The following is a 72,089-nucleotide window of genomic DNA, read 5'->3' on the forward strand; positions in this document are numbered from 1 at the left end:
CATTTGAATTTATATTTTTAATTTAAATTTAAAACGTATACGCGAGGTGGTACTAAAAAGCGGCAATCAATTAATAAGTGAAAAACGATTCGTGCGTTGTATCGGGCCTTGTCCTGCTGCGCACTGGCGATCCGGTCTGTTCCTCTTCTTCCGACCGAACCCCTGTTCCTCCTCCTCCTCTGTCTTGCTCGATCTCTATCCCCGCACATCTTCTTTCGCCGCGGTGAGCCCTAAACACATCCGCCCCTGCTCCAGCTGCAGGTCTTCCTCCATACGACGACCGCGGTGCCAAAGGGCCCCACATCCCAACTGGAAGGCAGATCCCCAGACCCAGATCCCCTCCCTTTGCAGCCGAGGACGAGGCCCTGGATTTCATCGCCGAGGAGAAGCTGACGGTTGAGGTGAAGGAGGAGGTCGTGGTGGTGTGGAGGAGGTCTAGGAGTACGTGGAGCCGTCGGAGGAGGCCAAGGTGTACTTCGTTATGACGTCAGCAGCGAGCACCTCGCGCAACTCTTCGATCAGGCCGGCGTCGTCGAGGTTGCCGAGGTGAGCATCTCTTCCTCTTAGACCATCTTGAACGCTGGATGCTAGCAAAAGGTGCTGGAATTTGTTTCCGAATCGATCGGTCTGGATGCATCAAGCGCTTGGATATTTTCCTCCGCAGGAGGTAGAATACTGAAGGTGTTTGCAATCTGTAATTAACACCCTACTTAGCATCAAGCATTGATAGAGAGGGCATTTAGATGAATTTTAATTTTGGCATCGTATCTATTTTCTTAATCTCTAAGCGTCTACACAGGCGACCAACGTTTAAAGTCTTGTGTCCTGACAACATTGGAATTTAAGAATATCATTTTTCACATACAGACCACATCAAGTCGATGTATACCAATAATGTCAATGAGGAGTCAATGTACTTAGCATGAGGATATTATTATTTGGTCGATGCATACAGACCACAGCAAGTCGATGAATTTTTTGACCCTGATACTATCTTTGAGCAGGCCAGTGGGTTGAGGTTACCGTGGTGAGCAACTCTTCCTCTTTGACCATCTTCAGTGCTGAATGATAGTTTCACAGTCAATATGTGGCATCGGTGACAAAAGCTGCATCAAGTTTGCACAACGTAAAATACTGACGGTGTATTCAATCTGTAATTAGCACCCATACTTAGCATCAAGCGGTCACAGAGTTTTACTTAAAAAAGCAGTGACAGAGAGGACGATTAGATGGTTTTTAATTTTACGGTATTTATTTTTTGTATTTTGAGCGTCTACACAGGTGACCCGCATTATAGATGATGTTAGTGTGCTGCCACTGTCGTTCCTCTGTAGACACACGCACATTTTGTCTGGTGAAGGGAATGCCTCAAATCATCGGACCACTGATTATGTGTCGTGTTCTTGCAAGACTGAAACTGACAAATTCGGTTAATGTAGTGGTTGTGTTGTTGATGCTCATATGATGGAGCAACCAGCCGTGGTGGAGAGGCTAATAGATAGTTTTAGTATTCAGACTTCCAGTTTTCTGCTAGCTCTACTCTGCTTTGTCCTTTCATAATGGCAATGTAGCAGTTGTGTGATACAATTGCAACGTGGAGTCTTCACTGCATATTACCTACCGGACCGATATGTTTTTGTCGACATAAAAGTCTATCCTGAATTTGCTATTCAGGTGGCAAATCCAATAATTTATTTACTGTATTTGCATTTTGCAAGATAATTTGACTGCCAAAGTGCTACATCGTATCTCACTAGACCTATTGAGTAAGTGGTAATTTTTCCTTTATATATCATTCCGATTTCTATATGCACTGTTCATATATTCCTTGCATTGTTCAGTTACCAATTTTCATAAGGGTCATACTTGCTGGACCATGGCACACCTTCCAATGCAGGTTGCTTCCATGACCATACTTCAAATAGGGAAAATTAGTTTGCCTCTCATCATCCACTTTGGACCCTCTTTGCGTGGGCATTTTTTTCAAAGCGTACTTGTATAAAATAAACTGTATTAGTTTTCAGTTTATATCTGTCCATGGTTTGCTCACATCAAAAATATTGACAGCTATATAGTTCCCGAGTTTGGTGCAACCGAAATACTTATAATCCAGTCCAACATAGATAGTTTACCCCTATTGGAACATGCATTTATCTTCCTCGATGAGTATGGCAGAATCCAACCTCCGTTCGTCCTTTAAACTAGGGCTCCATGGCTGCCAACTGACGGAGCAAGAACGAGACCGCCCTCTCCTCCAATTTGGAGCTCCATGGCCGCCATTCGACAGGCGCACTGCCGTTGTTGCCTCCTCACAGCCTCACCTGGGAGAGCGCAGGCGCGAACGTCACCCACAACCTGCCTCATGTTCAGTCAACAAGCTGTAGTTCAATTAGGTCCATTGCTCCTCTTACATGCAGAACCTGGGAAGATCACGGTCTTCACTCATTCTTTTCTGAACAACATATACACTGCAGGTATACGAGAAAAAAAAAATTGTATTGCTTGGAAAAAATATGTGAAATTGGCAGGCATCAATTTGACCAGGTTTACAAGCTATTAGATGTGCATTTTTAAGATGCGGTAGTCATACTTTCTACTGGAATTTGACTTATAATTCTAAAGATTTCCTGAGCAACAGAATGCAGCTGCAACTTGAATTTTTTATGTCAATTGGAAGTTTGGAACGAACACATCTGTTTCTAGAATGTTGACATGTTTCTGTATGCAAAATGAACTATTGTGCTTTATAAGGAATGTTTGCTTAATGGCTTTCTATTTTCTCTCTCATTTGAACACTAATGATGATGATACGGTCAAATTATTTTAGGTGACTCATCCTGGTTTATTTTCTCATTGTCATATGAAGTGCCAAATATCAATTTCCTACATTTGCTGCCAAAATTTTACAAAATAGCTTCAGTTATTTATTGGTGTGCATCTTTTTATATATAGGATGACTGTCTCTTCCCTGCTTATTCTTTTATGTTTTCAAATGAGAAACATATCTAATTACTCACCTTTCAGGGGGAGAGCTGTTATGATCCTCACATTCCATGAGTTCCAGACCTATTGAATAAGCAAGGTTTGGTCTAAGAAAGTGAGGTTCTCGTGTAATTTTCATAGGTCATCAAATCCCTTTGATAGGGGTTAAAGGAGATGGTGGCTTCAACTATGCCTCAAGAGATTTGGCAGCCCTTTGGTTTGTTACCGAATAATAATAATTGATATTTTTTTTCTATACCTCACTCTTTCTTGGTGTTCCTGTTTTCTGTAGAATCGAAGTGGTATATTTCATAGTTGATGCAGTTCTGCCATTGTAGGTGTGCTTTTCTGGTACAGCGAGGAGATTTCTATTTTTCAAAAAACATACAGTAAGGATAGTTCAGCAGAAACTTTCACGAAGTAATAGTGATGTATTACCTATGCCCGTGGCATTGTTCTAGCTTTCAGGAAGTGGTATCGAGGAATGTGTTGCTTGATGAAGGATCAGGGTAGATAGTTTAAGTGGAAGATGCAAAATTATGGAAATTCGTGGGCAGTCTGCTGCTTCTTTTAGAGGAGGTGATGGTGGTTTCCTTTATTGGTATCGAATAATAGTTACACTGTTTATGAGGTTACATTGAGAAAAAGCTCAGGGTACATTGGCCCAATTACAATGGTTTTTAGTGTAAAAACAAAAGCTAGCTAGCTCTTGTGTCGTCTGATTCGCTTCCCTTCCATGGTGCTTGCATTTGATCTTCCAATTTGATTTACAACTTAAGCATTAGTTTGCGAAGCGGACGGATTGATGAAGCGCATAGTGGTCAAGGGAGAGACATGATGCAAGAGAGAAACTTTAGCGCTTATTGCGACGCCCAATCATTACTTGCCCTTTCTCTTCAGCGCCCAGTCATTACTTGCCCTTTCTCTTCAGCGAAGCACATACCTGTACGTAGAAAGGAGAGATGGGATGAGTTTGAAGTTCATAATCCATCTAAGCATCACATAAGTGAGTTAACTTTGAAACTATTAATTCTTTCTATAGGAATAGCCCGTTAGTATTTGATCGATACTTTGAACCAGTTACTATTTTTAAAATAGAGTGTCGTGAGTCTTCTTCATTCATGTTTTCTCCCGTTGCATCGCATGGGCATTTGTTTATTATTATTTTGCTATGGTTCAATGCAAATATGCTTTCACTATGTTGATCATATCGTTTAGAAACTGTACCATAAAGGCATTGTGTGGGTTTTGATTTGGTTCTTATGAAGCAACCCGTTTTTTGGCATCAAACCTTTTATATAGCTGGTATGTAAAAACGTTTTGCACGGAGTCCCCCGCATGGGCCGGCCTAAGCATACGGAAGACACAGTGCGTCCGTTTAGGCACAACGCTGTAGAAGACACAACGCATCCGTTTAGGCTGGCCCATGTGCGAGTGCCTGTTTTTTTAGTTTAGTTTTTTAATTTTGATGTTCTGTTTTTGTTTTTTTCTACTCTAAATAATTTGGAATTTTAAAAAACTTTAGAATTTTTTTAAAAAATATGAATTTTGAAATACAATGTTCCAGAAAAGGAAAACTGCTCAGGATATTTTAAAAAATGTTCGTAAAAAAATCTAGGATTTTGAAGAAAAAAGTACGTGTATTATGAATTATTAATGAAATTGAAAAAAATGTTTGCTAATTCAAAAAAATTCATGCATATTAAAAAATGTCCTTAAATTTTATAAATTGTTCATGAATTACAAAAGAGTTTACTGATTCATAAAACGTTTGTTGATTCAGAAAATGTTCATGCATTTCAATTTTTTTGTGAATTTAAAAATTCCACCAATTTTGAAAAGAATGTTCGCCTATTCTAGAATTGTTCGCCAATTCAAAAGAAAATGCTTAAAAACCGTTTGCAATATAAAAAATGTTCACAATTTTGTAAAAATGTTTGTAAATAGTAAAAAATGTTCACAACTTTTAAAAATGTTCCCAAATTTGTAAAAATGTTCACGGTTGATCGAAGATATGTAGTTAAACAGTAATGCTTCTGAGTCTTTGTGACTATATGCTCGTGTGAATTTTGAAGAATTAACTGTTGGGGTGGATTGGAATATTATAGTATTTTTTTAATAAACATTCTTGAAATTCAGAATAATTCTATGAATTATCAAAGTTTTTTACAACCACGATATTTTTTCGAAAATGTGAACATTTCCTCAATTTGTGAATAACTTTTAAAAGGAAACATTTTCTTGCATTTGTGAACAAAATTTCAAAATCACGCGATGAGGTATGAACAAAATGTGGTCATCATCATTGAAGATTATCATTTTTTTCCCGTTGCAACGCACGGGCCCTTTTGCTAGTAATAACATAAATGACATACTGCCATTATTGCACAAGCAGCAAAGCAGAAGCAGTTCAAAAATAGCCAAATTCTGGCCAAAATTTTCAAATACGCTTAATCTACCACTTAGGGCCAAAGTGAGGCATTTTTCCATTGCTCAGCGCTTAAGCGTCGCTTAACAATGCTTACTTGAACATTGATAAAGGAATTCGTGTTTCTGCATGTCCGTCCGGACCTTCCTTGCCCCTGAAGTTGCAATCAATTACCCACCACTGCCATCCATAAGTGGTAGGAAATGATTTGCTGAAGATCCGGGAAAAAAGAGCTGCCCGAACTGACTCTTGTTCCCCAATCCGGAAATGATTTGCTAAAGATCCGGAAAAAACAATCCATAAGTGGTAGAAAATGATTAGCTAAAGATAAAGGTCTAAAAAAGCTTCCCGACCTGAACCTTTTTCCCCAATCCGAAAAACGATCTGCCGAAGATCCGGATAAACAATTACCCACCACTGCCATCCGTAAGTGGTAGTAGAGAACGATTCACTAAAGATCCAGAAAAAGGAGTTGCACATTCGACCCTTGTTCCCCAATTCGGAAAATGATTTGCTGAAGATCCGGAAAAAATGCCAAACCCGATCCTTCTTTCCCTAATCTAGATGACCCACGGTTAGAAAGAAAACATGGACAACCCAACCTCCCTGCGCACCGCCGGCGTCTCCCTGGCGGCCACCTCCGCCGAGGAACCCACTGCCACCGCTTCGTGCTAGGTCATTCACCGGTTTTGTTTGAACTTGTTGCACGCTATTGGGTTAAACAAATGGAAATGTTTTTATGGACCTGATGGTTGCCCGAATGGGTCGGGTCACCCATCGAGTGTGGGTATGGGTCGTCTGTCAAACCCAGGGGTTAGGTTGTGGGTTGACCCGACTAGCTATTCGGGCATGGATTTTTTAGAGGTCGGCCCAATGAAGGATGACCCGGTTGCCAGCCTGACTCAAGGGCCTCGCCCGCTGCCCTCCCATGGACCCGGAGCGCCGCTATCCCCTAGCCAACTGTATGCCTCTGCTAGACCACCCCGTTACTGCTGATCCTGTGCACTGCCGCTCAAATAATTACATATATCAGAGCTACTGGAGGCCTCATCGCACACCGCCTAAATAAACTGCAAATATGAAGCACCAAAGTCCTAATTACCAAAAGTTTGACATCGCAAACCGCATCCAGATCCCTGGGGGATCCAAGGTGCGCACACCACACCCCCTCACATATAATCCTTGACGCCGCCGCCTTTAAACATGCCATTGCGTCATCACGAGAGCAGTCGGTCCGCCATTGCCACGGCCGTCGCAACATTTGAAATAGTCATGCATCGTTGTCTCAACACTACCATGACCATGAAACACGTTGCCGCGGCATCTTCGACGCAATCGGGCCTCCGTAAGACAACGTCACATCATAGCGTCGCCATGACCGTTGAGCCATGCCGTCGTAGCAGCATCGCAGTCGCCGAAGCACCGCATGGGCATTAGAAGTGTGTCACCGCGCCATCGCCACGGCCGTCAGAGAACCGCACATGCGTTAGAAGTGTGTCGTGGAGCCATCGTTGCAGCCGTCATAGCACACCTGAAAGCATCAACGCGGTCGTCGAAGCATGCCGCCGCACTCATCGAAGCTCGTGATGGGAGTTTGTAGCATGTCATTGTGCCAGCACCACAAATAGAAATAATTGAAATGACCCTAATAAAAGAAAGAGCCTCTACCACAACACAAATAATCATAAGTTTATGGATCTATGGTTCGTGCTTCTGCACGTCCGTCCTGACCCTAATAAAAGAAAGTGTCTCTCCCACAACTCAAATTACCATAATATTCTTCACTACCACAACGTTTTCTTGAACACTAATAAACGGATTCGTGCTTCTGCCCGTTCGTCCCGACTTTGCCCCTGAAGTTTCAAACAATTACCCACCACTACCATCCGTAAGTGGTAGAAAATGATTCGATAAACATCCAAAAAAGAGAGCTGCATGACCCGACCCTTCTTCCCCAAGCAAGGAAAAGTTTTGCTAAAGATTCAGAAAAATCAATTACTCACCACTGCTATCCATAAGTGGTAGAAAATGTGTTGCTGAAGATCCGGAAAAAAACTGCCCGACCCGACCCACGTTCCCCAATCTAGAAAACGACTCGCTAAAGATCTGGTAATAACAAACACCCACCACTGCCATCCATAAGTGGTAGAAAATGATTCGCTGAATATCCAAAAAAGAGCTGCCCTACCAAACCCTTGTTCCCCAATCCAGAGTACGATTTCCAAAAGATCCGAAAAACAATAAACCACCACTGCCATCCATAAGTGGTAGAAAATGATTCACTAAAGATCCGAAAAACCGCTAACCGACCTGCTCATTGGTCGCTAATCCGGAAAACAATTTGCTAAAGATCTGAAAAAGTTATTACACGCCACTGCCATCCATAATTCATAGAAAATGTTTCGCTAAAGATCCGAAACAAAAAAGAGCTGCCAGACCCGACCCTTGTTCCCCAATCTGGAAAACTATATGATTCAAAAAAATAATTGCCCAACCTGACCCATCTTCACCCAATCCAGATGACCCGTAGTTATAAAGAAAACCCGGATGGCCTGGCCTCCCCACGCGCCGCCGACGTCTCCCACCACACAAACGTCCCCGTGGCTACCGCCTCCGACGCCAAGGAACCCACAACCACCACTTCCTGCTAGACCATTCACCGGTGTCAAGGTTTCTCGTCGCTATCGGCTCACATGTGCCCATCCACCATATAAGGGGCCTCGCGCGCCACGCTTCCCTGGACCCTGAGTGCTGCTGCCTCCAGCCACCTGCGAGCCTCCACCAAACCAAAACGTCGCCGCTGATCCATTGTTCCTCCACTCGAATAACTACATATATCAGAGCTGCTGGAGGCCTTAGCCCACACCGCCTAAATAAACCGCAAATGACATACACCGAAGTCCAAATTATTGAAAAATTTACATCACAAACTGCAACCAGATCCTAGGGGGATCCAAGGCGGGAGCGGATATGAGTGGGGGGAGAGGGTGGTTGAGATATTACCAGCCGGGCGAACAAAATTAAGATGAAGGCATCCTTGACCTTGGACCCGCGGAGCCCCTCGAGGGTGGTCCGACGCTCGGTGATGCAGCGGAAAATGATGAATGCGTAGCCATGGTACGCGACGCGCATGATGACGCACTCGAGTACCTTGTGCGGGGCGAAGGACGCCACGAAGTCGTCCTCGCCCGTGTGTGCAGGCAGGTTGCTGACCCATAGCAGGTTCTTCTCGTCGGTGGCAACTTGCATGGCGGCGACGGCGGCTACACCCCAAGCGCCGGCGCGCTTTGATTCCTTCGACGGTGAGGCCGATGGCTTGGTGGCCTCCAAGGCTACAGAGGGCTCCGCAGGCGGTGGCTCCGATGACATCCGTGTCAGAGGAGAACAGGGTAGGGAGAGATCAGCGGGAGCTAGGGTTAGTATGTTGGAATCTAGGCTGTCTGTCTCGGGGAATAGAACAAGGTGAGGAAACTTGCCCATGCGCCGGACTGTATATACTGCGGGCAAGGCAGTGCTGAGTCCGTGGGTGGCATCTTTTCTATCCCCGATCCAACATCATCCACACACCCATTCCCATCACCAAAACACTAAAAAAACTATCCCATCACCACGAATTGTCAAGTATGAACTTCTCAAAAAGCAAGTTTACCCAATACATAGTTCAAAGTTTTCATTACGCCTTAATAACCAAGGGCAAATAGATTATTCATAATGCATGAATGCATCGCCTCAATCTATCTAGCAAAATAAACACAAAGAAATAGCAACATACGTAGTTAGTCGTTATCTTATTTATCGGGAGACATGACTATGGGGCCCGCCCACCGTAACCTCTCACAACCATATCCTCTCCCCGCGACATATTCTTGTCCACATGTTCCCTATGAGGCCGCATTCGTATGTATTACCCGGAGGGTGGGGTGGGGGCAGATGGACGAGCATAGTCGACTCGAACCCGATTATCCTTCGCTTGGGAAAAATACTCACAAAAATATGAACTTCATAGACACCTTTTAATTTATTTCATGGAGTTAGTTAGTAATTACTTTCCGACTTAAATACATCTAAAAAAGAAGGAATGCATACAATATCTCATTGGCATAATACACTTCACTACCAAAAATAGAATAAAGTAAATGACCCTAATGAAAGAGAGTGTCTCTATAGAAACACAAATAGTCATAAGTCTATGTAAGTGTGGTTACATCATACACGCAGGCACATTGTTGTTTATGTTAATGTTTTATCATACAAGTCTATGTTAATTTTTTATGTTAATGTTTTATCAATCATGTTTCATTAATCCATATGGATTTGACCCGTATCCCTCCAAACTATATGCCAAAGAGGAATATAAAATATGTCCCATTCACGACTTTATAGGTAGAAATGGCATCTTCCAGCTACTCAGAGTCGATGTATGCAAAAGTTTGATAAATGGAGAATTGAACACCTTCAATCTTTCCAATCCTATGAAACTCTTCATCTGCCTCCTGCTTTGAAATAGATGAACTAGATCCCCCAACACATAGGTTCCTAATAGATCTATCATGTAGAATCCAATCAAAGAACAAATGCCATAAGAAGGCATACTATTTCTATAATGAAATAGATGAATAAAATCCTCATACAAGTAGTCCTAGCAACAAAACAATGAGATAGCTATGAATGGTCTAAATTAAAGTGAAATAGATCAAAGATAAAATACACTTCATATTTATATCAAATCACAACCTGAATAACTGCAAATTGTGTCACTTTTGCACAATTCATTAAAGAACTTTAGAACATGAATGGAGCAATTTCACTAAAGAAATAAACAACTATGACTAACCAAGGATTATTCTGTTTTAGTACATCATTCATTATTAGTACATCATTCAAACTTAAATCAGAGCCTACCATAGTTACTAGATATTGTATGCATCCCGTATATGTTGTGAGCGGGGCAGGTATGGCTTTGCGTGTGGGTGGGCCATCTGATTATGCCACCTTGAGAAAAATAATCACAAAAACATGGCCTTCATATACACCTTCTAATTTATTTCAAGGAGTTGGTTAGTAATAACTTTCTCTCTTAAAAACACCTCAAAAGAAGGAATGCATACAATATCTCATTGGCATAATATACTTCACTACCACAAATAGAACTAATGTAAATGACCCTAATAAAAGAAAGTGTCTCTACCACAACACAAATAATCATAAGTTTATATTTATGTGGTTCGTGCTTCTGCCCGTCCGTCCCGACCCTAATAAAAGAAAGTATCTCTACCACAACACAAATGACCACAATATACTTCACTACCACAACACTTACTTGAACACTGATAAATGGACTCGTGCTTCTGCCCGTTCATCTTGACTTTGCCCCTGAAGTTGCAAACAATTACCCACCACTGGCATCCATAAGTGGAAGAAAACGATTCGCTAAAGATCTGATGAAAAAAGAGCTGCCCAACCTGACCCTTGTTCCCCAATCCCGGAAATAATTTGTTGCAGGTCCGGGAAAAACAATCCATAAGAGGACAATACAACAACAAGAACCAAGAGAAGTAAATAGTAGTACCTTTGCATGTCCAACTCCCATTTCACCTGGTGGCAATGATCCTGTACCGTTGAAGTTGCCTGCTTCTGACTATTCCTATCAAAATCAGTACTAATGACCAAATACTAAGGCAACATCCCTTGAAAAACTGCAACCTAGAAAAACTTCACAGACCCAGTCAACAATAATAGATGCATACCGCTCTTCCTCTGGACCTCCAGAAATCAACACACAATTCCTTGCCCCCTAAATCTGTCCCCATTAAAGGCTCTATGATAAAAACTGGCAACTTCCAGCTTCTCAAAGTCGATGTATGCAGAAGTTTGATCATGGGAGAATGCAACACCTTGAATCTTTCCAAACTTTTGGAACTCTTCCTATACCTCCTTCTTTGAGATAGACAGACTAATTCCTCCAACCCATAGGTTCCTAGCAGCTCTTGCTTGTAAAAACCAATCAACAAACACATGTAAACATCATGAGGGCATAAATCTTTACACAACACCAGCATAACAATTTCACCCTAGAACATGGAACAATCACCAATCTAGGAGTATTTCAATACCTACTAATAAAGGATAATGTTCAAAAAAAGCGGAAGGCCACAACATAGAGCAATGGGCGCTTAAGCGCGCTTGAGCATTTTTTCAAAGTTGGCCAGAACTTGACTGTTTTGAATAGTATGCATAGCAAATAGGAAACATTGCACACTGTTAGTTGAAGTAGCATCTAAAATGATCTTCATAACATCATAAATACACATCAGGTTCACACAACAAGAAAACGACAACTAAAATGTAGTTCAGTTCAAATAGACATAGCCAAATGCAGATCATCTTTCAAGTTCTGAAGGAAACAACTCCCGTACAGATCCTAATAATAACATAAATGACATACTGCCATTAGTGCACAAGCAGCAAAGCAGAAGCAGTTCAAAAATAGCGAAATTCTAGCCAAAATTTTCAAATACGCTTAATCTACCACTTAGGGACAAAGTGAGGCATTTTTCCATTGCTCAGCGCTTAAGCGTCGCTTAACAATGCTTACTTGAACATTGATAAAGGGATTCTTGTTTCTGCATGTCCGTCGGGACCTTCCTTGCCCCTGAAGTTGCAATAAATTACCCCCACTGCCATCCATAAGTGGTAGGAAATGATTTGCTAAAGATCCGGGAAAAAAGAGCTGCCCGAACTGACTCATGTTCCCCAATCTGGAAAATGATTTGCTAAAGATCCAAAAAATCCATAAGTGGTAGAAAATGATTAGCTAAAGATCAAGGTCTAAAAAAAGCTTCCCAACCCGACCCATTTTCCCCAATCCGAAAAACGATCTGCCGAAGATCCGATAAACAATTACCCACCACTGCCATCCGTAAGTGGTAGTAGAGAACGATTCGCTAAAGATCCAGAAAAAGGAGTTGCACGATCTGACCCTTGTTCCCCAATCTGGAAAATGATCTGCTGAAGATCCGGAAAAAAATGCCAAACCAGATCCTTCTTTCCCTAGTCCAGATGACCCACGGTTAGAAAGAAAACATGGACAACCCAACCTCCCTGCGCACCGCCGGCATCTCCCTGGCAGCCACCTCCGCCGAGGAACCCACTGCCACCGCTTCATGCTAGGTCATTCACCGGTTTTGTTTGAACTTGTTGCATGCTATTGGGTTTAAAATGGAAATGTTTTTATGGACCTGATGGTTGCCCGAATGGGTCGGGTCACCCATCGGGTGTGGGCATGGGTCGTCTGTCAAACCCAGGGGTTGGGTTGTGGGTTGACCCGACTAGCTATTCGAGCATGGATTTGTTAGAGGTCGGCCCAATGAAGCCTGACCCGGTTGCCAGCCTGACTCAAGGGCCTCGCCCGCTGCCCTCCCATGGACTCGGAGCGCCGCTATCCCCCAGCCAACTGTAAGCCTCTGCTAGACCACCCCGTCACTGCTGATCCCGTGCGCCACCGCTCAAATAATTACATATATCAGAGCTACTGGAGGCCTCATCGCACACCGCCTAAATAAATTGCAAATCTGAAGCACCGAAGTCCTAATTACCGAAAAATTGACATCGCGAACTGCAGCCAGATCCCTGGGGGATCCAAGGTGGGAGCGGATCCGAGGGGGAGAAGGAGGGGGTGAGAAGTTACCAGCCGGGTGTACTCGACCCAGATGAACACACTCTTGACCTTAGACACGCGGAGTGCCTCAAGGGCGTCCCGGGACTCAGTGACAGAGTGGAAAAGGATGAACACGTAGCTGCGGGAGCCGATGCATGCGACGACGCAGTCGAGCGCCTCGTGCGGGGAGAAGGCCGCCATGATGTCTTCCTCGCTTCCGTGCGCGGGCAGGTTTTCGACCCACAACGCGTTCTTCTCGTGTGCGGCCCCTAGCACGGCGGCGGCGGCGCCCAGTGCCGGAGGGCCCCGCGAGCGGCGGGTCCAATGACATCAGCGGTAGTGGGGATCAGGGAAGGGAGAGATCGCCGGGGGCTAGTGTTCGTATGTGGGGATTTGGGCTGTCTAAGACGGGGAACAGAACGGGGTGTGGGGAACCAGCCCCCGGGTCGGACCGTATATACTGTGGACAGGGTAGGGTTGGTTGCACGCCTGCGCCGAGTCCGTGAGTGGCACCATTTCTATCCCTGCTCCAATATATCATCCAGACATGACACCTATTCCCATCACTGCTCAAAAAAATGGAAAACGTTTCAAAACTGTCGGATGATTTATTGACCTTGTAAACCACATCCGGTGCCGTCCGATCCTACGTGGTTGTGTGACGCGAGAGCCTTTGTGTCCCCATGCAAAGCTAGCCCATATGTAGTCGAGTTTGTGATTTGAGCTTGCAGCTCGTGACTGCCTTTTTCTAAGGGATCCTTCTTACACTTACTTCACACGCAATGCTTTGCCTGGTAATTATACATGTGATCATACAAATACTAGAACATCGTATGATTGATCATGGGTGTTGGTTTCATTTGGTATTAGGATGTAGATGAAGTCAATGTTGCGCACACCACACCACACCCCCTCACATGGAATCCTTGCTGCCTCCGCCTTTAAACATGCCATTGCACCATCATCAGCGCTGTCGGGCCGCCATCGCCATGGTCGTCGCAACATCATTGACATAGTCATGCCCGTCGTCTCAACACAGCCGTGACCTTGAGACATGTTGTCGTGGCATCATCGACGCAGTCGGGCCTCGGTCGTAGCATCCTTGCATTTGTCAAAACACAACATCGCATCGTTGAATCGCCATGGCCGTTGAGGTATGCCATCGCAGCATCATCGCGGTTGCCAAAGTACAGCATGGACGTTAGAGGTGTGTCATCACACCATCACCGCGACCAATAAAGCACAACACGAGCGATAGAATCGTGCTGTGGTGCCATCGTTGCAGCTGTCAAAGCACACCTAAAAGCATCAACGCGGTCGTCGAAGCATGCCATCGCACTTGTCGAAGCTCATGATGGGTGTTTGTAGCATGTCATTGTGCCAACGCCACAAATAGAAATAATGAAAATGACCCTAATAAAAGAAAGTGCCTCTACCACAACACAAATAATCACAAGTTTATGTATCTGTGGTTCATGCTTCACTACCACAACACAAATAACCATAATATACTTCACTACCACAACGCTTTCTTTAATAATGATAAACTGATTCGTGCTTTTGCCTGTTCGTCCCGACTTTGCCCCTGAAGTTTCAAACAATTACCCACCACTGCCATCCATAAGTGGTTGAAAATGATTCGATAAAGATCCAAAAAAGTGAGCTGCTCGACCCGACCCTTCTTCCCCAATCAAGGAAAATTTTGCTAAAGATTCAGAAAAAGCAATTACTCAGCACTGCCATCCATAAGTGGTAGAAAACGATTCGCGAATGATCCAGAAAAAATTGCCCGACCCGACCCTCGTTCCCCAGTCCGGAAAACGACTCGCTAATGATCGGGAAATAACAAACACCCACCACTGCCATCCATAAGTGGTAGAAAATGATCCGCTGAATATCCGGAAAAAAGAGATGCCCGACCAAATCCTTGTTCCCCAATCCGGAATACGATTTCCTTAAGATCCAGAAAAACAATAACCCACCACACTCATCCATAAGTGGTATAAAATAATTTGCTAAAGATCCGAAAAAGAGCTGACCGACCAGCTCATTGGTCGCTAATCCAGAAAACAATTTGCTAAAGATCCGAAAAAAACAATTATGCACCACTGCCATCCATAACTGGTAGAAAACAATTCTCCTAAGACCCAGAAAAAAAAGGTACCAGACCCTACCCTTGTTCCCCAATCTAGAAAACTATTTGATTTAGAATTTTTTTCCCAACCCGACCCTTCTGCACCCAATCCAGATGACCCGCAGTTATAAAGAAAATCCGGACGACCTGGCCTTCCCTCGCGCTACCGATGTCTCCCTCCACACAAACCTCCTCGCGGCTGCCGCCTCCGGTGCCGAGGACACCACTGCTACTGCTTCCTGCTAGGCCCATTCACCGGTGTCAAGGTTTCCCGTCGCTATCGGCTCACATGTTCCCATCCACCATATCAAGGTCCTCACGCGCCGCGCTTCCATGGACCTTGAGCGCTGCTTCCTCTAGCCACCTGCGAGCCTACACCAGACCACCCCGTCGCCGCTGATCCATTGTGCCTCCACTCAAATAACAACATATATCAGAGCTGCTGGAGGCCTCAGCCCACACCACCTAAATAAACCATGAATGACAAACACCGAAGTCCTAATTACTGAAAAACTTACATCACAAACTGTAGCCAGATCCCGGGGGGATCCAAGGTGGGAGCGGATAAGAGTGGGGGAGAGGGAGGTTGAGATGTTACCGGCCGGGCGAACTCAATCATGATGAAGGCGCCCTTGACCTTGGACCCACGGAGCGCCTCCAGGGCGGTCCGACACTCGGCAACTAATGGAGCAGAAAATGATGAAGGCGTAGTTGCGGTACTCGACACGCATGATGAAGCAACCGAGTGCCTTGTGTAGGACGAAGGACGCCACGACGTCGTCCTCACCCGCATGCACAGGTAGGTTGCCGACCTACATCGCCTTCTTCTCGTGGCGGAAACTTGCGTGGCGGCGACGGCGGTTGCACCCCTAACGCCGGCGAGCTCTGATTCCTTAGAAGGTGAGGCCGATGGCCTGGTGGCCTCCACGGCCATGGAGGGCTCCGCAGGCGGTGGCTCTGACGACATCCATGGCAGAGGGGATCAGGGTAGGGAGAGATCAACGGGAGCTAGGGTTAGGATGTGGGGATTTAGGCTGTCTGTCACGGGGAATGGAACAAGGTGAGGAAACTAGCCCGCGCGCCGGACTGTATATACTGAGGGCGGGGCTGCGCTGAGTCCGTGGGCGGCACCTTTTCTATCCCCGCTCCAACATCATCTGGACACCTATTCCCATCACCGGAACACTAAAAAAACTATCCCATGACCAAGAATTGTTTATTATGACCTTCTCAAAACAAGCAAGTTTACCCAGCACATAGTTCAAAGTTTTCATTACGCCTTAATAACCAAGGAGAATAGCTCATTCATAATCCAAGATTGCATCGCGTCAATCTATCTATCAGAATAAACACAAAGAAATAGAAACATACGTAGTTAGTCGTTATCTTATTTCTCAGGAGACATGACTTTGGGACCCACCCACCGCAACCTCTCGCAACCATATCCTCTACCCGTGACATATTCTTATCCACATGTTCCCTATGGGGTCGCACTTGTACGTATCACTGGGAGGGGAGGGCTGGGGGCAGAGGGATGAGCATAGTCGGATCAAACCCGATTATCCTTCGCTTGGGAAAATACTCGCAAAACATGAACTGCATAGACACCTTTTAATTCATTTCATGGAGTTAGTTAGTAGTTACTTTCCGACGTAAATACGTCTCAAAAGGAAGGAATGCATACAATATCTCATTGGCATAATATACTTCACTACAAAAAATAGTATAATGTAAATGACCCTAATGAAAGAGAGTGTCCAACAGAAACACAAATAATCATAACTTTATGTAAGTGTGGTTACAACATTTCTATACAACATACAAATGGGCACAGTGTTGTTTATGTTAATGTTTTATTAATCATGTTTCATTAATCATATGGATTTGACCTTGTATCCCTGCAAACTATATGGCGAAAAGGAATATAAAATATGTCCCGTTCAAGAGTTTATAGGTGGAAATGTCATCTTCCAGCTACTCAGAGTGGATGTATGCAAAAGTTTTATCAATGGAGAATTCAACACAATTCAATCTTTACAATCCTTTGAAACTCTTCGTCTGCCTCCTGCTTCGAGATAGATGGACTAATTCCTCCAACACATGGGTTCCTAATAGCTCTATCATGTAAAAACCAATCAAAGAACAAATGCCATAAGCAAGCATTCTATTTCGGTAATGAAATAGATGAATACAACCCTCATACAAGTAGTCCTAGCAGCAAAAACTATGAGATAGCTATGAATGGTCTAACTTAAAGTGAAATAGATCAAAGATAAAATACACTTCATATTTATATCAAATCACAGCCTGAATAACAGCAAATTGTGTCACTTGTGCACAACTCATTACACAACATTACCACATGAGTGGAGAAATTTCACTCAAGAAATAAACAACTATGACTAACCAAGGATTATTCTGTATTAGTACATCATTCAAACTTAAATCAGAGCATACCATAGTTACAAGATATTGTATGCATCCTGTATATCTTATGAGTGGGCAGGGATGGTTTGCTGTGTGGGTGGGCCATCTAATTAAGCCACCTTGAGAAAAATAATCGCAAAAACATGGCCTTCATATACACATTTTAATTTAATTCAAGGGGTTGGTTAGTAATAACTTTCCGTCATACAAACGTGTCAAAAAGAAGGAATGCATACAATATCTCATTGGCACAATATACTTCACTACCACAAATAGAAATAATATAAATGACCCTTATAAAAGAAAGCGTCTCTACCACAATGCAAATAATCATAGGTTTATGTATCTATGGTTCGTGCTTCTGCCCGTCCGTCCCGGCCCTAATAAAGGAAAGTGTCTCTACCACAACACAAATGACCATAATTTACTTCACTACCACAACACTTTCTTGAACACTGATAAATGGATTCGTGCTTCTACCCGTTCGTCCTGACTTTGCCCCTGAAGTTGCCAACAATTACCCACCACTTCCATCCATAAGTGGTAGAAAATGATTCGCTAAAGATCCGAGGAAAAAAAGAGCTGCCCGACCTGACCCTTGTTCCCCAATCGGGAAAACAATTTGTTAAAGGTCTAGAAAAAACAATCCATAAGTGTTAGAAAACGATTCGCTAAAGATCAAGGTTAAGAAAAAACTACCCAGCCTGGCTGAAAAGCCTCAGTGCCTGCCCTTACATGGTAAGGGTCGATGCCAGCATCCAGCCTCACCCTTTTGGCTTCTCTCGGATCAAGCGCACTATGAGAAGAATGTACAGACAAAAAAGATGAGCCAGCTTCAAGTGTTGGAAGGATACCAAGAGTGATTTGCATTGCACCATAGTCCAAGTATATTGATCTTCCACGTCGAGGATCATACCCTTGTGATGTTCCATGACTACTGTGACCGGCCAGCACAAAAATAATCACGTGCGTCATGTGGACTATTATTGTACATCTCTGATCTAGGGAACCCAACAAGCGGTGTTTGGTTATCAAGCCCATTAATGGAGAAAACAAAATGAATCCTTGTATTATTGAAAAGAGGCTCATCTAGAAGATTCTTAGCATTAGAAGCTCCTTCGATGGTTGCAAACTCCACAGAAGCATACTACCTTTCTGGAAAAACTTTGATGTTTGTAACCACACCATGTGCTGCCATAGCCCGCCTAAGTGCCTCCTTGTTAACTTTATGTGTATTGGGTAAACCCACCCAAAGAACATTGGTAGGAATTTTTGCCTCTCTCATTCGTACTCTAGCAGAACCCTGACAAACAGAACATGACATGATAGTAAGCAACCTACAGATCAAAGAGGACAGTAGAACAACAAGAACCAAGAGAAGTAAATAGCAATACCTTTGCATCTCCAACTCCCATTTCGCCAGGTGGAAATGATCATCTACTGCTGAAATTGCCTGCTTCTGACCGTTCCTATCAAAATCAGTACAAATAACTAAATAGTAAGACATCATCCCTTGAAAAACTGGAGCCTAGAAGCACTTCACAAACTCAGTCAACAATAATAGATGCATACCGCTCTTGCTCTGGACCTCTGGAAATCAACACACAATTCCTTGCCCACTAAATTTGTTCCATTCATGGCTCAATGTGGATGTATGCAAAAGGTTGATCATGGGAGAATGCAACACCTTCAATCTTTCAACCTTTTGAAACTCCTCCTCTGCCTCCTACTTTGAGATAGATGGACTAATTCCTCTAGCTCGTATGTTCCTAACAGATCTAGCTTGTAAAAGCCAATCGACAAACACAACTAAATGTCATGAGGGCATAAATATTTATACAACACCAGCATAGCAATTTCACCCTAGAACAAGGAACAATAACCAATCTAGGAGTATTTCTATACCTACTAATAAAGGATAATGTTCAAAACAATGGAAGGCCGCAACATAGAGCAATGGGCGCTTAGGCGCGCTTGAGCATTTTTTCGAACATGGCAAGAATTTGTCTGTTTTGAATAGTATGCACAAGAAAAATATGAAACATGGCACAGGTAGTTGAAGTAGTATCTAAAATGACCTTCACAACATAGCAATTACACACCAGGTTCACACAACAAGCAAAATGACAAATAAAATGTTGTTTAGTTCAAATAGACATAGCCAAATGCAGATCATATTTCCATGATTTGGCTAGAATCTAAAGGAAACAACTCCCGTACAGACCCTAATAATGACATAAATGACATATTTTCATTATTGCACAAGCAACTAAGCAGAAGCAGTTCAAAAATAGCCAAATTCTGGCCAAAATTTTGAAAAACACTTAGCCTAGCTACCACTTACGGCCAAAGCGAAGCATTTTTCCATTGCTCAGTGCTTAAGCGTCACTTAACAATGCTTTCTTGAACAGTGATAAAGGGATTCATGTTTCTGTATGTCCGGCATGACCTTCCTTGCCCCTGAAGTTGCAACCAATTACCCACCACTGCCATCCATAAGTGGTAGAAAAATGATTTGCTAAAGAATTGGGAAAAAAGAGCTTGCCAAACTGACCCTTGTTCCCCAATCCGGAAAATGATTTGCTAAAGATCTCGAAAAACAATCCATAAGTGGTAGAAAACTATTTGCTAAAGATCAAAGTTTAAAAAAGCTTCCCGACCCGAGCCTTGTTCCCCAATCAAATAAACGATCTACTGAAGATCCGGAAAAACAATCACCCACGACTACCATCCATATATAAGTGGTAGTACAGAATGATTCGCTACAGATCTAGAAAAAAAATAGTTGCATGATCCAACCCTTGTTCCCCATTTCGAAAAAAGATTTACTGAAGATCCGGAAAAAATGCTGAACCTGACCCTTCTTCCCCCAACCCAAATGACATGCAGTTAGAAAGAAAATCCGGATAGCCAGACCTCCCTACGCACCACCAGCTTCTCCGTGGCGGCCACCTCAACCGAGGAACCCACTTCCACCACTTCCTGCTAGGTCATTCACTGATTTTGTTTGAACTTGTTGCGTGATAGGCGGATTAAAAAATGGAAATGTTTTCATGCACCCGATGGGTGCCCGAATGAGTCGGGTCACCCATCGGGTGTGGGCATGGGTCGTCCATCAAACCCTGGGGTTGGGTCATGGGTTGACCTGATTAGCTATTCGGGCATGGATTTGGTAGAGGTCAGCCCGGTGAAACCCGACCCGATTGCCATCCTGACTCAAGGGCCTCGCCCGCCACGCTCGAGTGGACCCTGAGCACCGCCATCCCCCAGCCACCTGCATGCCTCTGCTAGACCACCCCGTCTCTGCTGATCCCATGTGTCGCCGCTCGCATAATTACATATATCAGAACTGTTGGAGGCCTCCTCCTACACCGCCTAAATAAACTGCAAAACACAAGTACCGAAGTACTAATTACCGAAAAATTGACATCGCCAACTGTAACCAGATCCCGAGGGGGATCCAAGGTGGGAGCGGGTCCGAGTGGGGGAGAAGGAGGGGGTGAGAAGTTACCGGCCGGGTGTACTCGACCCAGATGAATGCACTCTTGACCTTGGACCCATGGAGCGCCTCGAGGGTGGCTCGAGACTCGGCGACAGAGCAAAAAAGGATGAACACGTAGCTGCCGGAGCCAGCGCGTGTGGCGACGTAGTCGAGCGCCTCGTATGGTGTGATGGCCGCCATGACGTCTTCCTCGTTTGCGTGCGCGGGGAAGTTGTCGACCCACAATGTGTTATTCTCATGGGCGGCCCTTAGCACGGCGGCGACGGTGGCTCAGTGCCGGAGGGCTCCGACTCCTTCGGCGGGAAGGCTGATGGCCTGGCGGCCTCAGTGGGCCCCACGGGCGGCAGGTCCAACAACATCAGCGGCGGCGGGGATCAGGGCAGGGAGAGATCGCCGGGAGCTAGGGTTTGGATGTGGGGATTTGGGTTGTCTGAGATGGGGAACGAAACGGGGTGTGCGGAACCGGCCCGGGGGTCAGACCGTATATACTATGGGTGGGGCAGGGACTACTGCACGCCTGCACCGAGTCTGTGAGCGGCACCATTTCTCGCCTTGCTCCAATATATCATCAAAAAACGGCACCTATTCCCATCACCGCTCAAAAAAAAGTAAAACGTTTCAAAACAGTCGGATGATTTATTGACTTTGTAAGCCGCATCTGGTGCCGTCCGATCCTACGAGATTGTGTGACACGAGAGCCTATGTGTCCCCACACGAAGCTAGCCCTATGGTCGAGTTCATGACTTGTGCTTGCATTCCCATGAGTGCCTTTTTATAAAGGATCCTTTTTACACTTACTTCACACGCAATGCTTTGCCAGGTAGTTATACATGTGATCGTACAAATACTATAACATCGTATGCTTGATCATGGGTGCTGGTTTCATTTGGTATTAGGTAGTTCATGGAGTCAATGTTGCACACACCACACCACACCCCCCTCACATGCAATCCTTGAGGCTGCCGTCGCCTTTAAAAATGCCATTGCACCATTATCAGGGCAGTTCAGCCGCCATCGCCGGCCGTGGCCGTCGCAACATCATTGAAGCAGTCATGTTTGTTGTCTCAACACTACCATGACCATGGAACACGTTGTCGCGGCATCGTCGACGTAGTCGGGGTCCGTCATAGCATCGTCGCGGTTTTCAAAACACAACGTCGCATTGTTGAATCACCATGGCCGTTGAGGCATGCCATTACAGCAGCATCGCGGTCGCCAAAGTACAGCATGAGCGTTAGAAGCGTGTCATCGCACCATCACCGCGGCCGTAGAGCACTGCACGGGCATTAGAATCATGTCGTGGTGCCATCATTGTAATCGTCGTAGCACACCTAAAAGCCTCAATGTGGTCGTCGAAGCATGTCGCCGCACTCGTCGAAGCTCATGATGGGTGTTTGTAGCATGTCATTGTGCCAATGCCACAAATAGAAATAAAGAAAATGACCCTAATAAAAGAAAGTGCCTCTACCACAACACAAATAATCATAAGTTTATGTATCCGTGGTTCGTGCTTCTGCCCTTCCGTCCAGACCCAAATAAAAGAAAGTGTTTCTACCACAACACAAATGAACATAATATACTTCACTACCACAATGCTTTCTTGAACACTTATAAAAGGATCCGTGCTTCTGCCCATTCATCCCACTTTTCCCCTGAAGTTTTAAACAATTACCTACCACTGCCATCCATAAGTGGTAGAAAAAGATTCGCTAAAGATCAAAAAAAGTGAGCTGCCCGACCCGACCCTTATTCCCCAATAAGAGAAACGATTTGCTAAAGATTCAGAAAAAACAATTACTCACAACTCCCATCCATAAGTGGTAGAAAGCAATACGCTAAAGATCTGGAAAAAACTACCCAACCCTACCTTTGTTCCCCAATCCGGAAATCGACTCGCTAAAGATCTGGAAATAAAAAACACCCACCACTGCCATAAGTGGTAGAAATGATTCGCCGAGTATCCGGAAAAAAGAGATGCCCGACCAAACCCTTGTTCCCCAAACCGGAATACAATTTCCTAAAGATCCGGAAAAACCATAACCCACCACTCCCATCCATAAGTGCTAGAAAATGAATCGCTAAATATTCGAAAAATAGGTGACCGACCAGCTCGTTGGTCGCTAATCCGGAAAACAATTTGCTAAAGATCCAAAAACAACGCACCACTGCCATACATAAGTGGTAGAAAACGATTCGCTAAAGATACGGAACCAAAAAGAGCTACCAGACCCGACCCTTGTTGCCCAATCTAGAAAATTATTTGATTTAGAAAAAATTGCCCAACCCGACCCTTCTTCACCCAATCCAGATGACCCGCAGTTATAAAGAAAATTTGGATGGCTTGGCCTCCCCGTGCGCTGCCAATGTCTCCCACCAAACAAACCTCCCCGCGGCTGCTACCCGCAGTGCCCAGGAACCCACCGCCAGCGCCCAGGAACCCACTGCCGCTGCTTCCTGCTAGGCCATTCACCGGTGTCAAGGTTTCTCATGGGTATTGGCTCATACGTGCCCATCCTCCATATAAAGAGCCTCATGCGCCGCGCTTCCCTGGACCCTGAACACTGCTGCCTCCAGCCATATGTGAGCCTCCACTAGACCTCCCCATCACCGTTGATCCATTGTGCCTCCACTCGAATAACTACATATATCAGAGCTGCGAGAGGCCTCAGCCCACACCGCCTAAATAAACTGCAAATGACAAACACCAAACTCCGAATTATTGAAAAAACTCATCACAAACTACAGACTGATCTCGGGGGGATCCAAGGTGGTAGCGGATATGAGTGGGGGGAGAGGCAGTGTTGAGATATTACCGGCCGGGCGAACTCAATCAGGATGAAGGCGCCCTTGACCTTGGACCCGCGGAGCGCCTCGAGGGTGGCCCGACACTCGCCAATGGAGCGGAAAATGATGAAGGCATAGTTGCGGTACCCGACACGCATGATGACGCAGTCGAGTGCCCTGTGTGGCGGAGGATGCCACGACATCTTCCTCGCCCGCATGCGCAGGCAGGTTGCCGACCCACATCACCTTTTTCTCGTGGGTGACAAATTGTGTGACGACGACGATGCCTGCATCCCTAACGACTGCGTGCTCCGATTCCTTCGACGGTGAGGCCGATGGCCTGGTAGCCTCCACGGCCATGGAGGGCTCCGCAGGCGGTGGCTCTAACGACATCCGTGGTAGAGGGGATCAGGGTAGGGAGAGATTAGCGGAAGCTAGGGTTAGGATGTGGGGATTTAGGCTGTCTGTCACAGGGAACGGAATAGGGTGAGGAAACTAGCCCATGCACCATACTATATATACTACGGGTGGGGTTGCGCTGAGTCTATGGGCGGCACCTTTTCTATCCTCGCTCCAATATCATCCAGACACCTAGCCGCATCACTGAAACGCTAAAAGCCTATCCCATCACCAAGAATAGTTAAGTATGACCTTCTCAAAACAAGCAAGTTTACCCGGCACATAGTTCAAAGTTTTCATTATGCGTTAATAACCAAGGGCAAATATCTCATTCATAATCCAAGATTGCATCGCCTCAATCTATCTAGTAAAATAAACACAAAGAAATAGAAACATACGTAGTTAGTCGTTATCTTATTTCTGGGGAGACATGACTTTGGGGCCCGCCCACCACAACATCTCGCAACCATATCCTCTCCCCATGACGTATTCTTGTCCACATGCTCCCTCTGGGGCTGCACTTGTACGTATTACCGGGAGGGGTGGGGTGGGGGAGAGGGACGAGTGTAGTCAGCTCAAACCTGATTATCCTTCGCTTGGGAAAACTACTCACAAAAACATGAACTTCATAGACACCTTTTAATTTATTTCATGGAGTTAGTTAGTAATTACTTTCCGACTTAAATACATCTCAAAAAGAAGGAATGCATACAATATCTCATTGGCATAATATACTTCATTACCAAAAATAGAATAAAGTAAATGACCCAAATGAAAGAGAGTGTCTCTAGAGAAACACAAATAATCATAATTTTATGTAAGTGTGGTTACAACATTTCTATACATCATACAAGAAGGCACATTGTTGTTTATGTTAATGTTTTATTAATCATGTTTCACTAACCCATATGGATTTGAATTCTATCCCTCCAAACTATACGCCAAAGAGGAATATAAAATATGTCCCATTCACAATTTTATAGGAAGAAATGGCATCATCCAGCTACTCAGAGTCGATGTATGCAAAAGTATGCCAATGGAGAATTCAACACCTTCAAACTTTCCAATCCTTGGAACTCTTCGTCTGCCTCCTGCTTTGAAATAGATGAATTAACTCCTCCAACACATAGGTTCCTAATACCTCTATCATGTAAAACCCAATCAATGAACAAATGCCATAAGAAGGCATACTATTTCTGTAATGAAATAGATGAATAAAATTCTCATACATGTAGTCCTAGCAACAAAAAACTATGAGATAGCTATGAATAGTCCAAGTTAAAGTGAAATAGATAAAAGATAAAATACACTTCATATTTATATCAAATCACAACCTGAATAACAGCAAATTATGTCACTTGTGCAAACCTCATTACACAACATTAGCACATGAATGGAGCAATTTCACTCAAGAAATAAACAACTATGACTAACCAAGGATTATTCTATATTAGTACATCATTCCTTACTAGTACGTCATTCAAACTTAAATCAGAGCATACCATACTTATTTGATATTGTATGCATTCCTATATGTTGTGAGATGGGCAGGGATGGCTTTGCCGAGTGGGTGGGCCATCTGATTATGCCACCTTGACAAAAATAATTGCAAAAACATGGCCTTCATGTACACCTTTTAATTTAATTCAAGGAGTTGGTTAGTAATAACTTTAGCTCTTAAAAATGTCTAAAAAAGAAGGAATGCATACAATATCTCATTGGCATAATATACTTCACTACAAAAAATAAAAATAATGTAAATGACCCGAATAAAAGGAAGTGTCTCTACCACAACGCAAATAATCATAAGTTTATGTATCTGTGGTTCGTGCTTCTGCCCATCCGTTCCGACCCTAATAAAAGAAAGTGTCTCTACCACAACACAGATGACCACACTATAGTTCACTACAAAACACTTACTTGAACTCTAATAAATGGATTCGTGCTTTAGCCCATTCATCCTGACTTTGCCCCTGAAGTTGCAAACAATTACCCACCACTACCATCCATAAGTGGTAGAAAACGATTCGCTAAAGATTCAAGGAAAAAAAGAGCTGCCCGGCCTGACCCTTGTTCCCCAATCCGAAAACCAATTTGCTAAATGTCCGGAAAAAACAATTCATAAGCTGTAGAAAATGACTCCCTAAGATCAAGGTTAAAAAAAGCTACCTGACTCGACTAAAGATCCTTAGTGCCTGCCCTTACATGGTATAAGGGTCGATGACAGCATCTAGCCTCACCCTTTTGGCTTCTCTCAGATCAAGTGCACTATGAGCAGAATGTCCAAACAACAAGGATGAGACAGCTTCAGGTGCTGGAAGGATACCACCAGTGATTGGCATTGCACCGAAGTCCAATTATTTTGACCTTCCACATCAAGGATCATACCCTTTAGATGTGTCATGACTACTGCGACCAGGACCAAAATAATCACATGCGACATGTGGACTATCATTGTACATGTCTGATCTAGGGAACCCAACAAGAGGTGTTAGGTTATCAATCCCACAGCAAGAGAAAAGAACATGAATCCTTCTATTATTGAAAAGACGCCCATCTAGAAGATTTTTAGCATTAGAAGCTCCTTCAATGGTTGCAAACTCCACAAAAGCATACCGCCTTTCTGGAAAAACTTTGATGTTTGTAACCACACCATCTGCTGCCATAGCCTGCCTTAGTGCCTCCTCGTTTACTTCATGTGTATTGGGTAAACCCACCCGTTGAACATTGGTCGGAATTTTTGCCTCTCTTATTCGTACTCTAGCAGAACCCTGACAAACAGAACATGATATTATAGTAAGCAACCGATAGATCAAAAAGGATGGTACTGTTGGGGAACGTAGCAGAAATTCAAAATTTTCCTACGTGTCACCAAGATCTATCTATGGAGAGACTAGCAACGAGGGGAAGGAGAGTGCATCTACATACCCTTGTAGATCGCTAAGCGGAAGCGTTCAAGTGAACGGGGTTGATGGAGTCGTACTCGTCGTGATTCAGATCACCGATGATCCTAGTGCCGAACGGACGGCACCTCCGCGTTCAACACACGTACAGCCCGACGATGTCTCCCACGCCTTGATCCAGCAAGGAGAGAGGGAGAGGTTGAGGAAGACTCCATCCAGCAGCAGCACAACGGCGTGGTGGTGATGGAGGAGCGTGGCAATCCTGCAGGGCTTCGCCAAGCACCTACGGGAGAGGAGGAGGTGTCACGGGAGGGAGGGAGGCGCCAAGGGCTCAGGTATGGATGCCCTCCCTCCCCTCCACTATATATAGGGGCAGGGGAGAGGGGGGAGGCGCAGCCTTGCCCCTTCCTCCAAGGAAGGGGTGCGGCTAAGAGGGGGGAGGAGTCCATCCTCCCCAAGGCACCTCGGAGGTGCCTTCCCCCTTTAGGACTCTCCCCTTTTTCCTATATCTTGGCGCATGGGCCTCTAGGGGCTGGTGCCCTTGGCCCATGTAGGCCAAGGCGCACCCCCTACAGCCCATGTGGCCCCCCGGGCAGGTGGCCCCACCCGGTGGGCCCCGGGACCCTTCCGGTGGTCCCGGTACAATACCGATGACCCCGAAACTTGTCCCGATGGCCGAAACAGGACTTCCTATATATAAATCTTTACCTCCGGACCATTCCGGAACTCCTCGTGACGTCCGGGATCTCATCCGGGACTCCGAACAACATTCGGTAACCACATACAAACTTCCTTTATAACCCTAGCATCATCGAACCTTAAGTGTGTAGACCCTACGGGTTCGGGAGACATGTAGTCATGACCGAGATGTTCTCCGGTCAATAACCAACAGCGGGATCTGGATACCCATGTTGGCTCCCACATGTTCCACGATGATCTCATCGGATGAACCACGATGTCAAGGACTCAATCAATCCCGTATACAATTCCCTTTGTCTAGCGGTATGGTACTTGCCCGAGATTCGATCGTCGGTATACCGATACCTTGTTCAATCTCGTTACCGGCAAGTCTCTTTACTCGTTCCGTAACACATCATCCCGTGATCAACCCCTTGGTCACATTGTGCACATTATGATGATGTCCTACCGAGTGGGCCCAGAGATACCTCTCCGTTTACACGGAGTGACAAATCCCAATCTCGATTCGTGCCAACCCAACAGACACTTTCAGAGATACCCGTAGTGTACCTTTATAGCCACCCAGTTACGTTGTGACGTTTGGCACACCCAAAGCACTCCTACGGTATCCGGGAGTTGCACAATCTCATGGTCTAAGGAAATGATACTTGACATTAGAAAAGCTTTAGCATACGAACTACATGATCTTGTGCTAGGCTTAGGATTGGGTCTTGTCCATCACATCATTCTCCTAATGATGTGATCCCGTTATCAACGACATCCAATGTCCATGGTCAGGAAACCGTAACCATCTATTGATTAACGAGCTAGTCAACTAGAGGCTTACTAGGGACATGGTGTTGTCTATGTATCCACACATGTATCTGAGTTTCCTATCAATACAATTCTAGCATGGATAATAAACGATTATCATGAACAAGGAAATATAATAATAATCAATTTATTATTGCCTCTAGGGCATATTTCCAACAGTCTCCCACTTGCACTAGAGTCAATAATCTAGTTCACATCGATATGTGATTAACACTCAAGGTCACATCCCCATGTGACTAACACCCAAAGAGTTTACTAGAGTCAATAATCTAGTTCACATTTACCATGTGATTAACACTCGATGAGTTCTGGGTTTGATCATGTTATGCTTGTGAGAGAGGTTATAGTCAACGGGTCTGAACCTTTCAGATCCGTGTGTGCTTTACAAATCTCTATGTCATCTCCTAGATGCAGCTACCACGTTCTATTTGGAGCTATTCCAAATAACTGTTCTACTTGGAGCTATTCTAAATTGTTGCTCCATTATACGTATCCGGTATCTCTACTCAGAGCTATCCGGATAGGTGTTAAGCTTGCATCGACGTAACCCTTTACGACGAACTCTTTTACCACCTCCATAATTGAGAAAATTCCTTAGTCCACTAGTTACTAAGGATAACTTTGACCGCTGTCCTGTGATCCATTCTTGGATCACTCTTGTACCCCTTGACTGACTCATGGTAAAGCACACTTCAGGTGCGGTACACAGCATAGCATACTGTAGAGCCTATGTCTTAAGCATAGGGGACGACCTTCGTTCCTTTCTCTCTATTCTGCCATGGTCGAGCTTTAAGTCTTAACTTCATACCTTACAACTCAGGCAAGAACTCCTTCTTTGACTGATCCATCTTGAACACCTTCAAGATCACGTCAAGGCATGTGCTCATTTGAAAGTACTATTAAGCGTTTTGATCTATCCTTATAGATCTTGATGCTCAATGTTCAAGTAGCTTAATCCAGGTTTTCCATTGAAAACACTTTCCAAATAACCCTATATGCTTTCCAGAAATTCTACGTCATTTCTGATCATTAATATGTCAACAACATATACTCATCAGAAATTCTATAGTGCTCCCACTCACTTCTTTGGAAATACAAGTTTCTCATAAACTTTGTATACACCCAAAATCTTTGATCATCATCAAAGCATACATTCCAACTCCGAGATGCTCACTCCAGTCCTCAGAAGGATTGCTGGAGCTTTGCATACTTATTAGCATATTTCAGGATAGACAAAACCTTCCGGTTGTATCACATACAACCTTTCCTCAAGAATCGTCGAGGAAACAATGTTTTGACACCCTATCTGCAAGATTTCATAAATAATGCAGTAATTGCTAATATAATTCCAACAGACTCTTAGCATCGCTACGAGTGAGAAAGTCTCATCGTAGTCAACTCCTTGAACTTGTCGAAAAACATCTTAACGACAAGTCGAGCTTTCTCAATGGTGACACTTACCATCATTGTCTGTCTTCCTTTCAAAATCCATATGTACCTAACAGCCTTACGACCATCAAGTAGTTCTTCCAAAGTCTACACTTTGTTTTCATACATGGATCCTCTCTCGAGTTTTATGGCCTTGAGCCATTTATCGGAATCCGGGCCCACCATCGCTTCTCCATAGCTCGTAGGTTCATTGTTGTCTAGCAACATGACTTCCAAGACAGGATTACGTACCACTCTGAAGTAGTACGCATCCTTGTCATCCCACGAGGTTTGGTAGTGACTCGATCCGAAGTTTCATGATCACTATCATAAGCTTCCACTTCAGTTGGTGTACGTGCCACAGGAACAACTTCCTGTGCCCTGCTACACACTTGTTGAAGTGACGGTTCAATAACCTCATCAAGTCTCCACCATCCTCCCACTCAACTTTTCGAGAGAAACCTTTCCTCGAAAAAGGACCCGATTCAAGAAACAATCCCTATTGCTTTCGGATCTGAATTAGGAGGTATACCCAACTGTTTTTGGGTGTCCTATGAAGATGCATTTTATCTGCTTTGGGTTCGAGCTTATCAACCTGAAACCTTTTCACATAAGCGTCGCAGCCCCAAACTTTCAAGAAACGGCAACTTAGGTTTCTCCAAACCATAGTTCATACGGTGTCGTCTCAACGAAATTATGTGGTGCCCTATTTAAAGTGAATGTGGTTGTCTCTAATGCCTAACCCATGAACGATAGTGGTAACTCGATAAGAGACATCATGGTATGCACCATATCCAATAGGGTGCAACTATGACGTTTGGACACACCATCACACTATGGTGTTCCAGGCTGTATCAGTTGTGAAACAATTTCCACAATGTCTTAATTCTGTGCCAAACTCGTATTCAGATATTCATCTCTATGATCATATCATAGATCTTTTATCCTCTTGTCACGACGATCTTTCAACTTCACACTGAAATTACTTGAACCTTTCAATAATTCAGACTCGTGATTCATCAAGTAAATATACTCAACATCTACTCGAATCATCTGTGAAGTAAGAACATAACGATATTCACTGCATGCCTCAGCACTCATTGGACTGCACACATCAAAATGTGTTACTTCCAACAAGTTGCTATCTTGTTCCATCTTACTGAAAACGAGGCTTTTCAGTCATCTTGCCCATGTGGTATGATTTGCATGTCCCAAGTGATTCAAAATCAAGTGAGTCAAAACGGTCCATTTGCATGGAGTTTCTTCATGCATATACACCAATAGACATGGTTCGCATGTCTCAAACTTTTCAAAAACGAGTGAGCCCAAAGATCCATCAATATGGAGCTTCTTCATGCGTTTTATACCGATATGACTTACGTGGCAGTGCCACAAGTAGGTGGTACTATCATTACTATCTTTTGGCATGAACATGTGTATCACTACGATCGAGATTTAATAAACCATTCATTTTAGGTGTAAGACCATTGAAGGTATTATTCAAATAAACAGAGTAACCATTATTCTCCTTAAATGAATAACCGTATTGCGATAGACGTAATCCAATCATGTCTATGCTCAACGCAAACACCAAATAACAATTATTTAGGTTTAACACCAATCTCTTTGGTAGAGGGAGCGTGCGATGCTTGATCATATCAAGCTTGGAAAAACTTCCAACACATATCGTCAGCTCACCTTTAGCTAGTCTCCGTTTATTCCGTAGCCTTTTGTTTCGAGTTACTAACACTTAGCAACCGAACCGGTATCTAATACCCTGGTGCTACTAGGAGTACTAGCAAAGTACACATTAACACAATGTATATCCAATATACTTCTATCGACCTTGCCAGCCTTCTTATCTACCAAGTATCTAGGGTAATTCTGCTCTAGTGGTTGTTCCCCTTATTACAGAAGCACTTAGTCTCGGGTTTGGGTTTTACCTTGGGTTTCTTCACTAGAGCAGCAGCTGATTTGCCGTTTCATGAAGTATCCCTTCTTGCCCTTGCCCTTCTTGAAACTAGTGGTTTCACCAACCATCAACAATTGATGCTCCTTCTTGATTTCTACTTTCGCGGTGTCAAACATCGCGAATACCTCAAGGATCATCATATCTATCCCTGATATGTTATAGTTCATCACGAAGCTCTAACAGCTTGGTGGCAATGACTTTGGAGAACCATCACTGTCTTATCTGGAAGATCAACTCCCACTCGATTCAAATGATTGTTGTACTCAGACAATCTGAGCACAAGCTCAACAATTGAGCTTTTCTCCTTAGTTTGCAGGTTAAGAAAGTCATCGGAGGTCTTATACCTCTTGACATGGGCACGAGCCTGAAATCCCAATTTCAGCCCTCAAAACATCTCATATGTTTCGCGATGTTTCAAAAACGTCTTTGGTGCCTCAACTCTAAACCGTTTAACTGAACTATCACGTAGTTATCAAAACGTGTATGTCAGATGTTCGCAACAACCACAGACAACGTTCGAGGTTCAGCACACTGAGCGGTGCATTAAGGACATAAGCCTTCTATGAAGCAATGAGGACAATCCTCAGTTTACGGACCTAGTCCGCATAATTGCTACTATCAACTTTCAACTAATTTTTCTCTAGGAACATATCTAAACAGTAGAACTATAGCGTGAGCTACGACATAATTTGCAAAAACCTTTTGACTATGTTCAGGATAATTAAGTTCATCTTATGAACTCCCACTCAGATAGACATCCCTCTAGTCATCTAAGTGATTACATGATCCGAGTCAAACTAGGCCGTGTCCGATCATCACGTGAGACGGACTAGTCATCATCGGTGAACATCTTCATGTTGATCGTATCTTCTATACGACTCATGTTCGACCTTTCGGTCTCCGTGTTCCGAGGCCATGTCTGTACATGCTAGGCTCGTCAAGTTAACCCTAAGTGTTTCGCGTGTGTAAATCTGTCTTACACCCGTTGTATGTGAACGTTAGAATCTAACACCCGATCATCACGTGGTGCTTCGAAACACGAACTGTCGCAACGGTGCACAGTTAGGGGAGAACACTTCTTGAAATTGTTGTAAGGGATCATCTTATTTACTACCGTCGTTCTAAGCAAATAAGATGTATAAACATGATAAACATCACATGCAATCAAATAGTGACATGATATGGCCATCATCACTTTGCTCCTTTTGATCTCCATCTTCGGGGCTCCATGATCATCATCGTCACCGGCATGACACCATGATCTCCATCATCATGATCTCCATCATCGTGTCTTCATGAAGTTGCCTCGCCAACTATTACTTCTACTACTATGGCTAACGGTTAGCAATAAAGTAAAGTAATTACATGACGTTTAAGTTGACACGCAGGTCACAAATAAATAAAGACAACTCCTATGGCTCCTGCCGGTTGTCATACTCATCGACATGCAAGTCGTGATTCCTATTACAAGAACATGATCAATCTCATACATCACATATATCATTCATCACATCCTTTTTGGCCATATCACATCACATAGCATACCCTGCAAAAACAAGTTAGACGTCCTCTAATTGTTGTTTGCATGTTTTACGTGGCTGCTATGGGTTTCTAGCAAGAACGTTTCTTACCTACGCATGAACCACAACGTGATATGCCAATTGCTATTTACCCTTCATAAGGACCCTTTTCATCGAATCCGATCCGACTAAAGTGGGAGAGACAGACACCCGCCAGCCACCTTATGCAACTAGTGCATGTTTGTCGGTGGAACCGGTCTCACGTAAGCGTACGTGTAAGGTTGGTCCGGGCCGCTTCATCCCACGATGCCGCCGAATCAAGATAAGACTAGTAACGGCAAGCATATTGAACAATATCGACGCCCACAACTACTTTGTGTTCTACTCGTGCAAAGAATCTACGCAATAGACCTAGCTCATGATGCCACTGTTGGGGAACGTAGCAGAAATTCAAAATTTTCCTACGTGTCACCAAGATCTATCTATGGAGAGACTAGCAACGAGGGGAAGGAGAGTGCATCTACATACCCTTGTAGATCGCTAAGCGGAAGCGTTCAAGTGAACGGGGTTGATGGAGTCGTACTCGTCGTGATTCAGATCACCGATGATCCTAGTGCCGAACGGACGGCACCTCCGCGTTCAACACACGTACAGCTCGACGATGTCTCCCACGCCTTGATCCAGCAAGGAGAGAGGGAGAGGTTGAGGAAGACTCCATCCAGCAGCAGCACAACGGCGTGGTGGTGATGGAGGAGCGTGGCAATCCTGCAGGGCTTCGCCAAGCACCTACGGGAGAGGAGGAGGTGTCACGGGAGGGAGGGAGGCGCCAAGGGCTCAGGTATGGATGCCCTCCCTCCCCTCCACTATATATAGGGGCAGGGGAGAGGGGGGAGGCGCAGCCTTGCCCCTTCCTCCAAGGAAGGGGTGCGGCTAAGAGGGGGGAGGAGTCCATCCTCCCCAAGGCACCTCGGAGGTGCCTTCCCCCTTTAGGACTCTCCCCTTTTTCCTATATCTTGGCGCATGGGCCTCTAGGGGCTGGTGCCCTTGGCCCATGTAGGCCAAGGCGCACCCCCTACAGCCCATGTGGCCCCCCGGGGCAGGTGGCCCCACCCGGTGGGCCCCCGGGACCCTTCCGGTGGTCCCGGTACAATACCGATGACCCCGAAACTTGTCCCGATGGCCGAAACAGGACTTCCTATATATAAATCTTTACCTCCGGACCATTCCGGAACTCCTCGTGACGTCCGGGATCTCATCCGGGACTCCGAACAACATTCGGTAACCACATACAAACTTCCTTTATAACCCTAGCGTCATCGAACCTTAAGTGTGTAGACCCTACGGGTTCGGGAGACATGTAGTCATGACCGAGATGTTCTCCGGTCAATAACCAACAGCGGGATCTGGATACCCATGTTGGCTCCCACATGTTCCACGATGATCTCATCGGATGAACCACGATGTCAAGGACTCAATCAATCCCGTATACAATTCCCTTTGTCTAGCGGTATGGTACTTGCCCGAGATTCGATCGTCGGTATACCGATACCTTGTTCAATCTCGTTACCGGCAAGTCTCTTTACTCGTTCCGTAACACATCATCCCGTGATCAACCCCTTGGTCACATTGTGCACATTATGATGATGTCCTACCGAGTGGGCCCAGAGATACCTCTCCGTTTACACGGAGTGACAAATCCCAATCTCGATTCGTGCCAACCCAACAGACACTTTCAGAGATACCCGTAGTGTACCTTTATAGCCACCCAGTTACGTTGTGACGTTTGGCACACCCAAAGCACTCCTACGGTATCCGGGAGTTGCACAATCTCATGGTCTAAGGAAATGATACTTGACATTAGAAAAGCTTTAGCATACGAACTACATGATCTTGTGCTAGGCTTAGGATTGTCCATCACATCATTCTCCTAATGATGTGATCCCGTTATCAACGACATCCAATGTCCATGGTCAGGAAACCGTAACCATCTATTGATTAACGAGCTAGTCAACTAGAGGCTTACTAGGGACATGGTGTTGTCTATGTATCCACACATGTATCTGAGTTTCCTATCAATACAATTCTAGCATGGATAATAAACGATTATCATGAACAAGGAAATATAATAATAATCAATTTATTATTGCCTCTAGGGCATATTTCCAACAGGTACAACTACAAGAACTAAGAGAAGTAAATAGCAGTACATTTGCATGTCCAACTCCCATTTCACCGGCTAGCAATGATCCTCTGCTATTGAATGTGCCTGCTTCTAACCATTCCTATCAAAATCAGTACAAATAACTAAATAATAAGACAGTGCCCCTTGAAAACCTGCATCCTAGAAGCACTTCACAAACTTAGTCAACAATAATAGATGCGTACCACTCTTCCTGTGGACCTTTGGAAATCAATACACAATTCCTTGCCCCCTAAATCTGCCCCATTCAAGGCTCTATTGGCAGAAACATTGTCAGGTTATCAAGCCCCTTGCTGCAGGAAAGAACATGAATCTTTGTATTATTGATAAGACGCCCATCTAGAAGGTTCTTAGCATTAGATGCTCCTTCAATTGTTGCAAACTCCACAAACGCATACCACCTTTCTGGAAAAACTTTGATGTTTGTAACGACACCATGTGCTACCATAGCCTGCCTTAGTGCCTCCTCGTTACCTTTATGTGTATTGGGTAAATCCACCTAGAGAACATTGGTAGGAATTTTTGCCTCTCTCATTCATACTCCAGCAGAACCCTGACAAACAGAACATGATATGACAGTAAGTAACCCGCAGATAAAAGAGGACAATACAACAACAAGAACCAAGAGAAGTAAATATTAGTACCTTTGCATGTCCAACTCCCATTTCACCCGGGGGCAATGATCCTCTACTGTTGAAGTTGCCTGCTTTTGACTGTTCATAACAATATTAGTACAAACAACTAAATAATTTGGCAACGTCCCGTGAAAAACCGCAGCCTAGAAACATTTCACAGACTCAGTCAACAATAATAGATGCATACTGCTCCTCCTCTGGACCTCCAAGAATCAACACACAATTCCTTGCCCCCAAAATCCATCCCATTAAAGGCTCTATGATAAAAAATGGCAACTTCCAGCTTCTCAAAGTTGATGTATGCAGAAGTTTGATCATGGGAGAATGCAACACCTTCAATCTTTCCAAACTTTTGAAACTCCCCCTCTACCTCCTGCGTTGAGATAGACGGACTAATTCCTCCAACCCATAGATTCCTAACAGCTATAGCTTGTAAAAACCAATCAACAAACACAAGTAAACATCACAAGAGCATAAATCTTTAGACAACATCATCATAGAAATTTCTCCCTAGAACAAGGAACAATCACCAATCTAGGCGTATTTCTATACCTACTAATAAAGGGTGATGTTCATAAAAGTGGAAGGTCACAACATAGAGCAATGGGCGCTTAAGCGCGCTTGAGCATTTTCTCAAACTTGGCCAGAATTTCACTGTTTTGAATAGTATGCACCGGAAAATAGGAAACATGGCACACAGGTAGTTGAAGTAGCATCTAAAATGACCTTCACAACATAGCAAATACACATCATGGTCACACAGGAAGAAAAATGACAACTAAATGTAGTTCAGTTCAAATAGACATAGCCAAATGCAGATCATCTTTCTATGATTTGGCCAGAATCTGAAGGAAATAACGCCCATACAGACCCTAATAATAACATAAATGACATACTACCATTATTGTGCAAGCAGCTAAGCAGAAGCAGTTCAAAAATAGCCAAATTCTGGCCAAAATTATCAAATACGCTTAATCTACCACTTAGGTCTAAAGCGAAGCATTTTCCATAGCTCAACACTTATTAGTCGCTTAGCAACTTTTTTCTTGAACACAGATAAAGAGATTGATGTTCTGCATGTCTCTCCTGATCTTCCTTGCCCCTGAAGTTGCAATAAATCACCCACCACCGCCATCCTATTAGCTATTCAGGCATGGGTTTGGTAGAGGTCGGCCCGGTGAAACTCGACCCGATTGCTAGCCTGATTCAAGGGCCTCGCTAGCCTCGCTCCCCTGGACACTGAGTTCCACCATACCCCAGCCACCTAGGAGCCTCCGCTAGAACACCGCGTCACCACTAATCCCGTGTGCTACCGCTCGAATAATTATATATATCGGAGCTGCTGGAGGCCTCAGCCCACACAACCAAAATAAAATGCAAATCACAAGCACTAAAGTCCTAATTACTAGAAAATTCACATCGCGAACTACAACCAGATCCTGGGGGTCCAAGGTGGGAGCAGATATGAGTGGGGGGAGAAGGAGGGGTGATAAGTACATCATTCAAACTTAAATCAGGGCATACCATAGTTACTAGATACTAGATGCATCCCTATATGTTGTGAGTGGGGCAGGGATGGCCTAGCCGTGTGGGTGGGCCATTTGATTACGCCACCTTGAGAAAAATAATTGGAAAAACATGGCCTTCATATAAACATTTTAATTTAATTCAAGGAGTAGGTTAGTAATAACTTTCCCTCTTAAAAACATCTCAAAAGGAAGGTATGCATACAATATCTCATTGGCATAATATACTTCACTACAAAACATAGAAATATTGTGAATGACCCTATTAAAAGAAAGTGTCTCTACCACAACGCAAATAATCATAAGTTTATGTATCTGTGATTCGTGCTTCTGCCCGTACGTCTTGAACCTAATAAAAGAAAGTGTCTCTACCACAACACAAATGACCACAATATACTTCACTACCACAACACATTCTTGATCACTGATAAATGGATTTTTGCTTCTGCCCATTCTTAGTGACTTTGCCCCCGAAGTGGCAAATAATTACACACCACTGCCATACATAAGTGGTAGAAAACGATTCGCTAAAGATCCGAGGAAAAAAGAGATTCCTGACCTGACCCTTGTTCCCCAGTCCGAAAAACAATTTGCTAAATGTCCGGGAAAAACAATTCATAAGTCATAGAACATGATTCACTAAAGATCAAGGTTAAAAAAGCTACCTGACCCAGTTGAAGACCCTCAGTGCGTGCCCTTACATGGTAGAAGGGTTGATGCCAGCATCTAGCCTCACCCTTTTGGCTTCTCTCGGATCAAGTGCACTATGAGCAGAATGTCCAGACAACAAAGATGATCCAGCTTCAGGTGCTGGAATGATACCACCAGTGATTGGCATTGCACCATAGTCTAATTATCTTGACCTTCCACATCGAGTATCATACCCTTGTGATATGCCATGACTATTGCGACCAGCACCAAAATAATCACATGCGACATGTGGACTATCATTGTACATCTTTGATCTAGGGAACCCAACAAGCGGTGTTAATTAGGTTATCAAATCCACTGCTGGAGAAAAGAACATGAATCCTTGTATTATTGAAAATCGCCCATCTAGAAGATTCTTAGCATTAGAAGCTCCTTCAATGGTTGCAAACTCCACAAAAGCATACTGCCTTTATAGAAAAACTTTGATGTATGTAACCACACCATGTGCTGCCATAGCCCGCCTTAGTGCCTCCTTGTTAACTTTATGTGTATTCGGTAAACCCACCCGGAGAACATTGGTAGGAATTTTTGCCTCTCTCCTTCGTACTCTAGCAGAACCCTGACAAAGAGAACATGATATGATAGTAAGCAACCCACAGATCAAAGAGGACAGTAAAACTACAGGAACGAAGAGAAGTAAATAGCAGTACCTTTGCACGTCCAACTCCCATTTCACTGGGTGGCAATGATCCTATACTGTTGAAGTTGCCTGCTTCTGACTGATCCTATCAAAATAAGTACAAATAACTAAATAATAAGACAACATCACTTGAAAAACTGCAGCCTAGAAGCACTTCAGAAACTCAGTCAACAATAATAGATGCATACCACTCTTCCTCTGGACCTCTGGAAATCAACACACAATTCCTTGCCCCCTAAATTTGTCCCATTCATGGCTCTATGAGCAGAAATAGCATCTTCCAGCTTCTCAAAGTCGATGTATGCAGAAGTTTGATCATGGGAGAATCCAACACGTTCAGTCTTTCCAAACTTTTGAAACTCCCCCTCTACCTCCTGCCTTGAGATAGACAGACTAATTCCTCCAACCCATAGGTTCCTAACATATCTAGCTTGTAAAACCCAATGAACAAACACAAGTAAACATCATGACGGCATAAATCTTTAGACAACTCCAGCATAGCAATTTCACCCTAGAACAAGGAACAATCACCAATCTAGGAGTGTTTCTACACCTACTAATAAAGGATAATGTTCAAAAAAGTGGAAGGCCATAGCATAGAACAATGGGAGCTTAAGTGCGCTTGAGCGTTTTTCAAACTTGGCCAGAATTTGACTGTTTTGAATAGTATGCACAGGAAAATAGGAAACATGGCACACAGGTAGTTGAAGTAGCATCTAAAATGACCTTCACAACATAGCAAATACACATCAGGTTCACACAACAAGCAAAATGACAAGTAAAATGTAGTTCAGTTCAAATAGACATTGCCAAATGCAGATCATCTTTCCATGATTTGGCCGGAATCTGAAGGAAACAACTCCCCTACAGACCCTAATAATAACACAAATGACATACTGCCATTATTGCGGAAGCAGCTAAGCAGAAGCAGTTCAAAAATAGCCAAATTCTGGCCAAAATTATCAAATACACTTAATCTACCACTTAGGGACAAAGCGAAACATTTTCCAATGCTCAGCGCTTTCCTTGAACATTGATAAAGAGATTTGTGTTTCTGCATGTCTGTCTTGATCTTCCTTGCCCCTGAAGTTGCAATCAATTACCCACCTTTGCCATCCATAAGTGGTAGAAAATGATTTGCTAAAGATCCGAGAAAAAAAAGAGCTGTGCAAACTGACCATTGTTCCCCAATCCGGAAAATGATTTGCTAACAGAAAAACCAATCCGTAAGTGGTAGAAAATGATTCGCTAAAGATCAAGGTTTTAAAAAAGGCTGCCTGACCCGACCCTTTTTCACCAATCCGGAAAATGATCTGCTGAAGATCCGGAAAAACAATTACCCACCACTGCCATCCATAAGTGGTAGTAGAGAACGATTCGCTAAAGATCCATAAAAAGAGAGTTGCACGATCCGACCATTGTTCCCCAATCCGGAAAATGATTTGCTAAAGATCCGAAAAACTGCCCAACCCAACCCTTCTTCCCCCAATCCAGATGACCCGTAGTTAGAAAGAAAATCCGGACAACCTGACCTCCCTGCGCACCGCCGGCGTATCCCTGGCGGCCACCTCTGCCGAGGAACCCACTACGACCGCTTCGTTCTAGGTCATTCACCGATTTTGTTTGAACTTGTTGCATGCTAGGCGGATTAAAAATGGAAATGTTTTTGTGGACTCGATGGGTGCCCGAATGGGTCGGGTCACCCATCGGGTGTGGGGATGGATCATCCGGCAATCCCAGGGGTTGGGTGGTGGGTTGACCCGGTTAGCTATTCGGGCATGGATTTGGCAGAGGTCGGCCCACTAAAACTCGACCAAATTGCCAGCCTGACTCAAGGGCCTCGCCTATCACGCTCCCGTGGACCCTGAGCGCCGCCATCCCGCAGCCCTTGCATGCCCTGCTAGGCCACCCCGTCACCGCTGATCTCGTGTGCCGCCGCTCGAATAATTACATATATCAAAGCTGTTGGAGGCCTCATTCCACACCGCATAAATAAACTGCAATTCGCAAGCACCGAAGTCCTAATTACCAAAAAATTGACTTCGCGAACTGCAGCTAGATCCCGGGGAGCCAAGGTGGGAGCAGATCCTAGTGGGGGAGAAGGAGGGGGTGAGAAGTTACCAACCATGTGTACTCGACCCAGATGAACGCGCTCTTGACCTTGGACGCACGAAGCGCCTCGAGGGCGGCTCGGGACTCGGCGACAAAGTGGAAAACGTCGAACACGTAGCTGCGGGAGCCGGCGCGTGTGATGACGCAATCGAGTGCCTCGTGCGGGGCGAAGGCCGCCATGACGTCTTCCTCGCTTGTGTGCGCGGGCAAGTTGTCAACCGACAAGGCGTTCTTCTCGTGGGCGGCCCCTAGCACGGCGGCGGCTCCCTAGTGCCGGAAGGCCACGAATCTTTCGGCAGGGAGGCTGACTGCCTGGCGACCTCAAAGGGCCTCGCTAGCGGCGGGTCCAACGACACCCGCGCCGGCGGGGATCGGGGCAGGGAGAGATCGTCGAAAGCTAGGTTTTGGATGTGGGAATTTGGGCTATCTGAGATGGGGAACGGAATGGGGTGTGGGAAACCGACCCGCGGGTCGGACCGTATATACTACGGGCGGGGCAGGGACGGCTGCACGCCTGCACCGAGTTCGTGAACACCACCGTTTCTTTCCCTGCTTCAGTATATCATTTAGACACAACACATATCCCCATCACCACTCAAAGAAGGAAAACATTTCAAAACATTCGGATGATTTATTGACTTTGGAAGCCGCTGCCAGCCCCGTCCAATCTTACGCGATTATGTGACGCGAGAGCCTGTGTGTCCCCATGTGAAGCTAGCCCATCTATAGTCGAGTTCGCGATTTGTGCTCGCATTCCCGTGACTGCCTTTTTCTAAAGGATCCTTCTTATACTTACTCCATGTGCAATGATTTACCAGGTAGTTATACAAGTGATCGTACAAATATTAGAACATCGTATGATTGATCATGGGTGCCTCTTTCATTTGGTATTACGAAGTTGACGAAGTCAATGTTGCGCACACCACACCACATCCCCTCACATGCAACCCTTGACGTTGCCACCTTTGAACATGCCATTGTGCCATCACCAGAGCAGACTGGACGCCATCGCCGTGGCCGTCGCAACATCATTGAAGTAGTCATGCACGTTGTCTCAACACTACCATCACCATAAAACACGTTGTCGCGGCATCATCGAAGCAGTCGAGCCTTCGTAGTAGCATCGCCGCAGTTGTCAAAACACAATGTCGCATCATAGCATCGCCATGGCCGTTGAGCCATGCCATCGTAGTAGCATCATGGTTGCCGAAGCACTGCACTGGCGTTAGAAGCGTGGCGCCGCGCCATCGCAGCGGCAGTCAGAGCACCGCACGGGCGTTAGAAGCGTGTCGTGGTGCCATCGCTGCGGCCATCATAGCACACCTGAAAGCATCAATGCGGTCGTCGAAGCATTCCGCCGCACTCATCGAAGCTCATGATGGGAGTTTGTAGCATGTCATTGTGCCAGCACCACAAATAGAAATAATGAAAAATAACCCTAATAAAAGAAAGTGCCTCTACCAACACAAATAATCATAAGTTTATGGATCCGTGGTTCGTGCTTCTGCATGTCCGTCCTGACCCTAATAAAAGAAAGTGTCTCTACCACAACGCAAATGACCATAATATACTTCACTACCACAACGCTTTCTTGAACACTAATAAATGGATTTGTGCTTCTGCCCGTTCGTCCCGACTTTTCCCCTGAAGTTTCAGAACATTACCCACCACTGCCATCCATAAGTGATAGAAAATGATTCAATAATCATCCAAAAAGAGAGCCGCCCGACCCGACCCTTCTTCCCCAATCAGGGAAACATTTTGCTAAAGATTCAGGAAAAACAATTACTCACCAATGCGATCCATAAGTGGTAGATTTTTTTTTGCTAAAGATGTGGAAAGGAACTACCCGACCCGACCCTCATTCCCCAATCCGGAAAACAACTAGCTAAAGCGCGCTTGAGCGTTTTTTCAAACTTGGCCAGAATTTGACTATTTCGAATAGTATGCACAGGAAAAAAAAGAAGCATGGCACATGGGTAGTTGAAGTAGCATCTAAAATGAACTTCACAACATAGCAAATACACATCAGGTTCACACATTAAGAAAACAGACAACTAAAATGGAGTTTAGTTCAAATAGACATAGCCAAGTGCAGATCATGTAGCCATGATTTGGCCAGAATTTGAAGGAAACAACTCCCGTACAAACCCTAATAACAAGATAAATGACATACTGCCATAATTGCACAAATAGCTAAGCAGAAGCAGTTTAAAAACAGCCAAATTCTAGCCAAATTTTAAAATATGCTTAATCTACCAATTAGGGCCAAAGTGAAGCCTTTTTCCATTGCTCAGCGCTTAAGCATCGCTTAAGAACGCTTTCTTGAACACCGATAAAGGGATTCATGTTTTTTCCGGTCCGTCCTGACCTTCCTTGCCCCTGAAGTTACAAACAATTACCCATCACTGCCATCCATAAGTGGTAGAAAATGATTTGCTAAAGATCCGGAAAAAAGAGCTGCCCGAACTGACGCTTGTCCCCCAATCTGGAAAACGATTTGCTAAAGATCCGGAAAACACAATCCATAAGTGGTAGAAAATGATTCACTAAAAGTGAAGGTTAAAAACAGCCGCCCGACCCGACCCTTGTCCCCTAATCCGGAAATCGATCTGCTGAAGATCCGGAAAAACAATTACCCACCACTACCGCCATTAATAAGTGGTATTAGAGAACGATTCGTAAAAGATCCAGATTTTTTTGCATGACCCGACCCTTGTTCCCCAATCCGGAAAATGATTTGCTGAAAATCCAGAAAAAACTTGCCCTACCCGACCCTTCTTCCCTCAATCCAAACGACCCACGGTTAAAAGGAAAACCCGGACAACCCGTCCTCCCTGCGCACCGCCAGCGTCTCCTCGGCGGCCACCTCCGCCCATGAAGCCACTGCCACCACATCGTGATAGGTCATTTACCGATGTCAAGGTTTCCCGTCGCGATCAATGCCCCACATGCCCATCCACCATCTCAAGGCCATCATCCCAGCAATCCGACCCTTGCGCTCCCATCCACCATCTCAAGGCTCAACCCGGCAACTCGTCCCATGGGTGGCCGCATCGATGGGCACCTGACCTGAATGGGTAGTGTATGGGTCGTCGAGAATAATTGGATTGATGCCAACATTTTGTAGTGTCAATACTTGGCAAGTCAACAATTGGCAATATCAGAAGTTGCCAAAAATTGGCAACTTCTTGTGAGGTTGGCAAGTAAACATGGTAACCAACCTAGCACTGGCCAGTTTTTGGCATTTGCCAAATGTTGGCATGCTATTTTTTGGCATCAAACCAATCATGCTCATCATCTTCATCGATGGGTAACCTGATTAGTCATGGGTAGGGTATGGGCACAAGTTTATACCCGTGGGTTACCCGGTGGGTTGCCCGATTAATATTACTATTTAGAAATAAAATATTTATCATTACATATGGTCTTTTATCTAAATACAATACATATATTAGCATTTCAGGAACATCCAACAACCATTGCTAATATACTACTAAAAAATCATGGGGTTCAGCAACGCCCAGCTAGTAATAAGCACATTTACATGCACAATTTTCCTAGTCCTTTGTAGGCCCAAAAGTAGTCCAAGAATTGGCCCATGTCAAATATATTAGTTGCAGCCTACAACAGACAGGGCACCGTTGCCTTGTAATGTTTAGTACCACCTCGGCTAACTACTGAGGAAGGAAGCATCGACATGACTATAAAGCTACCAGGTTGTCACCGATGGTGTTTGAACTTGTTGCATGCTAGGCAGAGTAAAAAATGGAAATATTTTCATGGACCCGATGGGTGCTCGAATGGGTCCCGTCACCCATCGGGCCTCGCTTGCCGCGCTCCCCTGGACACTGAGCGCCACCATACCCCAGCCACCTAGGAGCCTCCGCTAGACCACCCCGTCACCGCTGATCTCGTGTGCCGCCGCTCGAATAATTATATATATCAGAGCTGCTGGAGGCCTCAGCCCACACAACCTAAATAAAATGCAAATCACAGGCATAGAAGTCCTAATTATTAGAAAATTCACATCATAAACTACAGCCAAATCCCAGGGGATCCAAGGTGGGAGCAGATACGAGTTGGGGAGAAGGAGGGGTGAGAAGTTATCGGTTGGGAAAACTCACGCTGGATGAACGCGCCCTTGACCTTAGACCCGCGGAGCGCCTCGAGGACGGCCCGAGAGTCGGTGACGAAGCGAAAAAGGACGAGCATGTAGCTATCGGACCGGCGCGCGTGATGACGCAGTCAAGCGCCTTGTGAGGGTCAAAGGCAACTATGATGTCGTCCTCGCGAGCATGTGTGGGCAGGTTGTAAACCCAGAGCGCGGATGTCTCGTGGGGGGCCCCTGGTGCGGTGGCGGCAGCGACGCCCCTAGCACCAAAGGGCTCCGCCTCCTTCGGCAAGGAGGTCGATGGCCTGGCGGCATCTGAGGGCCCCGCAGGCGATGGGTCCAATGACATCGATGGCGGTGGGGATCAGGGAAGTGAGAGATCACCGGGTGCTAGGGTTAGGATGTGGGGATTTGGGCTGTCTGAGATGGGGAACGGAACGGGGTGTGGGGAACCAGCACGCGGGTCGGACCGTATATACTACGGGCTGGGCAGGGACGGCTGCGCGCGTGCGCCGACTCCATGGGCGGCACCGTTTCTATCCCTGCTCAAATATATCATACATTCACGGCACCTATTCCCATCACCGCTAAAAAAGGAAAATGTGTCAAAACAGTCGGATGATTTATTGACTTTGTAAGCCCCATCCGGCGCCATCCGATCCTACCCGCGTGCGCCTGTGTGTCCCACCGTGAAGCTAGCCCATCTATAGTCGAGTTCGCGATTTGTGCTTGCTTCCCCGTGACTGCCTTTCTCTAAAGGATCTTTCTTACACTTACTTCACACGCAATGCTTTGCCACGTAGTTATACATGTGATTGTAAAAATACTAGAACATCGTATGATTGATCATGGGAGCTGGTTTCATTTGGTATTAGGAAGTTGATGAAGTCAATGTTGCGCACACCAAACCACACCCCCTCAGATGCAATCCTTGACCATGCCGTCTTTGAACATGCCATTGCGCCATCACGAGAGCAGTCGGGCCGCCATCGTCATGCCCGTCACTACTTCGTTGAAGAAGTCATGCCCATTGTCTCAACACTGCCATGACCATGAAACACGTTGTGGCAGCATCATCGAAGCAATCAGACCTCTGTCGTAGCATCATCGCGGTTGTCAAAGACAATGTCGCATCATAGCATCGTCATGGCCGTTGAGGCATGCCATCATAGCATCATCGCGGTCACCGAAGCACCGCACGGGTGTTAGAAGCATGTCGCCGCGCCATCGCCACGGCCGTGAGACCACTGCATGGTCGTTAGAAGCATGTCGTTGTGCCATCATCGCAACCGTCACATCACACCTGAAAGCATCAAGGCGGTCGCCGAAGCATGCCGCCACACTCATCGAAGCTCATGATGGGTGTTTATAGCATGTCATTGTGCCAACTCCACAAATAGAAATATTGAAAATGACCCTAATAAAAGAAAGTACATCTACCACAACACCAATAATCATTAGTTTATGTATCTGTGGTTCGTGCTTCTGCCCGTCCGTCCTGACCCTAATAAAAGAAAGTGTGTCTACCACAACACAAATGACCATAATATACTTCACTACCCCAACGCTTTCTTGAAGACTGATAAACGGATTCGTGCTTCTGCCCGTTCATCCTGACTTTGCCCCTGAAGTTTCAAACAATTACCCACCATTGCCATCCATAAGTGGTAGAAAAAGATTCGATAAATATCCAAAAAAGAGAGCTGCCAGACTCGACCCTTCTTCCCCAATCAGGGAAACGATTTGCTAAAGATTCAGAAAATACAAACACCCACCACTGCCATCCATAAGTGGTAGAAAATGTTCACTGAATATCCGGAAAAAAGAGCTGCCCGACCAAACCATTGTTCCCCACTCAGAAATACGATTTCCTAAAGGTCCAGAAAAAACAATATCCTAACACTCCCATGCATCCATAAGTGGTAGAAAATGCTTTGCTAAAGATCCGAAAAAAGAGCTGACCGACCAACTCATTGGTCGCTAATCCTGAAAATAATTTGCTAAAGATCCGAAAAACAATTACGCACCACTGCCACCCATAAGTGGTAGAAAACGATTCGCTAAAGATCTGGAACAAAAAGGAGCTGCCTGACCCGACCCTTGTTCCCCAATCTAGAAAACTATTTGATTTAGATAACAATTGCCCAACCCGACCCTTCCTCACCCAATCCAGATGACCTGTAGTTATAAAGAAAATCCGGACGGCCTAGCCTTCCTGGGCGCTGCCGACGTCCCCTACCCCACAAACCTCCCCGCGGCTGCTGCCTCTAGCGCCCGAGAACCCATTGCCACCGCTTCCTACTAGGCCATTCACCGGTGTCAAGGTTTCCCGTCGTTATCGGCTCACACGTGCCCATCCACCATACCAAGGGCCTCCTGCGCCGCGCTTCCATAGACTCTGAGCGCTGCTGCCTCCAGCCACCTGCGAGCCTCCACCAGACCACCCCGTCGCCGCTGATCCATTGTGCCTCTACTGGAATAACTACATATATCAGAGCTGCTGGAGGCCTCAGCCCAGACCACCTAAATAAACACAAATGACAAACATCAAAGTCCTAATTATTGAAAAATTTACATCACAAACTGCAGCCAGATCCCAGGCGGATCCAAGGTCGGAGCAAATATGAGTGGGGGGAGGGGGGTTGAGATATTACAGGCTGGGCCAACTCAATCAGGATGAAGGCGCCCTTGATCTTGGACCCGCGGAGCGCCTGGAGGGCGGTCCGACACTCGGCGATGGAGCGGAAAATGATGAAGGCGTAGCTGCGGTATCCGACGCGCATGATGACACAGTCGTGTGCCTTGTGCGGGGAGAAGGGCACCACGACGGCGTCCTCGCCCGCGTGCGCAGGCAGGTTGCCGACCCACAGTGCGTTCTTCTCATGGGCGCTAACTTGCGTGGTGGCGACGACGGCTGCACCCTTAACGCCGACGGGCTCCGATTCCTTCGATGGTGAGGCCGATGGCGTGGTGGCTTCCACGTCCACAGAGGGCACCGCAGACGGTGGATCCGATGACATCCCTGGCAGAGAAGATCAGGGTAGGGAGAGATCAGCAGGAGCTAGGATTAGTATGTGGGGATTTAGGCTGTCTGTCACGGAGAATGGAACAGAGTGAGGAAACTATCCCGTGGACTGGACTGTATATATATATACTGCGGGCGGGGCTACACGGTGTCCGTGTACGACACCTTTTCTATCCCCACTTCAACATCATCTAGAAACCTATTCCCATCACCGGAACACTAAAAAAACAATGCCATCACCAAGAATTGTTAAGTGTGACCTTCTCACAACAAGCACGTTTACCCATCATATAGATCAAACTTTTCATTATGCCTTGATAACCAAGGTCAAATATCTCATTCATAATCCAAGATTGCATAGCCTCAATCTATCTAGCAAAATAAAGACAAACAAATAGAAACATATGTTGTTAGTCGTTCTCTTATTTCTCGAGAGACATGACTTTGGGGCCCGCCCATCGCAACCTCTCACAACCATATCCTCACCCGTGAAATATTCTTGTCCATATGTTCCCTATGGGGCCACACTCGTATGTATTACCGTCACGGGTGGGGTGGGGGCAGAGGGACAAGCGTAGTCGGCTCAAACCCAATTATCCTGCGCTTGGGAAAAATACTCTCAACAACATGAACTTCACAAACACCTTTTAATTTATTTCATGGAGTTAGTTAGTTATTACTTTCTGACTTAAATACATCTCAAAAAGAAGGAATGCATACAATATCTCATTGGCATAATATACTTGATTCCCAAACATAGAATGAAGTAAATGACCCAAATCGAAGAGAGTGTCTCTAGAGAAAGACAAATAATCATAAGTTTAAGTAAGTGTGCTTATAACATTTCTATACATCATACAAGAAGGCACATTGTTGTTTATGTTAATGTTTTATTAATCATGTTTCATTAACCCATATGGATTTGAATTGTATCCCTCCAAACTATAAGCCGAACAGGAATATAAAATATGACCCATACATGATTTTATAGGAAGAAATGGCATCTTCCAGCTACTCAGAGATGATGTATGCAAAAGTTTGACCAATGGAGAATTCAACACCTTCAAACTTTACAATCCTATGAAACTCTTCGTTTGCCTCCTGCTTTGAAATAGATGAACTAATTCCTCCAACACATAGGTTCCTAATAGCTCTATCATGTAAAACCCAATCAAAGAACAAATGCCATAAGCACGCATACTATGTCTGTAATGAAATATATGAATAAAATTCTCATACAAGTAGTCCTAGCAACAAAAAACTATGACATAGCTATGAATGGTCCAACTTGAAGTGAAATAGATCAAAGATAAAATACACTTCATATTTATATCAAATCACAGCCCGAATAACAACAAATTCTGTCACTTGTGCACAACTCATTACACAACGTTAGCACATGAATGGAGCAATTTCACTCAAGAAATAAACAATTATGACTAACCAAGGATTATTCTGTATTAGTACATCATTTCTTTTTACACTACTAGGGAAAAGCCTATACACAGAATCTTACCAGTAGCGCTGTACAAAATCAAACGCTACTGCTACTTAGTAGCAGCGCGCTTAAATAAACCGCGCTACTGCTATGACTTTTGCAGTAGCGCGTACTAGTGAAAAGTGCTGCCGCTATGTTTGAATTGGGCGCGCATGGCTAGCCCAACCTAGCAGTAACGCGTATACTGGCCCAGCGCTACTGCTACTCTTCTTAGCTGTAGCGCGCTTACGTGTAAGGCGCTGCTCCGGAAATAAAATAAAGTGAAAAACAAGTAGAAAAGTAAATGAAAATGGAAGAAATAGAAAAAGGAGAAAGGAAAAAAAAATGTAAAGAAAAATAAAAGAAAAAAGGGAAAAAAGGAGAAAGGAATAGCAGTAGCGGGTTTCAGGAAATGCGCTATAGCTAACTTAGCTATAGCGCATTTTTGGAAACGCGCTACCGTTACGTTTCACTTAAACAGCGGTTTCCCCCCGCCCCCCCCCCCCCCGGCCACCACTTCTTCCCCAAATCCCTCGCCCTCGCCGCCGTCTCCCCAATTCGCCGTCGCCCCACTTCGCCGCAGTCTCCTGCCGGCGTGGACGCCCGCAATCTCACCGTCTCCCCCCGAGGCCGCCGTCATCCTCACCGCCGCCGCCCGAGGCCGCCCTCAGCCTCACCGCCGCCGCCCGAGACCGCCCTCGACGTCACCGTCGGCGCCCTCCACCTCATCACCGCCCGAGCCCGCCCAGGACCACCGTTGCCGGTGCCCGAGCCCGCCCTCTTCGCCCCTGCCTCCATCACCGAGCACCTCCCCGCCACCGTCTCTCCCCTCTCTGTAAGTCCCCCACCCCTCCCCCACTCATCTCTCTCTGCATTCTAGAGAAAAAATTAGTAGAGCAAAAGTTTGTTTATAGCAAAAAATTTAGTTTAGAGCAAAGGATGTTAAGTAGTAGATGTTAGAGCAAAAAATTTGGTTTACAACAAAAGTTAGTTAGGGCAGTAGGGTTTAATTAGGGTAGATGCTGCTTGTATAGTATATAGTGATACTAGTAGATGTTAATTAGGTTAGGGCAATAGTGGTACTAGTAGATGTTAATTAGATGTTTTTCAGTTAGGGCACTAGAGTTTTGCTAGGTTAATTAGGTTAGTAGTGCTGCTAGTAGTATTGGTACAGTAGGTTAATTAGGTGATGTTAAATGAATAACCTAAATGAATGAAATTAGTAGTTAACTGAATTTTTTTCCTTTCATCATTATAGAGCACTAAAGTTAACTGAATTTTGTTCTATTAGTAGTTAAATGAATTTTCTTCTACACTATTTTCACATGTGGTTGCTCGTGTATATTTGGACACTGTTTGCAGGGAATGATGCTTAGTGGCCTATGTTTTGCCGGAATGTTGATTCATTTCTTTTCCGGCAAATTTCAGGTTCTCGATTTGTCCACTTTTTAGCAAAGCTCATGCCGAAATTTTCCGTGAATTTCAGCATGACTTGTGCTGCAAACTAGGACATATCGAGTGCCCGTGATTTGCCGCACCAAGAAGGAGTCAACATTCCTGCAAAACAATAGGCCTTTTTATGTCATTATTCATTTTATTAGGTCTAGAATTAATTGACTAGATTTCATCATAGGAAACATGGCTAGCAACGATGAAGGACAGGGTTCTGGTGATTGCGACGACGCCTACCGGGCGGCAGACGAATTTTTTAGCCTTACCGATGATCAACCGATGTTATTGCTGGGCCCACCGGTGGCATTGGGGACTGAGACCGACACGCAGACCGGTGCTGAGACTGAGACCGACGCTCAGACTCAGACCGACATCAAGGCCGGCGCTGAGACTGAGACCGACGGTGCCTCGAGGAGCGGAGCCGGTGTAGAACCGAAAGCAAAGAGGCAACGGGTTCCTAACAAACTCAGGACTACTAGAGTGGTGGTCACGGAGGTGGACGACGGCAATTTTGAGCCAACGGCGCCCGAGGAAGCGCGTCGATGCTACGGCAATCAAATAGGCTGCATCGTACGGACAACCGCCACCATCAACGATGAGAAACTACAGAAGATAGAAAATATGAGGAGCTCCCTCCTAAAGAAGTTTCACCAGATATTCTTGTTCTCGGACCGGAATGAGAAGGATTATAAAGATCCAGATGAGGACGCGGTAATGAAGAAGATAAACAAACACGCCATGACCAAGTTTAGCGACGCGTTGGCCGCCTGGAAAAATCGAGTGAAAGCAAGGATCATCGACAAGAAGGAACCCTACTCCGAGATTGTAAAGGATGATCCGACAATCACGGAAGAGCAGTTTCAAATATTCAAGGAGGCTTGCGAGGTCGAAGATGCCAAAAAAAAGTCTAAGTACATGAAGGGGCTTCAGGAGAGGAACATTGGGAGCCACCACCTCGAAAGCCGTGGTTACGGTGGAAAGAGGTCCAAATGGGCCAAGGAAGACGTGGAAGCCGCGAGTCTGGGCATCCCAGACCCCTTGGCGGAGTTCACCGTCCCGTAGAGCGTGACGTCCTCAGGGCCCGGCACCGTTGGGACCCAGTGAAAAAGGTTTACGAGACAACACCGGTCATTACGGAGTTCATGAGACTGCTGGTAATTTTAGTTTCTGATCAATTCGACTGCACACGTTAGTCATATTTGTAAATGATCGTTGTGCCTTTTGCAGAGAGAGCAGCACAGTATTGCGGCTAAAAGCGACTCACCGTCTGAGGCATTGGTGAGGCCCAAGTGGGACACTCCATTCAACCGGGCGTTGAACATATTGAAACAACAACCGGTGGATACTCGACCGTCGTATGGATGCGTGCACGGTGTCGGAGACGGCGCCACGTGGAAGAAGTACTACCGTGAGACCACGGAGGAGAGAAAAGAAAGACGGAGGTTAAATGAAGAAAACATCGACAAGAGGGTTGAGATTGTAGTTGAGAAGAAATCAACTAAGACAGTCGCAACAGCGGTAGCTGCCGCAAAACAGGTGGCTTTAGATATTTCTACTACCTTGGTTCCGGCCGTTTTCAATTGGACCAGGCAAAATCCAAAAAAAGATGCAGCAGACTTTCCCCTTGCTAACTTCTTGGCGGGGAGCAGCTCGACTAGCGTTGCACCAGCACCTGCAGCTGCACCTGCTCCCGCACCGGCTCCCGCACCGGACATGCTAGGCGGTGCTTCGTCTTTGGCTGAGCTCGACGCCCTCATGGTATCTGTCACACCGGCCCCCTTCAATATAAATGTATAATCTCCCGTTTTCGTTGCCTTTCGGATGTCTCACGTCGCAGAATTTTCTTTGCAGGCCGACGAAACCCCATGCACCATATTGTACACCATCAGCAACCAAAAGGTGGACGTGGGGAAGGCGACAATAATGGAGCCGAAGGAACCATTGTTCCACAGCCGGCCGATCCCCCCGAATGTCTTCAAGGTTTCCGTGGCCAGTGTCAAACCGGGCCACGAGAATTTGCCTCCTCCAGTACTACTGGTGGATGACGACGAGACACCGCGGCGGCTTGGTGATTGTTGCAATGCTGGGTGGGTCCTGTTGTGGCCAAAGAGTCTGCTTCGTCTGGAGGCGGCCGGGAGCACACCCACGAGCACGCAGCCTCAGCAAGGTATGAACATCAACACCCCACCTACCCAATTATCGTCGGGTGTCGGGTTGGGTGATAGCGGACGGGGTAAGGAGGAGGCTCCATTAGTCGCTGATGACGTCTCCATGGATGAGGATGAGGACGACGATGGCGCTGCTGAACAGTATGTCTATACTGGCGCCTCCTCAGGGTTTGAGCATCATGAGTCGGTGCCTGAATTGCCGTCTCAATATATTATGGACGACCTTCCGGTAGTAAAGAAGTTTAGGAAGAGAGCGAGGAAAGGCAAAAAAGCTGTTTCTATGATCCAGCCGCCTCAGCAGCCTCGGCTTCAGGACCGTATAGATATCCCCGGTGCGGATAAATGGCATATCCCCGGTCAACCAATCCTACTTGCAACAGCGCTACGGGCCAGATTCGGCGATCTAAAGAGACTTCATGACGATGTGCTGCGGGTAGAGAAAGACCTCATCGCCTCGAAAGATCCAGGATACCCACTCTACGTGGTTAACGTTCCACGGCAAATGTCGTACGTCGATAGCTTCCTCGCGGATAAGTTCTTCCTCCGATTCGATTACATATTCGACATGTTTCACGTGAAGAAGCTGGATTTTACGTTTGTCCGCCTTTATGCCTTGCACATGAACTACATCATCGGGGTTGAGCAGATATCTCATATCTGTGTCGCTGATCCGTACTACATGCACGAGGGCTTCTTGGGAGTCTGCGCAAATCACCGTGAATATGGGAGGGATTACATCGTCAATTTCATGCTCGCCAATAAGGACAAGGAGGCGATTCTCATGCCTTATCATCCCGTGTAAGTCATCCGCGCTGCTATCCTTCCTTCGATTTCAATCATTCATTTGCACGGTGGAGGCTAATTAATTTGAGGACTTATTTTGCGCAGCGGCGGGCGCGCCGTCCTCATCATCCTCTACCCCCGATTCTCCCACGCTCTTTACTTGGACTCGTCGAAGAACATTCACAAAAAGGATTACACCCACATCAAGGATGTTCTCGACAGTGCTATGTTTTACTACCAAGCAAGGGGTGGAGAGGTCAGGGACAAGAAGAGAAGGGGCGGCAGGGTCGCCTTCAGCCATAAGACCGACTTCTGCTGCATCCAGCAACCGAACGATTCTCTTAATGATGGATTCTATGTCCTACACCACATGCTGGAGTGCAGAAGGGATCACCAGAACCTTCGCATGTCACCTAGATCCGGCGATGCCCATATTCTGCAATGGGCAAAGGACATAGGAGATATCGAGGATCATCGACTTCGAGCTGAGTTCTATAACATCCAGCGCGAACTTGCCCAAATCATCATGAAGGAGGTCGTCGTAAAAACAGGGATGTTCTGCGGAGAAGGACAAATGTCGCGGGAAGACATCCGAACATGGATAGCCTCTCAACGTCTCGACCTGAAGCCTTTCACTAGGCTCGAGGACTATCTCCCTGACTTGGATGGATGGAACGACATGTTGGAGTGATTGTCGATATATGACAATGTGTCCATTTAGTCCATACTTTCTGTATGACAAAACTTTGAGTTATGCACGGTGAAACTTTATTTGTGATGTAATTAAACCGTCCTCCTCCTCGACTAGTGAAAATCACTCTAGTTAGGGCATTTTGGGGTACGATGAACTTTGTTATTTATGCTTATGATATGTTGTTTTTATTTTTGCCAAGTCTGTCTTTTTCTGTTGCTCAATTATATATGTTGCATATCATCGACTCATGTGATGATGCAGGTGCATAGATCATAGATGGCAAAGAAGTGCTATGCAAGGAGTATATATACGACAAGTGGCTGGAGTGTCAGGCCCTTCCGGTTTCCGAGCGACAGGCAGTAGTTTGTTTAGAGGTTCACGCTAATGCGAACTCATGTTCTCAAAGTGATAGCTCTTCTCGCGTATATCATTGTTTAGATGGATGATGATGTATTTGCATATCACTCGAGACTTGTATTGCTATTTTCGAGATGATGACGAGAGACCACTTTGTGTTGGATGATGATTATGATGATGACATGATTTGATGAGACTAATTATATGTATATGCTATGATTACATTTGTATGTGTATGATATGCTAAAGATTATTGTATAAAGCCTATTCAAATACAAAATAAATATGCAGGAAAAAACTAATAAATAAACTAGTAGTAGCGAGGGGGGAAATTTAGCAGTAGCGCCGCATTGTCAGTAGCGCGTCCCAGCAAACAGCGCTGCAGATAATATCAGTAGCGCCATTTCCCAAAGAGCGCTACAGCTATTCATGTACAGTAGTAGCGCGGGACAACCGGCGCTACTGCTATACGTTAGCTGTAGCACCTTATTAGTAGCGCCGGTGCCCGCGCTAAATGTCCGAAACAACAATCCATAAGTCATAGAAAATGATTAACTAAAGATCAAGGTTAAAAAAAGCTACCCGGCCCGGCTGAAGACCCTTAGTGCCTGGCCTTACATGGTATAAGGGTCGCTGGCAGCATCAAGCCTCACCCTTTTGGCTTCTCTCTGATCAAGTGCACTATGAGCAGAATGTCCAGACAACAAAGATGAGCGAGCTTCAGGTGCTGGAAGGATACCACCAATGATTGGCATTGCACCAAAGTCCAATTATTTTATACTTCCACGTCGAGGATCATACACTTGTGATGTGCCATGACTACTGCGACCAGCACCAAAATAATCACATGCGGCATGTGGACTATATATCATCGTACATCTCTGATCTAGGGAACCCAAGAAGATGTGTCAGATTATCAAGCCCACTGCTGAAGAAAAGAACATGAATCCTTGTATTATTGAAAAGACGCCCATCTAGATGATTCTTAGCATTAGAAGCTCCTTCAGTGGTTGCAAACTCCACATAAGCATACTGCCTTTCTGGAAAAAAACTTTCATGTCTGTAACCACACCATGTGCTGCCATAGCCCGCCTTAGTGCCTCCTCGTTAACTTTATATGTACTGGGTAATCCCACCCGTTGAACATTGGTAGGAATTTTTGCCTCTCTCGTTCGTACTCCAGCAGAACCCTGACAAACAGAACATGATATGATAGTAAGAAACCCACATATCAAAGAGGAGAGTACAACTACAAGAACCAAGAAAAGTAAATAGCAGTACCTTTGCATGTCCAACTCCCATTTCACCGGCTGGCATTGATCCTTTGTTGTTGAAGGTGCCTGCTTCTAACCGTTCCTATCAAAATCAGTACAAATAACTAAATAGTAAGACAGTGCCCCTTGAAAAACTACATCCTAGGAGCACTTCACAAACTTAGTCCACAATAATAGATGCATACCGCTCTTCCTGTGAACCTTTTGAAATCAACACACAATTCCTTGCCCCCTAAATCTGTCCCATTCAAGGCTCTACTGGCAGAAGCATTGTTAGGTTATGAAGCACACTGCTGAAGGAAAGAACATGAATCTTTGTATTATTGATAAGACGTCCATCAAGAAGTTCTTAGCATCAGAAGCTCCTTCAATTGTTGCAAACTCCACAAAAGCATACCGCCTTTCTGGAAAAACTTTGATGTTTGTAACCACACCATGTGCTACCATAGCCTGCCTTAGTGCCTCCTCGTTACCTTTATGTGTATTTGGTAAATCCACCCAGAGAACATTGGTAGGAATTTTTGCCTCTCTCATTCATACCATAGCAGAACGCTACCAAATAGAACATGACATGACAGTAAGTAACCCGCAGATAAAAGAGGACAATACAACAACAAGAACCAAGAGAAGTAAATAGTAGTACCTTTGCATGTCCAACTCCCATTTCACCCAGTGGCATTGATCCTCTACTGTTAAAGTTTCCTGCTTCCGACTGTTCCTATCAAAATCAGTACAAATAACTAATTAATAAGGCAACGTCCCTTGAAAAACTGCGGCCTAGAAACACTTCATAGACTCAGTCAACAATAATAGATGCATACCGCTCTTCCTCTGGACCTCCAGAAATCAGCACACAATTCCTTGCCCCCTAAACCAGTCCCATTAAAGGCTCTATGATAAAAAATGGCAACTTCCAGCTTCTCAAAGTCGATGTATGTAGAAGTTTGATCATGGGAGAACGCAACACCTTCAATTTTCCAAACTTTTGGAACTCCCCCTCTACCTCATGCGTTGAGATAGACGGACTAGTTCCTCCAACCCAAAGGTTCCTAACAGCTATAGCTTGTAAAAACCAATCAACAAACACAAGTAAACATCACGAGGGCATAAATATTTAGACAACACCAACATAGAAATTTCACCCTAGAACAAGAAGCAATCACCAATCTAGGCGTATTTCTATACCTACTCATAAAGGCTAATGTTCATAAAAGTGGAAGGCCACAACATAGAGCAATGGGCGCTTAAGCGCGCTTGACCGTTTTTTCAAACTTGGCCAGAATTTGACTGTTTTGAATAGTATGCACAAGAAAATAGGAAACATGGCACACGGGTAGTTGAAGTAGCATCTAAAATGACCTTCACAACATAGCAAATACACATCACGTTCACACAGCAAGAAAAATGACAACTAAAATGTATTTCAGTTCTAATAGACATAGTCAAATGCAGATCATCTTTCCATGATTTGGCCAGAATCTGAAGGAAATAAATCCCATACAGACCCTAATAATAACATAAATGACATACTGCCATTATTGCGCAAGCAGCTAAGCAGAAGCAGTTCAAAAATAGCCAAATTCTGGTCAAAATTATCAAATACTCTTAATCTACCAATTAGGCCAAAGCGAAGCATTTTTCCATTGCTTAACACTTAATAATCGCTTAGCAACTTTTTTCTTGAACACAGATAAAGAGATTGATGTTTCTGCATGTCTTTCCTGATCTTCCTTGCCCATGGAGTTGCAATCAATTACCCACCACTGCCATCCATAAGTGGTAGAAAATGATTTGCTAAAGATCCGGGAAAAAAAGAGCTGCCCAAACTGACCCTTGTTCCCCAAACCAGAAAATGATTTGCTAACTAAAAAAATAATCCATAAGTGCTAGAAAATGATTCGCTAAAGATCAAGGTTTTAAAAAAGCTGCTCGACCTGGCAATTGTTCCCTAATCCGGAAAATGATCTGCTGAAGATCCGGAAAAACAATTACCCACCACTGCTATCCATAAGTGGTAGTAGAGAATGATTCACTAAAGATAAAAAAAAAAGAGTTGCATGATCCGGCCATTGTTCCCCAATCCGGAAAATGATTTGCTAAAGATCCGGAAAAAAATTCCGAACCCAATCCTTCTTTCCCCAATCCATATGACCCGTGGTTAGAAAGAAAATCCGGACAACCTAACCTCCCTGCGCACAGTCAGCGTCTCCCTGGCGGTCACCTCCGCCGAGGAACCCACTGCCACTGCTTCATGCTAGGTCATTCACCGATTTTGTTTGAACTTATTGCATGCTAGGCGGATTAAAAAATGGAAATGTTTTCATCGAGCCGATGGGTGCCCGAATGGGTCGGGTCACCCATCAGGTGTGGGCATGGCTCATCCGTCAAACCCAGGGGTTGGATCATGGGTTGACCCGATTAGCTATTCGGGCCTGGATTTGGTAGAGGTTGGCCCGCTAAAACCCGACCCGATTGCCAGCCTGACTCAAGGGCCTTGCCCGCGCGCTCCCGTGGACCCTGAGCGCCGCCATCCCCCAGCCGTCTGCATGCCTCTACTAGGCCACCCCGTCACCGCTGATCTCGTGTGCCTTCGCTTGAATAATTACATATATCAAAGCTACTGGAGGCCTTATCCCACATCGCATGAATAAACTGCAAATCGCAAGCACCGATGTCCTAATTAGTGAAAAGTTGACATCGCGAACTGCAGCCAGATCTCAGGGGGATCCAAGGTGGGAGCGAATCCTAGTGGTGGAGAAGGAGGGGGTGAGAAGTTACCGACCAGGTGTACTCGACCCAGATGAACGCGCTCTTGACCTTGGACCTGCGGAGCGCCTCGAGAGCGGCTCGGGACATGGCGACAAAGCGGAAAACGACGAACACAGAGTTGCGCGTGTGATGATGCACTCGAGCGCCTCATACAGGGTGAAGGTTGCCGTGACGTCTTCCTCGCTCGTGTGCGCGGGAAGGTTGTCGATCCACAAGGTGTTCTTCTCGTGGGCAGCCCCTAGCATGGCGGTGGCGGTGGACCAGTGCCGGATGGCTGCGACTCCTTCAGCGGGGAGGCAGACGACCTGGCATCCCCGGCGGGCTCCGCGGGTGGCGGGTCCAATGCCATCGGTGGTGGCCGGGAACCGGGCAAGGAGAGATCGCCGGGAACTAGGTTTTGGATGTGGGGATTTGGGTTGTCTGAGATGGGGAACGGAAAGGCGTGTGGGGAACCGGCCCATTGGTCGGACCATATATACTGCGGGCGGGGCAGGGACGACAGTACGCCTGCGCCGAGTTCGTGAACAACACTGTTTCTATCCCTGCTTCAATATATCATCCACACTCGACACCTATTCCCATCACCGCTCAAAAAAAGGAAAACATTTCAAAGTATTCGGATGATTTATTAACTTTGTAAGCCGCAGCTAGCCCCGTCCGATCTTACGCGATCGTGTGATGCGAGAGCCTGTGTGTCCCCACACGAAGCTAGCCCATCTATAGTCGAGTTTGCAATTTGTGCCTATGTCCCCGTGATTGCCTTTTTCTAAAGGATCCTTCTTACACTTACTTCACACGCAATGATTTGCCAGGTAGTTATACATGTGATCGTACAAATACTAGAACATCGTATGATTGATCAAGGGTGCTGCTTTCATTTGGTATTAGGAAGTTGATGAAGTCGATGTTGCGCACACCACACCACACCCCCTCACATGTAATCCTTGACGCCGCCACCTTTAAACATGCCATTGCGTCATCAGCAGAGCAGTCGGGCCGCCATCGCCGTGGCCGTCGCAACATTTGAAATAGGCATGCACGTTGTCTCAACACTACCATGACCATGAAACACGTTGTCGCGGCATCTTCGAAGCAATCGGGCCTCCCTAAGACAACGTCACATCATAGCATCGACATGGCCGTTGAGCCAAGCCGTCGTAGCAGCATCGCGGTCGCCGAAGCACCACACGGGCGTTAGAAGCGTGTCGCCGCGCCATCGCCATGGCAGTCAGAGCACCGCACAGGTGTTAGAAGTGAGTCGTGGTGCCATCGTTGCAGCCGTCGCACCACACCTGAAAGCATCAACACGGTCGCCGAAGCATGCCGCCGCACTCGTCGAAGCTCGTGATGGGAGTTTGTAGCATGTCATTGTGCCAGCACCACAAATAGAAATAATTGAAATGACCCTAATAAAAGAAAGTGTCTCTACCACAACACAAATAATCATAAGTTTATGGATCTCTGGTTCGTGCTTCTACACGTCCGTCCTGACCCTAATAAAACAAAGTGTCTCTACCACAACTCAAATTACCATAATATACTTCACTACCACAACGTTTTCTTGAACACTGATAAACGGATTCGTCCTTCTGCCCGTTCATCCTGACTTTGCCCCTGAAGTTTCAAACAATTACCCACCACTGCCATCCGTAAGTGGTAGAAAATGATTCGATAAACATCCAAAAAAGAGAGCTGCCCGACCCGACCTTTCTTCCCCAATCAGGCAAAAGTTTTGCTAAAGATTCAGAAAAAACAATTACTCACCACTGCTATCCATAAGTGGTAGAAAATGTGTTGTTGAAGATCCGGAAAAAAAACTGCCCGACCCGACCCTCGTTCCCCAATCTAGAAAACAACTCGCTAAAGATCTGGTAATAACAAACACCCACCACTGCCATCCATAAGTGGTAGAAAATGATTCGCTGAATATCCAAAAAAGAGCTGCCCTACCAAACCCTTGTTCCCCAATCCGGAGTACGATTTCCTAAAGATCCGGAAAAACAATAAACCACCACTGCCATCCATAAGTGGTAGAAAATGATTCGCTAAAGATCCGAAAAACCGCTGACCGACCTGCTCATTGGTCGCTAATCCGGAAAACAATTTGCTAAAGATCTGAAAAAGTTATTATGCGCCACTGCCATCCATAAGTCATAGAAAATGTTTCGCTAAAGATCCGAAACAAAAAAGAGCTGCCAGACCCGACCCTTGTTCCCCAATCTAGAAAACTATTTGATTCAGAAAAATAATTGCCCAACTCGACCCATCTTCACCCAATCTAGATGACCCGCAGTTATAAAGAAAATCCGGATGGCCTGGCCTCCCCACGCACCGGCGACGTCTCCCACCACACAAACGTCCCCGCGGCTACCGCCTCCGACGCCTAGGAACCCTCTGCCCCCGCTTCCTGCTAGACCATTCACCGGTGTCAAGGTTTCTCGTCGCTATCGGCTCAAATGTGCCCATCCACCATATAAGGGGCCTCGCGCGCCATGCTTCCCTGGACCCTGAGTGCTGCTGCCTCCAGCCACCCGCGAGCCTCCACCAAACCACCCCGTCACCGCTGATCCATTGTTCATCCACTCGAATAACTACATATATCAGAGCTGCTTGAGGCCTCATCCCAGACTTCGTAAATAAACCGCTAATGACATACACCGAGGTCCAAATTATTGAAAAATTTACATCACAAACTGCAGCCAGATCCCAGGGGGATCCAAGGCAGGAGCGGATACGAGTGGGGGGAGAGGGTGGTTGATATATTACCAGTCGGGCGAACAAAATCAAGATGAAGGTGCCCTTAACCTTGGACCCTTGGAGCCCCTCGATGGCGGTCCGACACTCGGCGATGCAGCGGAAAATGATGAAGGTGTAGCCATGGTACACGACGCGCATAATGACGCACTCGAGTGCCTTATGCGGGGCGAAGGATGCCACAAAGTCGTCCTCGCCCGTGTGTGCAGGTAGGTTACTGACCCATAGCAAGTTCTTCTCGTTGGTGGCAACTTGCATGGCGGTGACGGCGGCTGCACCCCAAACGCCGTCGGGCTCTGATTCCTTCGACGTGAGGCCGATGGCTTGGTGGCCTCCACGACCATGGAGGGCTCCGCAGGCGGTGGATCCGATGACATCTGTGGCAGAGGGGATCAGGGTAGGGAGAGATCAGCGGGAGCTAGGGTTAGTATATGGGGATCTAGGCTATCTGTCTCGGGGAATAGAACAAGGTGAGGAAACTTGCCCACGCGCCGGACTGCATATACTACGGGCGAGGCTGTGCTGAGTCCGTGGGTGGCATCTTTTCTATCCCCGCTCCAACATCATCCACACACCTATTCCCATCACCACAACACTAAAAAAACTATCCCATCACCATGAATTGTCAAGTATGAATTTCTCAAAAAGCAAGTTTACCCAACACATAGTTCAAAGTTTTCATTACGCCTTAATAACCAAGGGCAAATAGCTCATTCATAATCCATGATTGCATCGCCTCAATCTATCTAGCAAAATAAACACAAAGAAATAGAAACATACATAGTTAGTCGTTATCTTATTTCTCGGGAGACATGCTTATGGGGACCGCCCACCGCAACCTCTCGCAACCATATCCTCTCCCCGTGACATAGTCTTGTCCATATGTTCCCTATGGGGCCGCACACGTTCGTATTACCGGGAGGAGTGGGTGGGGGCAGATGGACGAACATAGTCGGCTCGAACCCGATTATCCTTCGCTTGGGAAAAATACTCACAAAAATATGAACTTCATAGACACCTTTTAATTTATTTCGTGGAGTTAGTTAGTAATTACTTTCTGACTTAAATACATCTAAAAAAGAAGGAATGCATACAATATCTCATTGGCATAATACACTTCACTACCAAAATAGTATAAAGTAAATGACCCTAATGAAAGAGAGTGTCTCTATAGAAACACAAATAGCCATAAGTCTATGTAAGTGTGGTTACATCATACAAGCAGGCACATTGTTGTTTATGTTAATGTTTTATCATACAAGTCTATGTTAATTTTTTATGTTAATATTTTATCAATCATGTTTCATTAACCCATATGGATTTGACTCGTATCCCTCCAACTATACGCCAAAGAGGAATATAAAATATGTCCCATTCACGACTTTATAGGTAGAAATGACATCTTCCAGCTACTCAGAGTCGATGTATGCAAAAGTTTGATAAATGGAGAATTGAACACCTTCAATCTTTCCAATGCTATGAAACTCTCCATCTGCCTCTTGCTTTGAAATAGATGAACTAATTTCCCAAACACATAGGTTCCTAATAGATCTATCATGTGCATACAATATGCCATAAGAAGGCATACTATTTCTATAATGAAATAGATGAATAAATCCTCATACAAGTAGTCCTAGCAACAAAACAATGAGATAGGTATGAATGGTCTAAATTAAAGTGAAATGGATCAACGATAAAATACACTTCATATTTATATCAAAACACAACCTGAATAACTGCAAATTGTGTCACTTGTGCACAACTCATTAAATAACTTTAGCAAATGAATGGAGCAATTTCACTCAGGAAATAAACAACTATGACTAACCAAGGATTATTCTGTATCAGTACATAATTCATTATTAGTACATCATTCAAACTTAAATCAGATCCTACCATAGTTACTAGATATTGTATTCATCCCGTATATGTTGTGAGTGGGGCAGGGATGGCTTTGCATGTGGGTGGGCCATATGATTATGCCACCTTGAGAAAAGTAATCGCAAAAACATGGCCTTCATATACACCTAATTTATTTCAAGGAGTTGGTTAGTAATAACTTTCTCTCTTAAAATCGTCTCAAAAGAAGGAATGCATACAATATCTCATTGGCATAATATACTTCACTACCACAAATAGAAATAATGTAAATGACCCTAATAAAAGAAAGTGTCTCTACCACAATGCAAATAATCATAAATTTATGTATATGTGATTCGTGCTTCTGCCCATCCGTCCCGACCCTAATAAAAGAAAGTATCTCTACCACAACACAAATCACCGCAATATACTTCACTACCACAACACTTACTTGAACACTGATAAATGGACTCGTGCTTCTGCCCGTTCATCCTGACTTTGCCCCTGAAGTTGCAAACAATTACCCACCACTGCCATCCATAAGTGCAAGAAAATGATTCACTAAAGATCCGATGAAAAAAAGAGATGCCCGACCTGACCCTTATTCCCCAATCCCGGAAAGAATTTGTTGTAGGTCCGGGAAAAACAATCTATAAGTGGTAGAAACTGATTCACTAAATATCAAGGTTAAAAATAAGCTGCCCGACCCGGATGAAGACCCTCAATGCCTGCCCTTACATGGTAAGGGTCGATGCCAGCATCCAGCCTCACCCTTTTGGCTTCTCTCGGATCAAGCGCACTATGACCAGAATGTCCAGACAACTAAGATGAGCCAGCTTCAGGTGCTGGTAGGATACCAATAGTGATTGGCATTGCACCATAGTCCAAGTGTCTTGCTCTTCCACGTCGAGGATCATACCATTGTGATGTGCCATCACTACTACGAAAAGCACTAAAATAATCATGTGCCGCATGTGGACTATCATTGTACATCTCTAATATAGGGATCCCAACAAGCGTTGTTAGGTTATCAAGCCCACTGCTGGAGGAAAGAACATGAATCTTTGTATTATTGATAAGACGCCCATCAATAAGGTTCTTAGCATTAGAAGCTCCTTCAATTGTTGCAAACTCCACAAAAGCATACCGCCTTTCTAGAAAAACTTTGATGTTTGTAACCACACCATGTGCTACCATAGCCTGCCTTAGTGCCTCCTCGTTACCTTTATGTGTATTGGGTAAATCCACCCAGAGAACATTGGTAGGATTTTTTGCCTCTCTCATTCATATACTCCAGCAGAACCCCGACAAACAGAACATGAAATGACAGTAAGTAACCCGGAGATAAAAGAGGACAATACAACAACAAGAACCAAGAGAAGTAAATAGTAGTACCTTTGCATGTCCAACTCCCATTTCACCTGGTGGCAATGATCCTCTACCATTGAAGTTACCTGCTTCCGAGCATTCCTCTCAAAATCAGTACCAATGACTAAATAATAAGGCAACATCCCTTGAAAAACTGCAGCCTAGAAACACTTCACATACCCAGTCAAAAATAATAGATGCATACCGCTCTTCCTTTGGACCTCCAGAAATCAACACACAATTCCTTGACCCCTAAATCTGTCCCATTAAAGGCTCTATGATAAAAAATGGCAACTTCCTGCTTCTCAAAGTCGATGTATGCAGAAGTTTGATCATGGGAGAATGCAACACCTTGAATCTTTCCAAACTTTTGAAACTCTTCCTCTACCTCCTTCTTTGAGATATACAGACTAATTCCTCCAACCCATAGGTTCCTAGCAGCTCTTGCTTGTAAAAACCAATCAACAAACACATGTAAACATCATGAGGGCATAAATCTTTACACAACACCAGCATAACAATTTCACCCTAGAATAAGGAACAAACACCAATCTAGGAGTATTTCAATTCCTACTAATGAAGGATAATGTTCAAAAAAGTGGAAGGCCACAACATAGAGCAATGGGCGCTTAAGCGCACTTGAGCATTTTTTCAAAGTTGGCCAGAACTTGACTATTTTGAATAGTATGCATAGGAAATAGGAAACATTGCACACTGTTAGTTGAAGTAGCATCTAAAATGACCTTCACAACATAATAAATACACATCAGGTTCACACAACAAGAAAACGACAACTAAAATGTTGTAACATCCCAAATTTTCAATTTGGAATATTATACATAGGTCATCCATGCATATCATATTTTATTGCATTTCCGTTCCGCAATCCTCGAAATCCTAAGAAACTCAAGGACCCTCGGAGAGAGTTGGGGATTTCCCGGTTTTCATATTTGATTTTTATCAAATAATGAAACAAGGATTTTGATTTTAATTATTTTTCTCTCCGAAAAATATTTCGCATTAAAATATAAGAGAGGTGATAATATGACTTCTCCAAAATAATTGAAATATTGGAGGAAAAATATTAAAATCATTTATTTGGGTTTATTTGGATTTTACTGCATTAGAAAAATTGCACGTTTTCAAATTTGCATTTTAGGGCCAAGAAAATGTTCATTTTGTTCTAAATATTTTATTTAGACGGTGAAATTTGTTTTGGCATTTTTTAGATTTTTATTTTATTTTCTAGGATTTTATTTCTGTCGGCGAAATTGTTTAAAAAAAAACTCCCCGCGCCGACTGGGCCAAACCCAGCCGGGCTGCCGGCCCAAGTTGCTGCCGTCGCCGCCTCCCCGCGCATGAGCGCCGCCGCCGCCACCGACTCGGACAAGAGTCCGAGCCAGGCTCCTCCGCCGCGCCTTGCCCCTTCCCCAAGTCGCCGCCCCCTCCTATATACGCGCCACCCCGACCCCCCACCACCACACCACCACCGCCGCCCCACCGCCGCCGAGCCCCGCCGCCGCCGTAGCCGCCCGCGCCGCCTGCCGCCCGCGCCGGCACCGAGCGCCGCCCCACGAGCCACCGCCCCGTCGCCCAAACCCCGCCTCGCCGGAGGTACCGCGCCGGATCCCGAGCCGCCGGTTTTTTTAAAAATCGTTCGGTTTTTTTAGAAACCCTAGTTCATTTTTTAGATCGGTTCGCCGGTTTTTCTCGGTTCTTCTATTTAGCGGACGTTCGTCCGTACGTTCGTTTTAATGAACGGTTTTCGCCCATTAGTTATAGTTAACGAACGTTCGTTCGTTAGTCTGTTCGTCAGTTTTCTTTTTGTCGGATTTATCCGCGATTATTTTCGATTGTGATTTCTGATCCGATCTTAGTTTCTATTTATCTTTTCGCTTGTTAGTCAGAATCAGGCGATTCAAGCGCCTAGATCTTCGTCTCAAGACCCTCTTTCTGTTTAACCAACTTGCACAAGTTTTTGCTACTGTAAAATTTGACCTAGGTCCAAATTAGTAAACGGATCTTGTTTCTTTCACCGTTTGAGTTTTGTTGCTCCGGTTGATTTGATTCCTTTTGCTAACCGGAGTTCTTAAGTTGAACTTTCTGGTCAACCTCTTTTATTTGAGTTTTGCTTGTGCATCTTTGCTTGTTGCTTATGTATGTTATTGTTTGTTTGCGATAAAACACCCGGAGTGCGAAGCATGTTACTACGAGTCTCTAGGATTCGTGGATCGTCAGCAAGGCAAGTAACACATTGATCATACTCTTTTCATACCCAGTTTTTATGCATTAGTTCCAATCCTTAAACATTGCATGATTAGGATGTCATTAACTTGTGGGTTGGGAAGTAGTTATTGAGGTAGAACCTATTGCCCTGTTACTGTCAAACCGTTGGGAGTTACTTCTACGCATTGCTTATATTACTATGCTATGCTATGCTCATAGACGTTTGGGTTTGAGTGAAATCCATGACAGATGTGAGATTGTTAATTAATGGTTCAACTTAAGGTGGCAACTTAAATAAACATCTGGATGGATTGAGGCACCTGGGGAACCCAATGTTGTCTGTTTTTTTGGAAATCCTAGGGTACCCATGTGATCTTCCTATGGACCGCCACCCACGCTCAGAGGGAACTGAGATGATTCATGCTAGAAACTTCCGTGTGCAGCCACAAGCTATTATGGGCTCTAGCATAGCTGAGTAAGTTACGTGAAGCTCTTGAAGAGGTAGATCAGCAGGTAGTTGGTTTTGTAGGTTTGGTATGGTCTACCCGGAGTAGAGAGTTAATATTTCTGAAAGACTGTGTCTCGGTCATCCGTTTCTCAAATACCATGCAGTGCGAGAAATCCAACGGAGGTGATCGAGTCTTGTGGGGAAAAGTGCACAAACCTCCGCAGAGTGTACAATCTAATCATGGTTAGCCGTGTCCCCGGTTATGGACATCTTGAGTATCTAGTACTTGGAGTATCTTAAGTATCTCATCACTTTTTAACTTAATATTGCTGGTTGATAATTACTTTAATTGGGATTGAGTTGGAGGAACCTTCTCAATGTTGTTCAACTACCATGATAGTTAAATAAAATCTATTCCTTTGTTGTAGGGAAAAATTGGCTTTTCGCAAAACTATAACCGTAGAGCTTTCTACCAGCCAAATATGCATGTATAGTGATAGCATTATTCTATCCTTGCTCTACTGTGTTACTTTGCCAGCATATTCCATGTGTTGACCCGTTCTCGGGCTGCAACGTATTATGTTGCATACTTTTCACACAAAGAGTAAGGTTCGTTAGGTCGTTGCCATGCAGCTCAGCTATGCCATTGGAGTTGATGGACTCACTTTATGTTCCAAGCCTTCCGCTGTTATCGCATTAGATGGCCTTAAGCCATATTATTGTAATAAGTTCTCTTTGGAGACATTCGATGTAATAAGTGTGTGATTGCTACTATGCTATAAATCCTCGAGTACTGTGTGTGTCAGCATTACCGATCCAGGGATGACACTGAAGCACAGAGACTTGGCCATCTGAGGTCGGGTCGCTACAAGATGGTATCAGAGCACACATTGAGTGTAGGACACGACCATTAAGCTAAAGACATAGATCACTATTCTCTTCTCATTTCTGACTCCTCTCCATTTTCCACTCTTTAGGATGGCGGATGCAAGGAAAAAGTTTGCACAACCGGATGGAGACACACCTTTTGGACGCCACTTGAAGGAAGTCACCAGGTATCTGAACATAGGAATACCAAGCTTCACCGGGACTGACAATGCCACTTACCAGAAGAGGAGCGATGGATGATTCAAGTTCAAGTTCCAGAAAGGACCTTCACGCCAGTCACTAAACCCAGAGAGTTTTCCTTTGATGCACCAACCTGGAGTCTAGGAAAGAGTACGGCAGCTCACATCACCATGGGACGCATTGGAGAAGTTTACCAAAAGGATCTTAAGGATACTATCTACCAGATCTATGGGCGCCGAGATGAGCAATGGGAGATGATCAGCACCAGGAAAGATAGATCAATTGCATCTTTCATGCAGGAACTAAACCAGCACATTCGACGCTAGGAGAATCAAATGTGGCGCAGGCATGATAGATCTGAAGAAGGCGAAGACAAGGATCATCAAACTAGAAGAAGAACTTAAGTCTACGCGCAATGGATACAAGGAGGAAACTGCGACACTATTGGAGAAGAATGACGACCTGATTAAGAAGATCAGAGTATTCATGGGAGACCCCGCACCAGTAGAAGAAGACGAAGAACCCAAGGAGATTCGTCAGGAGGACTACATCATCATCGACGACACCGACTCCGACCTTAGCGATGATGACTTTGAATACGAAGCTGGAGCAGATATCATGGAGTCTTCAACCGAGGAATATTTTTAGTAGACCACCACATCAGTAGTAGTATTCCACCATGTAAATAGGGTAGTCCGAGCATTTTCACGATAATTCTAGACCGATTGTATGCCCTTGCTTGATTGATTGAGTGAAATGATTGTGTTTGTCTCATGTGCATATGGGTAGTGCTTTTTTATTAGACCTCATTATATTCTAATCTCTCCCTTCTAAACCCATCAGATGCCTCCGAGACGTGACCCCGGATGCTCACTCAGTTGATCCAGCAGCAGAATACCCTGATGCAGTTGTTAGTCCAGAACCAAGGCAACAACAACAACAACAACAACAACAACAATCCACCACCACCATCACCACCAGTTGACAACTTAGCCCGTTTTCTGAGGTTGCAACCGCCGGTGTTTTCCAGTAGCACCGAGCCTATAGTAGCAGATGATTGGCTCCGCGGGATTGGAAGGGAGTTAACCACTGTAGGATGTACCGATGCTGAGAAGGTGCATTTTGCCGCACATTAGTTGGATGGACTAGCAACCTCATGGTGGGAGAATTACACTGTCACCTACCCTATAGCCACGGTGACGTGGGACCAGTTTCAGCAAGCCTTTCGTATAGCCCATGTCTCAACTCGAGCTATGAGTATGAAGAAGCAGGAGTTCCGCAACTTACGCCAGGGGAACCATACTGTTGCTCAGTACGTGGATGAGTTTAGCAAGTTATCTCGCTATGGGCCTGATGATGTGGCCACAGATACCACGAAGCAGGAGAAGTTTATGGAAGGGCTAAATGATGAGATGAGCATGCAGTTGATCGTAGCAACCTTCAACAACTACCAGGAGTTGGTAGATAAGGCTCTTATGATTGAAGGGAAGCAGCAGCAGATTGAGAGTCGTAAGAGGAAGTACGGACAAGGGAAGTATAACTCAGGAGCTCAGCAGAAGCCTCGCCTAACCCCGAACCCGAGAGGACTTGTTCATAACCATGGAGGTCACAACCACACTAGAGGAGGATCGCATAATAACAATGGTGCTAAGAATGGAAATGGGAATGAAGCTAACAACAATCAGAACCGCTCCAACCTAACCACACCCGCCAAAAGAGACCTAAGTCAAGTTACTTGCTTTAAGTGCGGGAAGACAGGGCACTATGCCAATGATTGCCCTGAAGGAAGGAATGGAAACAGAAATTGGAGCGCTGGGAAGAAGCCTAATCCATTCAACAAAGGACAAGTTAACCACGTTAACGTGGAGAAGGTTGAAGAGCAGCCGGACGCGGTAATAGGTATGTTTTTGGTTAAGTCATTTACCGCTCTTGTTCTTTTTGATACCGGTGCATCGCATCCATACATATCAAGGGGATTCGTGGATAAGTTTAAACTACCAACCCAAACCCTTAGGACCCCTCTCCTAGTGAGTTCACCCGGAGCAGAGTACATGGCTAGCCGATGGTGCGACCAGATACCCCTAACCATTGGCACACATGTTTTTCCATCCGACCTAATTATTTTGGAGTCACAAGGATTGGATGTGATATTAGGTATGGATTGGATGTCAAAGTATGGAGGAAGTATTGACTGTGCTAGTAAGTCGATCTATCTCACCATCCCGGAGGGAAAAATGATTAAGTATGTATCTAGACATGTGCCTAGGAGGAGCCAAGTGAATGCCCTCACGGGAGTTGTTCAGGAGGAAGTGCCTGTAGTGCAAGATTACCCGGATGTTTTTCCAGAGGAGTTACCAGGCATGCCACCGGATAGAGACATTGAGTTTTTGATAGAGCTATTGCCAGGTACAGGGCCAATATCCAAGAGACCCTATCGGATGCCCGCAAATGATCTGGAGGAAATTAAGAAACAGATCAAGGAGTTATTGGAGAAAGGTTACATTCGAAGAAGTTCATCACCTTGGGGAGCCCCACTGCTATTGGTTGAGAAGAAGGATAAATCCCTAAGGATGGTTGTTGATTATCGAGCTTTGAATGAAGTGACAATTAAGAACAAGTACCCACTGCCGATGATCAACGATCTGTTTACTCAGTTGCAAGGAGCTAAAGTGTTTTCAAAGATCGATCTACGATCGGGATATCATCAGTTGAAGATTCGAGAGAAGGATATTGTCGGACGAAATAACCATGGGTAGCCAAGCCGGCTCCCCCTGGCCCTT

General features: G+C 45.1%; 1 long non-coding RNA gene across 6 annotated transcripts; it reads right to left on the reverse strand.

Annotated features, from left to right (window-relative positions):
- Positions 1-18,496: 18,496 nt before the first annotated feature.
- Positions 18,497-41,912, reverse strand: LOC123104416 (uncharacterized). 6 transcript variants are annotated; one of them, XR_006450324.1, is made up of 8 exons: positions 39,549-41,478; positions 39,371-39,445; positions 36,493-39,279; positions 36,250-36,401; positions 36,034-36,141; positions 35,856-35,930; positions 26,483-27,084; positions 25,102-25,404 (listed from the first exon to the last, which is right to left on the reverse strand). It is a non-coding gene; the product is annotated as an uncharacterized lncRNA (long non-coding RNA). The 6 variants fall into 6 exon arrangements; XR_006450323.1 differs by having other exon boundaries at positions 25,111-25,404; positions 36,034-36,401; positions 36,493-36,561; positions 38,675-39,279; XR_006450321.1 differs by having other exon boundaries at positions 25,112-25,404; positions 36,034-36,401; positions 36,493-36,856; positions 38,675-39,279.
- Positions 41,913-72,089: the final 30,177 nt, after the last annotated feature.

The sequence above is a fragment of the Triticum aestivum genome, chromosome 5A (assembly GCF_018294505.1).
Source record: "Triticum aestivum cultivar Chinese Spring chromosome 5A, IWGSC CS RefSeq v2.1, whole genome shotgun sequence".
Lineage (NCBI taxonomy): Eukaryota > Viridiplantae > Streptophyta > Magnoliopsida > Poales > Poaceae > Triticum > Triticum aestivum.